This window comes from Malus domestica, chromosome 05 (genome assembly GCF_042453785.1).
Source record: "Malus domestica chromosome 05, GDT2T_hap1".
Taxonomy (NCBI): Eukaryota; Viridiplantae; Streptophyta; class Magnoliopsida; order Rosales; family Rosaceae; genus Malus; species Malus domestica.
The window spans coordinates 9,921,059-9,993,147 of record NC_091665.1 but is presented as its reverse complement, the minus strand read 5'-3'; the positions used below and the strand labels follow the sequence as shown (position 1 = coordinate 9,993,147).

At 37.8% G+C, this 72,089-nt stretch overlaps 4 protein-coding genes across 6 annotated transcripts; 2 read left to right on the top strand and 2 right to left on the bottom strand.

The window, feature by feature from the left end:
• Positions 1-18,060: 18,060 nt before the first annotated feature.
• Positions 18,061-22,355, bottom strand: LOC114823196 (zinc finger protein GIS2-like). The gene is made up of 4 exons (XM_029098610.2): positions 22,205-22,355; positions 20,626-20,834; positions 19,900-19,992; positions 18,061-18,810 (listed from the first exon to the last, which is right to left on the bottom strand). Exons 2-4 carry the CDS (start codon positions 20,745-20,747, stop codon positions 18,243-18,245), a joined length of 783 nt encoding a protein of 260 aa, XP_028954443.1. The 5' UTR covers positions 20,748-20,834; positions 22,205-22,355; the 3' UTR covers positions 18,061-18,242.
• Positions 22,356-36,014: 13,659 nt separating this feature from the next.
• LOC114823198 (uncharacterized) lies at positions 36,015-38,204 on the top strand. 2 transcript variants are annotated; one of them, XM_029098615.2, is made up of 2 exons: positions 36,015-36,211; positions 37,346-38,204. In XM_029098615.2, exons 1-2 carry the CDS (start codon positions 36,202-36,204, stop codon positions 38,089-38,091), a joined length of 756 nt encoding a protein of 251 aa, XP_028954448.1. In that variant the 5' UTR covers positions 36,015-36,201; the 3' UTR covers positions 38,092-38,204. The 2 variants fall into 2 exon arrangements, with proteins under 2 accessions (XP_028954448.1, XP_028954449.1); XM_029098616.2 differs by having other exon boundaries at positions 36,048-36,297.
• A 412-nt stretch (positions 38,205-38,616) lies between these two features.
• LOC114823197 (fructose-bisphosphate aldolase 1, chloroplastic-like) lies at positions 38,617-41,052 on the top strand. The gene is made up of 6 exons (XM_029098614.2): positions 38,617-39,075; positions 39,391-39,660; positions 39,781-39,890; positions 39,999-40,089; positions 40,236-40,505; positions 40,595-41,052. Exons 1-6 carry the CDS (start codon positions 38,902-38,904, stop codon positions 40,871-40,873), a joined length of 1,194 nt encoding a protein of 397 aa, XP_028954447.1. The 5' UTR covers positions 38,617-38,901; the 3' UTR covers positions 40,874-41,052.
• A 468-nt stretch (positions 41,053-41,520) lies between these two features.
• On the bottom strand, positions 41,521-44,674 carry LOC114823199 (B-box zinc finger protein 19-like). Of its 2 annotated transcripts, none has more exons than XM_070823010.1 (6): positions 44,365-44,674; positions 43,631-43,727; positions 43,410-43,525; positions 43,075-43,315; positions 42,744-42,838; positions 41,521-41,912 (listed from the first exon to the last, which is right to left on the bottom strand). In XM_070823010.1, the coding sequence occupies exons 1-5, from the start codon at positions 44,455-44,457 to the stop codon at positions 42,804-42,806; spliced, it is 582 nt and encodes a 193-aa protein (XP_070679111.1). In that variant the 5' UTR covers positions 44,458-44,674; the 3' UTR covers positions 41,521-41,912; positions 42,744-42,803. The 2 variants fall into 2 exon arrangements, with proteins under 2 accessions (XP_070679111.1, XP_070679112.1); XM_070823011.1 differs by having other exon boundaries at positions 43,410-43,504.
• Positions 44,675-72,089: the final 27,415 nt, after the last annotated feature.

Genomic DNA, 72,089 nt, shown 5'->3' with positions numbered 1-72,089 from the left:
AACATCTTATGCTTCCAGAAAAGATACCACATATGCCTGAGGAATAGATAGGGCAAGTGAGAAAGATACAAGGAAGCATGTAGAGACAAGCGCAACAGAACACGTGTCGATTCATCTATTACTTCGTCAATAACAAAAGTATCCCATATCATCAAGGTCGAACGCACTCTTGATTTGATGGACTTGTTTTGACCCTTAAATTCTTGAGTCGGCCTTATACTGTGGAGGAAATCAAAAAAACCCTCCAGCCCAGTTCAAGAATAAGCATGTGGAAAGTAACTTCTTCAAAAGCAAAAGTATCTCATATCATCTCTTTTCCATTTGCTTCTCCTAATCCTTGTTGTTTACGACACAAAGAGAATGAGAACAATCAACCGAAAGCCGAAGTTGAACCTCTGATCCAGGTTGCTTGCTTGGAAGTCTGATTGCTTACCTTGTTTATTACCTATTTCGGTAAATCTCCTAGCTCGGCGACTTGGGGGACTCCTACTATAGGGTTTTGTATTGCACTTGACCTAGCCCAAAACTACAAGTAAGCTTCAAGTGAAATTGATACATTACCTTATGCATCTTCATCGGTTAAAGATACCACCCTTGGATGGAAGAAAAGTAATTCCAGAGAAGATGCCACATCTACGTATGAGACAGATAAGGCAAGTGAAAATGATACCACACTTCGGTACTTAGAAGTGTCGTGATTACTCAATGGCTTGGATCTTGCAAGTCCACAACCGATGAGTTTCCCTCACTCGGGAACTTAGGGAAGCACTGTTTGTACCATACTTAACCAATCCTGAAACTACTGAGCACCGGTCAACGTTATACCATCAAGGACCCAGAAGAGTTTCCCTCCAACCAAGAGGCCAATCACAGCGCGACACGTGTCGACATCAAAAGCCAATCATAGCACGACACGTGTCAACATCAGAAGCCAATCACAACATGACACGTGTCAATGTCAGAATAAAACTAGAAACTCTCTTCTATAAATAGAGATCATTCTCTCACAATATTTCCTAATGTCATTTGTACTAAATCATTCACTTGTACTCACTAAAGGAGAGCTTGAACCTATGTACTTGTGTGAACCCTTCACAATTAATGAGAACTCCTCTACTCCGTGGACGTAGCCAATCTGGGTGAACCACGTACATCTTGTGTTTGCTTCCCTGTCTCTATCCATTTACATATTTATCCACAATAGTGACCGGAGCAATCTAGCGAAGGTCACAAACTTAACACTTTCTGTTGTACGAAAGTCCTCACTAATTTTGTGCATCAACACTAATCATAATATTAGTCAAACACAAGTTGTCGACCTCTTGGTCATTGGATTTACAGGAATGCTTCATTCCTGGTGGGAAAAACACATCACTAAACAATCAAGAAATGAAATTAAAAAATGCAGTTAAAAAGGATGAAGAAGGAATTCCCATTTTGATGAGCATATAGGACAAGGAGTCCCAGATGCAGTCAACACATTACTCTTTATCATTATTGAACATTTCATAGGAACACCCAGTAAAGTCACCCCTAGAATTCATGATCAACTTAGTAATCTACGATGTGCAACTTTAAGCGATTTTAGGTGGTACAAAGATGTTTTCATGTCTAGCGTCATGCTTAGAGAAGATAGTAATCAACCATTGTAAAGAAAAATTTATTAATGGATTACCAAACCTTTTTGCCCTTACTTATTGGAATATTATAAATATTATCCAGAAAGAAGGATTGAAAATGTGTATAGATTTGAAAATCTCAAAACGAATCAACAAAGACAAGTCAATAGCCAAATATGAATTAGGAACATTTTGTGAACAATATGGATTACCTCATATTGCTCCATCCAATAAAAAGAAAAAAAATCAAAAGTCTACAATAGGTATCCAAATAGATACCCAAATAAATATTCCAGTAGGAGACATTCCAAATATAACAAATTCAAAAATAAGAATCTTGAAATAAATAAATTTTTCAAAAAAACCCAAGTCCAGTAAGTGGAAGAGGAAACCCTCAGGAAAATTTCACCCCAAAAACCAAGAACAAAAAGGAAATTGCTACAAGTGTGGCACATTCAGTCATTTTGCAAACAAATGTTTGGTCAAGAAAACAATCAACCAATTGAAGATCTCTGAGGAAGAGAAAACTCAATTAATCCAAGTTCTAGAATTAAAGGATACAGACCATAATCAATCTGAAAATGATTTAAATTCTAATTCGTCTTCTTCCAATAAATCCTCAAGTAGTATCATCCCCAAATATTAGGATAGGATGTACTGATACTTGTTGTAATAAAATTTCAGTCCTCAGTAAACAAGAAGAACAAGAAGATCTTCTTATTGAATTAACCAGTAAAGTTGATGACCCTAAGTTAAAATCATTTTACTTAAAAAAGCTCAAAAAACTAGCCTCTCAAGAAGAAACTAGTACTAGTCAACCCTAGTCATCTCAAAAAAATCAGTCTTAGCACAACATTAGAACGGTTCAATAAGCCAAAGAAGGAAATCATAGTGAATGATTTACAAAAAGAAGTTAATAAAATCAAAGAAGAAATTAGGTTCATAAAATCAGAAAACCTAGAAATACGTACACAACTCAGTAGAGTTCAAACGCAAAAGATTACAATTCTTCATGATGAGAAGCATAATAGTTCTTCTTCAAGACATAACTCAGACTCCCAGTCTGAAGAAAAGTCCACAAAAATTTTAATATTAAGTTTATTAGACAAGATAAGAATCCATAAATGGTATTCTAGAATCAAAATAATAATTGAAGACTTCCATATAGACACAATTGCTTTGATTGATTCAGGTGTAGACTTGAATTGTATTAAAGAAGGATTAATTCCTACTAAGTATTTTCATAAATCATCAGAAATACTTAGTGCTGCAAACCAATCACCAATGTAGTTGAAATATGAAATTCCGAAAGCACATGTTTGTCAAAATAATATTTGTTTCAAAACCCCATTTGTCTTGATTAAAAACATTTATGATCCAGTCATTTTAGGTCTCCCCTTTCTAGCCCTTCTATATCCTTTTAAGGTTCACCATAATCATATAACCACTAGGATGTTAGGACAAAAAATAACATTTGAATTATGTACAGAGATATACCTCAGAAAATTAAGACAACTCCAGAAAGATAGTATACCAAAATCCATCAATCTTGTAACAACCCATTCCAATTTATTGTGCATAATTTTGTCCTCGAGTATGTAAAATGACGTTTGTGCCCTCGAGGCTCAGTGACGTGGATATATGTATATAGTCTAAATTATTTTCTCGCCAATGTGATTAAGTTGAATTCGACATCATGATAGTGTGGAGGCAAGTTAGGGTCGAGTTGGATGTGCAGGATAAATGTTATGAAGAATAGGGGTTGGGTTGGTTCTTTCAGACCCAATTGCATGGATCTTGAATTTGGTAGCCTAATTAGAGCTTGAGGTTTTTTTAGGTGATCAACCCCATAAGCCACACACACATACACATGTGCAACTTTCATCCTTCCTCCCACTTTCTCGAACCATCTTCCCCATCCGTATAGTCCATACACACACATACCAACCATCTTCATCTTGCACAGATCAAACTATTAGAGTTCATTTCCGAGTTCCTTGCAAGTTCAGGAACCTAATCATACTATTTGGTTGACATAAGGACCTCGAGAACTCTGGAACTCGTGAGCTCCGGAGTGGTGTTCTGTAGTTCCATGGTAATCGTGGTCATATTATGGAGTTTTAAAGCTTAAGGGAGTCTTAGAACTACTCGATAGACACTTGGGGACAATTTTGGAGTGGTTTAGATGTCGAGACACCTAGGTTTACCGAGTTGTAAACTTAGTTGGACTATCGAAGGATTTTCCAATTGTTTCCCATCGGTTTTAGGTCTTCAAAGTGGCAAGAATATGTTCTACTCGTTCAGAGCTTCATTTTGGTATAAATTTCATGAAATTTGGTTGAAAAACGAGGAAGATATTAAGGTTTAAAGTTTTTCCAGAAACCGGCAACGTAGTGGCGATCGGCGCAGGAGTTCGGCGAATCATCGTAGAAGAAAGAAGAGTATTCCATCAACTTTGATGGAATATGATAACAGCGTCAGGTAACATCGTTATTTTTTAGACAGAATATGTTGTTATTTAATGGAATATTCCCTAACGCCGTTAGGGATTTCGTCCAACATGCCAGGCATGTGTCTACACTTGGCCGGTGTGTGAGGGCGCGTGAGATGTCGGAAAAGTTTTCTAAAAATATAGGGATGTTGGTGTTGAGTAGGCCACGATGGTATATTCAAACACCTCAATTGAGCAACGTATGAGAAGTTATTACATAGTTTTGGTTGGTGCTTAAAAATTGACGTTAAAATAGTGGTTTCACATATAGGTGAGACGTTTCCGGATGATGACTGCAGCCAAGCGAGACTAGGGGGTTATGACCCAGCTACATAGTGGGCTTTTGATTTTCTATATATACGCATATATAAACGTTTTCCCATAAATAGTTTTAAATGGTTTTTACGTTTTAAAATGCCATGTCATAATTGCTTTATATTTTAGCATATGATTTAGTATAGATTTGCATAATATTGCATGCTATTGCGGAGGCCAAGGTAAGTTCAGGTGAGTACTCATTGTTGATATGATTACATAGTAGTTAGTGATGAATTGTTGTGCGTAGAACTCATTGTCCTACACCCCAGTGTTAGTGCTCCGCCCGAGGCCAGGGCCTAGCCTTCACGTGATCGTTCACCTTCCACACCACACGCTCACCTTGGATCGAAGGCAGGTGCCAGCCTGTCGTACAGACCACATTAGGTGGTTCTGACTCATATGTGACTTGCAATACTTCGCACAGCCTTCATGTGATTGTAGCACTGAGCGTATTTATTTACACCTAGTTTGTCGTACATACCACATTAGGTGGTTCCAACTCGTGTGCAAGACTTGACTAATGAGTTATAGACTCAGCCGTACAGGTCACGTTAGGTGACTCCGACTGATATGTCATTTTATATTGATTCATTTCACTTGACTTATGTATTGTGTAGTTGATTGACATGGCATACATGTGGGTTTTGCTACTCTCAAGCATGGTTCTTATATACGTATAAATTACTATTTTCTGGGAAATTATATGAGTTTTACGGTGAGGGGTTATTATTTTTGGAAAGATAAATTGTTTTGAAAAGCTTTATTTTTGCCCACTCACACTTTCTGTTTTGCACCCCTCCAGGTTCTAAATAGAAGTTCTTGCTGGTGGCTCATTAGGACTCCACTGTGGTTCTGACAAACATCCATCAGTGTAGGGTTTCTTTTATGATATGTATGATTAGTAATTAGACTTCTAGGTTGCATTCTGATACCTACGTTCTGGTTATGTGTGTATCTACACTCTAAACACTTTCACTCGTACTTATATGCTAGTCTAGTGTAAATTAGTTAGTTGGTTTTTTATTACCCATATTTTTTATATCACGTTCACGTCCGCACAGCGCACATGGCTACGTCACCCTCACTTGATGGCCAGCATGCCTCGATTAGGGTCGGGGTGTGTCAAATCTTATTACCAACAAATCCCAACAAATTAGTTTCTTGAAAGAAGAAATTAATTACAAACGAATTAAAGAACAATTAACAAACAAATCTTTGTTACAAAGCATTGACACTTTTCAAAAGAAAATTGTTAATGAAATTTGTTCGAATATTCCTAACGCCTTTTGGCACCGGAAACAACATATTGTTAAACTTCCTTACAATAAGGATTTTGATGAAAAGAAAATACCAATCAAAGCCAGATCAATTCAAATGAGTCAAGAAGTTATGGAATTCTGCAAGAAAATTCAAGAACTCCTTAATAAAAGGATAATTAGGAAAAGTAAATTACCATGATCATGCCCCGCTTTTTATGTTCAGAAGAATGATGAATTAGAAAGAGGAACACCTAGATTAGTCATTAGTTATAAACCTCTTAATGAAGTCTTGGAATGGATACGTTATCCAATTCCCAACAAAAGAGATTTAATTAAGAGACTTAGTCAAGCTGTAATATTTTCAAAATTTGAAGTATGGATTTTGGCAAATTCAAGTTCATGAGGATGATGAATACAAAACAACATTGGTCACTCCTTTTGGTTATTATGAATGGAATGTAATGCTTTTTGGTCTTAAGAATGCACCCAGTGAGTTTCAGAATATCATGAATGAAATATTTAATCAGTATAGTCATTTCTCAATTGTTTACATTGATGATGTTCTCATTTATTCCAAATCGATAAATGAGCATTGGAAACACTTAAACATGTTTGCTAGGATAATTAAGTCAAATGGATTAGTTGTCTCAGCAACTAAAATTAAGTTATTCCAAACCAAAATTAGGTTTTTAGGATACAATATCCACCAGTCAACCATTCAACCAATAAATAGAGTAATTAAATTTGCAGATAAGTTTCCAAATGAAATCACTGACAAAACCCAATTACAGAGATTTCTAGGATCCTTAAACTATATTGCAGAATTTTATCCGCATCTTAGACAACAATGCAAACCCTTGTTTGATCGTTTAAAAGAAACTTCCTCATCATGGTCCAATACTCATACTTCCATAGTCAAACAAATCAAATCACATGTTAAGACTTTGCCCTATCTTGGCATTCCAACTCCTAATTCCTTCAAAATTGTTGAAACTGATGCCTCTGAAATTGGTTACGGAGGTATTCTTAAACAGTCAATTTCTTCCAGATCTCCTGAACAAATTGTTCGTTTCCATTCAGGAGTATGGAATCTAGCACAAAGTAATTATAGTACTATTAAGAAAGAAATACTATCTATAGTATTATGCATTAGCAAATTTCAAGATGATTTATTAAATCAAAAGTTTTTAGTCAGAGTCAATTGCAAGTCTACAAAACATGTTTTACAAAAAGATGTTCAAAACATTGCATCAAAACAGATTTTTGCACCATGGCAAGCCAGATTAAGTATTTTTTATTTTGACATTGAATATATTAAAAGCAGCCAAAATTGCAACCCTGATTTCCTAACTAGAGAATTTTTGCAAGGGAAGAATGACAGGAAAAAGAATTGATCAGAGGAGGCTTCCTGCCACTCTACCACAACCACCAGTAAAACAAGAATCAAACCTAGATTCTTCATCGGCCTTAGCCATTACCAACCATTTCACTCCCTTAGGTTCCACAATAGGAAACCTCAGACCAAATTACCAAACACCACGTCCCAATTACCAAACGGCATTAGTCAGTCAATATGACCCTTATTCAACTCAGCTATATCATTCATCATCATCATCTCAATCAGCTAGCTATACCAAAAAATCCCCATATGTTAAGAAAAATCCAAATGAATATCTTTTTAGCATTCCCATCAACATTCATCAAGAACAAGCCCTAGAAAAAATAGCCAAAACAATTTTTCCACCAAATTTTCATCATCAACCTACTGAATCTTACAAAAATCTCAAATATTATCAAGTCATCCTCAGTGAAACTGTGTCCATTTCAATCAAACCTCTCTACAGTAAAACCCATGAAAACAAAATCGTTTACCATTCTCATTACATTGGAAAGTTCTTAACTAAATAAGGATGAGGACTCCCCCTTTATCAAACCAAGTCTCTTCATTCACAGAATGTTCTTATTCCCAATAATCGTTATAATTACTTCGATTATATCTAAGCATGGACTAACATCTTTCTCCATCAGACAGAAGACTTTAGTCATTCATGTTTTATTAATTTTGACAAAAGTTTCAGAGTAAATTTTTCTGCATGGTTCCCAAAATGGTGGTCAGTTCACGGCCCAACAGCCAGTCTCCTACCAGATGAACTTATGCAAGTTCTCTCAGCTGATTTCCAACAAAAATTTGACAGAAGCCGATTCAACTACAAGATGACACTTCTCTCATTATTCATGGCCAAGTACAAAGTCTCGTGGATTATGAAGTGGAATTATGAAGTTGAAACAAGTGAAGTTTACCGTTCAAGGTCAGTCAAATGGTGGGATAAGTTCAACCATCAGAAAATCATCAATTTGGTCATCTCGGAGTTTCCCATCACTCCAGCTCCAGCTATCCCAGCAACTCCAGTTCCAGCTATTCCGGTTCAATAAAAAATGGCACTGCCAATCATCCCAGAACAATCTATATCAAACATTAGTCATTCATCATCCCTCAAAGGTACATCCAAGTCATCTAAGTCATTAAGTTCAAAAAAGAGGAAAAATCCACCCAGCTCAATGACCTAGCCCAACAATTACTTGCAGAAGCAGCGATGCTCCACACAGAAGACTCAGACTCGAAATCTTCAGATGCATCCTCACATCAACCAGCCAACTCAGCAAATCAGAAAGCTAAGTGGGCAGATTATCAAGATTCCTATGACCCATTTGAATTGTAATCAACCCATGTGAACAAACAGTTACTTGGCATGTGATTCTAATAGGAAATACGTCAAAATCAGCACTAAAAGAAGTAGCAATTATCAGCAATCATTCCAGATAATACACTATTCATGAATAGTAAAATCACTTTTTACTATTCATCCATCATTATGTTCCCCAATTATGGCCGTATGCTCCTACAGTAATCAGCTTTAGCATCTTTCCAACTCACGATGCAGCCGGATTTCCCGCTTTAATCATCAACAATCTTTAGTCTATTTAAGAGAAAGCCTTCTTCTGAAAGAGGGGGTTGAACCTTTTGCGTATTCACAAGAACAGAAGACAATTTCAATTATCAATTTCCCAGTTAAAAATCATAAACACTTTTAGTTCTAAGATCAAGGATGCCTGCGTGCACCAATATCCTTGCTTTCATTTCAAATTGCTGACTCAATCGTCAGTAAATCAATTGTAAGTCATTAAATAAGTTTTGAATAAAACTTATTTTCAAATATATCTGCATCACTACTTTGAATTCATTATTTTCATTATGAAGAATATTTTCATTATGAAGAATATTTTCATAACAACTGATTTTGAATGACCTAAAATTCTTACCCACAGTCAATTCATTAAATACCTTAAGTTCAAGGTAAACACCGATCAATCATTTGTTCAATTCTTCTTATTCATTTATAACAATTGGTTCCATGGCATATTCAATCCTGGTTATCCTCCACATCAAGTTCCACATAATTCAATGAACAATTTATTTAATAGTTCATTCAATCCTAATCATCATTGTCGTTGGTATAATTGTCCTCATCGTCATTGTTATCACTAGTTCCGCCCCTTTATATTTATTTATTTATTCATACATATTTGTATTGGGTTTTTGTTGTTCTTATTTTGAATCTGCATGTAGTATGATTAAGATTAACCATTTCAAGCAATAAGATTTTTGAAATGTTTTTGGTCAATTTCATAAACATGAGCCTTTTTACAAAGAAATGAAATATGTTTGATGATTTGAATGAAAAAAAAAAAAAAAAAAAAAAAACTAGTTTGGGAAATAATTTCCACGCACACCTTCGTATTGGATGGAATTTAAAAAAAAACAAATGTTTTTCCATGTTGGGCTGGGGCTCTTGTTTAATTCCTGTACATGGGAGGGCGTCAGGTAGTCGACAGCCGGCACTCCATGATCACGTCGAATCCTTATGAAAATGAATCCAGAACAAAATCGCGCTAAAGCTAGGGCGTCACCCGTAAGTGGCGCGCTGTGTGGCCCGAGCACAGTGATAAGTGAGCAAGGGTCGCTGTATCTCCATCGGCACCCGGATGCAGTGTTAAATGAGCAAGGGGGCCATAGAAACTTCTTTTCGAACGACTCCACTCAAAGTTGTTTGGGAGCATATGCTCCTATCAACTTTACCCGGGACACACAAAAGAAGTACTTTGATCCTATTAGACGGGGGAGGGTGAAGAAGCTAGGACAGAAGGGTAGAGTTCAAGAGAGCAAAATGCGTTTAGGAACGTGGAATATAGGAACCTTAACGGGAAAATCTATGGAAGTAGTGGAAGTTATGGTGAGGAGAAGGATAAATATTATGTGCCTACAAGAAACTAAGTGGGTTGGTAGTAAGGCAAAGGATCTAGAAAACTCAGGGTTTAAACTTTGGTATTCGGGCACAAATAGAACGAGAAACGGTGTTGGCATCATCGTGGACAAGACCTTGGTACAAGATGTTGTAGATGTCAAGAGGGTAGGAGATAGAATCATGGCAATCAAGATTGTAATAGGACAAGAACTTATCAATGTGATTAGTGCGTACGCACCTCAAGTAGGGTTGGATACGAGTTCGAAGGAGAAATTTTGGGAAGATCTTGGAGACTTGGTGCAAGGAATTGCTCAGACGGAGAAGTTATTTATAGGAGGAGATTTAAATGGACACGTGGGCAGGGAGACAGGCAACTATGGAGGTTTTCATGGTGGCCATGGTTTTGGGGAGAGAAACGAGGATGGGGAAGCTATCTTGGATTTTGCAATGGCATATGATCTCTTCTTAGCCAACACCTTCTTTAAGAAGAGAGAAGAACATGTGATCACCTACAAGAGTGGGTCGTCAAAAACACAAATAGATTTTCTTCTAATGAGGAAAGGGGATCGTATAACTTGTAAGGATTGCAAAGTTATACCAGGAGAGAGCGTGGCTAATCAACATCGCTTGTTGGTGATGGATGTACATATCAAAAGAGTAAGAAAAAAGAACAAGACTTGGAAGTGCCCAAGAACTAGATGGTGGAATCTAAAAGAAGAAAAACAAGCCATTTTCAAAGAGAAGGTAATCACCCAATGTGTGTGGGATAGAGAGGGGGAAGCTAGCCAAATGTGGGATTCCATGGCTAGTTGTATCCGAAAAGTAGCAAAAGAGGTATTAGGAGAGTCCAAGGGCTTTGCCCCACACCAAAAGGAATCTTGGTGGTGGAATGAGGAGGTACAAACAAAGGTGAAGGCTAAGAAGGAATGTTGTAAAGCCTTATACAAGGAGAGGACCGATGAAAATGATGAAAGGTATAGAAAAGCGAAGCAAGAGGCGAAGAAAGCTGTCAGAGAAGCTAAGTTAGCGGCTTACGACGATATGTATAAACGACTAGATACCAAAGAAGGAGAGTTGGATATCTATAAACTAGCTAGAGCAAGGGAAAAGAAGACAAGGGACCTAAACCAAGTGAGGTGCATCAAGGATGAGGATGGAAAGGTTCTTGCTACAGAGAACGCGGTTAAAGACAGATGGAGAGGTTATTTTCATAATCTTTTCAATGAAGGACATGAAAGGAGTGCTTCTTTAGGGGAGTTGAGTAACTCAGAAGAGTGTAGAAACTACTCCTTTTATCGTCGAATCCGGAAGGAAGAAGTGGTTGTAGCTTTGAAGAAGATGAAGCATAGAAAAGCAATAGGCCCAGACGATATACCAATCGAAGTGTGGAAAGTTTTGGGAGAGACAGGTATAACATGGCTCACTGACCTTTTCAATAGGATTTTGAAAACGAAGAAGATGCCAAATGAGTGGCGAACGAGCACTTTGGTGCCTATCTACAAGAATAAGGGCGACGTACAAAATTGCATGAACTATAGGGGTATTAAGCTAATGAGTCATACAATGAAGCTCTGGGAGAGAGTCATTGAGCATAGATTGAGGCAAGAGACACGGGTTTCGGACAACCAATTCGGGTTCATGCCAGGGCGCTCAACCATGGAGGCAATCTATCTCTTACGAAGATTGATGGAAAGATATAGAGATGGGAAAAAGGATTTACACATGGTCTTTATAGATTTGGAAAAAGCGTATGATAGGGTCCCAAGAGACATTCTTTGGAGGATTTTAGAGAAGAAAGGAGTACGAGTAGCATATATCCAAGCTATAAAGGATATGTATGAAGGAGCAAAGACTGCCGTAAGAACTCATGAAGGACAAACCGAAAGCTTTCCCATAACTGTAGGATTACATCAAGGCTCATCCTTAAGTCCTTACCTTTTTGCGTTGGTAATGGATGAGTTAACAGGACATATTCAAGATGATATTCCTTGGTGTATGCTTTTCGCAGACGATATAGTGTTGATAGATGAAACTCAGGAAGGGGTAAATGCAAAGCTTAACCTTTGGAGAGAAGTGTTGGAATCTAAAGGTCTTCGCCTAAGCCGATCAAAGACAGAATATATGGAGTGCAAGTTCAGTGCAAATGGAGGCCAAAACGAGTTAGGGGTGAGGATCGGAGATCAAGAAATACCAAAGAGCGACCGTTTTCGTTACCTAGGATCTATCTTGCAAAAGAACGGAGAATTAGATGGAGATCTCAACCATAGAATACAAGCTGGATGGATGAAGTGGAAGAGTGCATCCGGCGTGTTGTGTGACCGCCGTATGCCACTGAAGCTCAAGGGAAAATTTTATAGGACGGCAATAAGGCCGGCGATGCTGTATGGCACAGAATGTTGGGCGGTGAAACATCAACACGTACACAAAATGGGTGTAGCGGAGATGAGGATGCTTCGTTGGATGTGTGGGCACACGAGAAAGGATAAGATTAGGAATGAGGATATCCGGGGTAAAGTAGGAGTAGCCGAAATTGAAGGAAAGATGAGAGAAAATCGGTTACGGTGGTTTGGACATGTGCAAAGAAGGCCTACTGACGCTCCGATTAGAAGATGCGACTATGGGACAGAGGTTCAGGGCCGAAGAGGTAGAGGAAGACCTAGGAAAACTTTGGAAGAGACTCTAAGAAAAGACTTAGAGTACTTGGATCTAACGAAGGACATGACACAGGATCGAGCACAATGGCGTTCTAAGATTCATATAGCCGATCCCACTCAGTGACTTGGATTTTCCAAGTCTCCAACCAAGAAGCTTTCCTCACTCGGGAAATTAAGGGAACACTACACCAACCTACATGCTCCACTCAGAAAGCTTCAACATACAAGCTTCAACAAAAGAAAATTCAAAGAACTTAGCGAAGAAGGCTTTGGTGTATTTAACACAATACGTTGAAATGAAGGAAAGCTTATTTATTGATATCCCCGATAAGCTACAAATATGTACATATACATGAGTCAAAATAAACACACAAGAGGGAGCCTTCACAAAGGTTGCTTAGGAGAAGTCTCAGCAGTCGGTAGAGCCCCAGAAAGAGAAGGCACCGGAGGGGGATCATTTGGAGCCTCAGTACTGGACAGAACCCTAGAAGGAGGAGGCATCAGAGGTTGATCATTTGGAGCTTCATTACGCGGTACAGCCCCAGAAGACGAAGGCAATAAATGCCTTTGGAACAAACCCACAAATCTCTGATGATCAAGTAAAACCTGACCATCAGTTTCCTTCATCTGGTCAAGCTTCCTCTTCATGTTTGTAGCATAGTCATGTGCGAGCCGGTGCAACTGTTTATTCTCATGCTTGAGCCCTCTAATCTCCTGTTTGAGACTCATCACTTCAGCCGCCAATGATTCAACTTGGCGGGTTCGAGCAAATAGGCGTTGGGCCATATTAGACACAGAACCTGCACACTGAACACTGAGAGCCAGCGAATCCTTAACAGCTAACTCATCAGACCGTTTGGAAAGTAGTCTGTTATCTTTGGGAGTGAGAAGGTTCCTGGCCACCACCGCAGCGGTCATATCATTCTTCATCACGGAATCCCCAACGGTAAGAGGACCAGTTGGGGAGACGAATGATGGGCGCCATATGTTGTCTGGAGAAGGCGGGGCTGCCTCTTCAACAAGGTTCAAGTCAAAACGACGGTCGGAGGGGCCAGACATTTTCAAAGGTGTTGAAGAGAGAAGAGGTCGGACAAATCAAGATCTTAGAAGTGCAAGAATGAAGCTTCTACTGGTGGAGATTCAAGTGTGCTTTGGAACTTAATGCCAGCCTCTATAAAAATCTGCACTCGACGGAGCTTCAGAAATCAAAGAGGCGCCTGCTCAGAAATCGAAGAGGCGTTTGCTTTCTCAAAAGTTGGGCTGCTTAGAGATCACGAGGGTTGATCTCAGAAATCGAAGAGTCGTTTGCTTTCTCAAAAGTTGGGCTGCTCAAAGACCACGAAGGCCGATCTCAGAAATCGAAGAGGCGCTCGCTTTCTCAAAAGCTGGGCTCCCTAGAGACCACGAGGGCCGATCTCAGAAATCGAAGAGGCACCTACTTTTCCAGCCTTGTCAGCACCTGTCACACGCACACTCAGCTTTGCGGAAATTATGGGCATTCTGTCAAAGACTTCTGGGGAAGTAGAAAACACATGAATCTTACTGTTCAATCACCCACTTCCCACACGCAACAATAGCTCATGGGTACCACAGATAACTTTGCCAAAGTTCTCTGCCAAAGTTGAGCACGTGAAGCTTGCAGCTCCCACTACATCGCTCTGACCAAGAAGGGTAAAAGAATAGCAAAGAAACAGCACTAACAAAGTTTAGACCCATAAATTTTGAAGGTCTAGCTACCATATTATTACCCACAAGGGTAAAGGAACAGTACCACTGCTGGATAATTGGAAAGTCCATGTATGTCAACCTCTGTGCTTCGTGGCAAGGTAGACTAGCAAACATGCCCAACCTTTACTCACATTCGAGAAAACACTCCCAATAAGATTGCTTGCTCCAAAATCGAAGAGGCACCGTCCTCCGAATCTAAAGAGCCAGACTCCCAACATGACTACTTTCTTAAAAATCGAAGAGAGGGTAAAGGAACAGTACCATTGCTGGATAATTGGAAAGTCCCTGTGTGTCAACCTCTGTGCTTCGTGGCAAGGTAGACTAGCAAACATGCCCAACCTTTACTCACATTCGAGAAAACACTCCCAACAAGATTGCTTGCTCCAAAATCGAAGAGGCACCGCCCTCCGAATCTCGAGAGCCACTCTCCCAACATGATTACTTTCTCAAAAATCGAAGAGACACTGCTCCCCGAATCTCGAGAGCCAGACCCCCAGCATGATTGCTTTCTCAAAAATCGGTGAGGCACCGTTCTCCGAATCAATCGAAGAGGCGCTCGCTTTCTCAAAAGCTGGGCTGCTCAGAGACCACGAGGGCCGATCTCAGAAATCGAAGAGGCACCTACTTTTCTAGCCTTGTCAGCACCTGTCACACGCACACTCAGCTTTGCAGAAATTATGGGCATTCTGTCGAAGACTTCTGGTGAAGTAGAAAGCACATGAATCTTACTGTTCAATCACCCACTTCCCACACGCAACAATAACTCATGGGTACCACAGATCACTTTGCCAAAGTTCTCTGCCAAAGTTGAGCACGTGAAGCTTGCAGCTCCCACTACATCGCTCTGACCAAGAAAGGTAAAAGAATAGCAAAGAAACAGCACTAACAAAGTTTAGACACATAAATTTTGAAGGTCTAGCTACCATATTATTACCCACAAGGGTAAAGGAACAGTACCACTGCTGGATAATTGGAAAGTCCCTATGTGTCAACCTCTGTGCTTCGTGGCAAGGTAGACTAGCAAACATGCCCAACCTTTACTCACATTCGAGAAAACAGTCCCAACAAGATTGCTTGCTCCAAAATCGAAGAGGCACCTTCCTCCGAATCTCGAGAGCCAGACTCCCAACATGACTACTTTCTCAAAATCGAAGAGAGGGTAAAGGAACAGTACCATTGCTGGATAATTGGAAAGTCCCTGTGTGTCAACCTTTGTGCTTCGTGGCAAGGTAGACTAGCAAATATGTCCAACCTTTACTCACATTCGAGACAACACTCCCAACAAGATTGCTTGCTCCAAAATCGAAGAGGCACCGCCTTCCGAATCTCGAGAGCCAGACTCCCAACATGATTACTTCCTCAAAAATCGAAGAGACACTGCTCTCCGAATCTCGAGAGTCAGACCCCCAGCATGATTGCTTTCTCAAAAATCGAAGAGGCATCGTTCTCCGAATCTCGAGAGCCAGATACCACAGACCACTTTTTCAAAGTGCTCTGACAGAGTTAAAACATGTGAAACTGGCAGCTCCCACTACCGTGCTATGACCAAGCAGGGTAAAGGAATAGCATTACTACTTGTTGTTAGGGAGACTCCTATATATGTCGACCTCCATCCCCAACGGACAGGCAGACCTGCAAAAATGCTCAACCCTTCATCATATCTGAGAGGGCACTCCCAACAAAGCCTTTCGAAATATTCAGCTTTCTTTCCCCCCGATAATACCTCTGCAAACAAGCTATACTAGAGCAAGAATATCTCATATCATCAGGGTTAAAAGCAAGAGTATCCCATATCATGCTTTTTCCCTGTTTTTTCTTTTGGCCTTGTTTTTACCTGCAAGACAAGGAGAAAGAGAGCAATCAGTCAGCACTTGGAATCAAGCTTCCAGCCAGGAACTGACTGCCTGGAACCCCTTACCTGATTACTTACCTGGCATTGCTCTCGAGTACTCATCTTCATCATCTTATGTTTCTAGGGAAGATTCCGCATCTGCTTGAGGAACAGATAGGGCAAGTGCGAAGGATACAAGGAAGCATGTGGAGACAAGCGTAACAGCACACGTGCCGATACATCCATTACTCTGTCAAAAGCAAAAGTATCCCATATCAGCAGGGTGGAACGTACTCTAGATTTGATGGACTTGTTTTGACCCTCAAATTCTTCAGTCGGCCTTATACTCTGGAGGAAACCAGAAAACCCTCCAGCTCAGTTCAAGAATAAGCCTGTGGAAAGTTACTTCTTCAAAAGCAAAAGTATCTCATATCATCTCTTCTCATTTTTCTTCTCTTTATCCTTCATGCTGCTGCAAGATGGGGAGAAGGTGAACAATCAGTCGGAGCTCTGATTGCTTACCTTGTCTGTCACCTCTTTCAGCAGACCCCCTAGCTCGGCGACTTGGGGGACTCCTACTACATGGTTTGTATCGCGCTTGACCAAGCCTGAAACTACAAGTAAGCTTCAAGTGAAATTGATACATTACCTTGTGCATCTCCACCAGTTAAAGATACCACCCCTGGATGGAGGAAGAGTACTTCCAGAGAAGATGCCACATCTACCTATGAGACAGATAAGGCAAGTCAAGACGACACCACACTCCGATACTTAGAAGTTTCGTGATTACGAGATCATTCTCCCACAATATTTCCTAATGTCATTTGTACTAAATCATTCACTCGTACTCACTAAAGGAGAGCTTGAACCTATGTACTTGTGTAAACCCTTCACAATTAATGAGAACTCTTCTATTCCGTGGACGTAGCCAATCTGGGTGAACCACGTACATCTTGTGTTTGCTTTCCTATCTCTATCCATTTATATACTTATCCACACTAATGACCGGAGCAATCTAGCGAAGATCACAAAAAGCGACCGTTTTCGTTACCTAGGATCTATCTTGCAAGAGAACGGAGAATTAGATGGAGATCTCAACCATAGAATACGAGCTGGATGGAAAGAGTGCATCCGGCGTGTTGTGTGACCGTCATAGGCCACTGAAGCTCAAGGGAAAATTTTATAGGACGGCAATAAGGCCAGCGATGTTGTATGGCAGAGAATGTTGGGTGGTGAAGCATCAACACGTACACAAAATGGGTGTAGCGGAGATGAGGATGCTTCGTGGGATGTGTGGGCACACGAGAAAGGATAAGATTGGGAATGAGGATATCCGAGGTAAAGTAGGAGTAGCCGAAATTGTAGGAAAGATGAGAGAAAATCGGCTCTGGTGATTTGGACATGTGCAAAGAAGGCCGACTGACGCTCCGGTTCGAAGATGTGACTACGGGACAGAGGTTCAGGGCCGAAGGGGTAGAGGAAGACCTAGGAAAACTTTGGAAGAGACTCTAAGAAAAGACTTAGAGTACTTAGATCTAACGGAGGGCATGACACAAAACCGAGCGCAATGGCGTTCTAGGATTCATATAGCCGACCCCACTTAGTGGGAAAAGGCTTTGTTGTTGTTGTTGTTGTGTATTCAAACACGAAATAAATTTTTAGTTGCAGTAATGACGGTAATCCAAATATGCCTGAAAGGTCAGTCAGTCAGCATATATTTAATATACATTTTTAATCTGCTTTTTATTTGTCGAAATTGTTTGTTTTGATTGACTGTGAAGTAACACTTGATTCTCAATCTTTTGCCATTAGCCGTAAGCGAAAGAGGAAAACAAAAATATGCAGGCATCACAACATAAAACGCAATTACATACAGTTATATTTGCAGTAATTGCCAAAAATTCAAAATTAATCTTCTAAAATAAAATCTCAATTCAACTCCGCATACTCTTTCAAGTTTCAACCTTCAATCTAAAACCTAAACAAGAAATGCTTACTCAAGATGAAGGGTAAATGCCGGAACATGATCTGCCACCTCTCAGTACCTCCTGGGGTAGCGATCCATGAATCTTCCCGAAGGGCACTCGTATGCCAAGTGTCCTCGTCCCCCACAGTTGTGACAGATCATCAAGGGGCCCATGCAATCCCTGCTCATGTGGCCAAGTTGCTGGCAGTTCCTACATACAACGTCACGGTAACTGCCTCCGCGTCCCCCCATTCCACCACCTCCACCTCCTCCACCTCCTCCACCTCCCCGCTCTCCCAAAACATTGGCTCTGGGGCACTGTCTCGCCACATGCCCAGATACATTGCATAAGTTGCAGATGGGTTCATTCGGGCAATCACGTGCCAGGTGACCCGTCTTCCTACAGTTGTTACATGCCTTATCATTTGTGCAGTCAGCTGCAATATGACCCTGCTTGTAGCAGTTGTTGCACAACCTCAAGTCCCCAGGTGGCATTGGGGGAGCTGTGCAGTCCCTGGCGCGATGTCCAGTCTTACTACAAGTGTGGCAGATGCCTTCATTTGGGCAGTTACTGGCCATGTGACCAGGTTCCCGGCAGTTCCAACATAGTGACTTTGTTGTACACTCTGAAGCAATGTGCCTAGTAGAATATTCAAATCACATAATTAGAAATGAAAGGCATTTTCCATTTTTGAAATAAACAGCAAACCAAAAAAATATCTGCAGAGCGCAGGTCCATGATTCCGTGAATAAGAAACTACGTAACCTTATAGAAGCAATGACACTACTAGTTCAGCTTAACCATCAATTTCACTACAAGGTGCTGCCAGTCTGGTTTAAAATAAAAAATCAGAACATTCTGAATGATCTTTTTAGGTCTAAAGCAATCCTAAGAGCCTGGAGACTGGTGACTGAGTTATTGCTGGGGACCATGCATATTTTTCTGGGATTGTAAGTATTTTCTTAAATACTTTTTGTCAATACTCATAAAACACGGTTAAGAGAGAAAGGGATATGAAAGTGTTAGTGTTGGCCTAAAGTGGTGCAAGGGAAAACATGGATGCAACCGCGTATAAGAGGCAGAGATGACAATAGCTGTGGGATGGTGGGAAATTGGTGAGGTATAAAGTGGCCGCTCTGGTTATCTCAAAATGGTTATAACATCAGTTTAGTGACGGTACTGAATGGTGACAATATTGTTTTTTAATCATTGAAGACACAAATAGTAGAGGAGAAGATGCTGTTATTACTGAGAACACAAACTGTTTTTTATCATGAAGGTGACAATAATTTGTTAACAGAAAAATAGAGATGCAAACATCAGTTTTAACTTATTGGAATAACTCTGATGGAAATGGACCCCTCGGTAGCTGAAGCAGTAACATTTGTCTTGCTTCAGGTATAGACAGAAGAGGGCTGCACTTCAGGTAGAGACAGAAGAGGGATGTAGATGCGTTAAAAGAAAAATATACATACTCAGGACATGTATCCCTAGACTATAGTATTAACTAGCTAAATTCTAATGTCTCATTGGATTTTAACTCTAGAAATTCTGGAACCTTGAAACCTTGAAACCCTCTCCCAAAAAACAAAGGTTCAAAAATACAAAGACCATATTTTGATAAACAGTTACCTTTAATAGTAAAATAGAAACATTGTAATGAACAATGGAGATAAAAAAATAATAATGCAACATCATGATGTTATGAGGCAGAATAAGTTTCCGTACCCAGGAAGACCACAATTATGACAAATTGCAACATTGGGGCATTCTCTAGCAAAATGGCCTGGCCGTTTGCAGTTCTTGCACAGATTGTCTCGGCTGGCAAAAAATAACAATGCATTTAGTTCTCAGCAGAAAATAACAGCATTCCAAATTTCAAAACATAACTAGTTAAATGAAAGTCGCTTATTAAATTAACTCCACGATTTTGACTTATCATCAAGAAGAATCAGAGCCACAACCACAGAAAGAAACATTAAAAACCAAAAAATTCAAAAACGAGAGTATGCACTCTGAAGGTTTCAAAATTTTCCAACAAATTGCAAAAAAGTGAAGGAGCTGTCACATGTACCGAGCTAAATTTATCTGACAAACAAAAAGTACAATGTATACAACCTTTGTGCACCGCTGGCAGTCCCTCTACAAGCAAAATGACTTACACTGAAGTGTGTCATTAATCAATCAATATGATTTGGCACTTGTATTTGAAAGCTTACAAAGCTCCAAATAATGTACAACAAAGCAAAGAATTATTATCCAGAGGCAAAATTATCATATATCAACTTCTTAAGGTCTTCACAGGCATTTTCAAGTAGAGGTCTCACTCAACAAATATGGTTAATCGCAACATTCGAGACCATCTCCAATGAAGACACGTTGGAAGATTACTTTCTCCTTACCCCAAATTTATAAAGACAAGAAGAAAAGAAAAATAGTCAAAAGCCATAAAACCTGAAACCCCGACGTCCTCCATCTCTCCTGTAAGGTGCATCACGGTAGGAAAAACGATCAGAACGGATCTTCCGATCTGAAGGGCTCCTGCTCCGACTCCGGCTCCTGCTGTCTGAACTCATGTTAATTAATTCTTATTAAGACCTAGCTCCACTGATTGAATGATAAACACCACCACAACCAACAACCAAACAGCCGTTGCCTCCTTCCTGTCCACATCACAACCACATCCACATTACAACCACACCCAAGATCGTATCCATGAGTCAAAACCAAACCAACTACTTTCCCTTCATAATAGAAAACACCAAATCCCAACAAAGTACAGAAAATTTTCAATAAGCAATCTGTCTCACAAGAATTATTTACTGCCACACTCAGAACCCAGACACTAAATACCCGGTTCCTCAACCACATCCTTCAAAAGAAAGTCAAGCATCCCATCAAACATCAAGCTACATCAACAGTCAGACATTCCCTAAACTCCAACTTTTTGAGACCATCTAAACAGAATGATCATTAGACAGTAAGTTGAACTTGTAACACAGTAAAGCAAGGAAACATGTCTGTTCATTGGACAATATGAGCATGTTCAGCTGCAGGTAGGTATAGAGAGGACACTCAAAGACTAGAAGTGAACCACATGATATAAGCCTGGGAAATTTTCAAGGCCTTTCGAATAGAAGCACAAGGAAAATCAACAAGCTGACAACATATTTCCACTGAAAAAATCTGCAGCCATTACTATTCTAACCCTTTTCTAATCAGAAGCCATCATCTAGACTTTATTACAAGTAGAAATCAAGAGAGATTAAAAGTTCTATGAAAAATCCCCCTTTCAAACAAAACAACATTTAGCATTGGGGGTTTAGAGTCTCCCCGGAAGAACAAATTTTCTTTGTAAAACATAGGTATGTACAAAAATAACGTTAGCATTACTTATCTGTGTGATCCTAAATATACAATCAATATATGATAGTGCACACTTCAGCTATCTTTCTTTGCCTATCGGTATTCGAGAAGCAAAGTTCCGTGTTCAACCGACTTGTAAGTTGTAACTACCTCTCTCATCCCCTAGCCATAAAAGCCTTCATTTTTAAAAAAAAAAAAAAATTACCTTGTGCAAATTACAACCCAAGATACTGTTTGAATTTCTTCAACTCCATACTCCCACCCTTGTATCAAACTTACGCTTCTGAATAAATGAAACAACACAAACAAGTTCCCAATACTTGCAAAAATAATTTAGCCAGGGTCATTGTTCATAAGATTTTCCATAACCTAGCCCAGCTCTCGGCCAAATCATCTATTGTTTGGTTCCACCAATTCCCTCTTTCCGAGCATGCATATTCAATTGATACTCTCACACAATTACAATTGCGTGTAACATCAACAATATATGGTCTGAGCGATTCAAAATCAAAGAGAAAATTCACAGCAGAAGAAAATCCAACTCAAATCAAACATTTAACCAAAGTAATTTAAATTAATTCAATTCAACGAATACATAAACAGCGAGATTAGCCCTAACCCTAGAAATGGTAAACAAGGGAAAGTGCAATGAAGAAGAAGAAGGAACCTGGGCCAAAGAGCTACACAGACGGTGGCGCTACGGTCACTTGTGTAGCAGCAACGAAGTGAAGAAATTTGCGGGGAGAGAGAGAGAGAGAGCGCGCGATTCGTAGACGGAAAGCCGCAGAGCTTCGATTGTGATTTTGGGATTGTTGGTTGGGGCTCGACTGGATTTTATGTGATTTTACCTCCAAGCCCGTTCTCAAGTGTTGGGCTAAGGTCACTCTCCTTGGGCCTTATTACCCATCTATGTTTCGGCCTGGTCACTCTGTCGCTTTGGGTTTCCTTTTTCTTTTTCTTTTTTTTTATATTTATTTTTAATTTCTTTTTTGCTAGAATATTTTGGAAAATTTGGAAAGAATATAAGTGCCAGTTTGGTAAATCAACTTAAATTTAATTTTTAAAATTCAAAACAAGTGTTGAGACCAAAATCGCATTTTCTTCAGTGCTTCTTAGCTTTGAAAGCTACGAGAATTGGACGGCCTAGATCACTTGTCGTTAGTCAAAGGTTTGGCATAAATAATGATGTTGGAAGCATCAGAAACCGGATAGACATGAAGTTGGGAGTGACCCAAATAATAAAATAGGTGGTTCACTCCACGTAATAAAAATGTTATGATATGAAAATAGTACCAGGTAGAATATCATGCAATAAACTAAAAAGTGATGGACTGACTAGTTAAGAAAACTAGTCAAATAGTACAAATTCATTAGTTAAACAAATTCAAGTTCAACGAATAAACTTAGTTCACTATAAGTTAACATATTCGACAACAATACAGTTTTTATCTCATGATAATGCAATACAAACTTGAGCACAAACATATATCAAGTAATGGATCATATAATGCATGAAACATGATAATAAACTATCATGTGGACAAGTTTAACTACAAAGAACGCAGGAAGTTTTGACCAGAAAAACTCACCTCTAAATTAAAAAATTGGGGACTCTGCAAAGTCCAATCCAATAGAGCAAATAATATTCATACAAGGTACCACATCAAGTTCATTTCCTAGATCTAATCTATGAAGCAACTTTACTGTTGTGCAACCTTACTTTGCATGAGATGGAGATATCTTCAGTCTTCACAAGAGGGTTGCTCCATTCCTTGAGCTCATCTTCTTGTGGCACCAAGACCAACACGTTCAATGTATTATGCTGTGTAGATGAAGATGATATGTAATGTGGATTCAAATAACAAATCAGTTTCTCCAATCAAAAGATTAAAGGATGAAATTAACGAGAATACAAAAATTAGGTCTAAGTGACGATTTGAAACTTAAAGGTAGACCATGAAAACAAAGCAAACCTATTTCTCAATGATTAGAAGTTTAATGCATGAAATACGGTTTGGTGGCTAGGTTTCATAAATAAGGAAGAAAGGAAGCTCAAGAGCTTTGAATGCACTCTACTTCTCAACAATATAATTTGGACAACCAAATGCAAAATGCAACCTAGTTAGGGTTTTAAACAAAAATAAGTTGTTTGTTTTCAGCGAACAAGGACAAGGACACTTGTCAAGCCAAAAAAACGATATGAGCAAATCAAGGGCTAGAAGCTGGGTTTCAACAAAAAAAGTGTCAGTCAGCCCATGTGGATAGTCTTAATTTGTGTGCCCAACTCGCATGAAATAAGCCAACAAAACTGACAAGACAACTAATCTAGTCAGAATGTAACAGGAATTTAGACATGAATGCATATGCATGAAAAAACCTTTGGAGGGATGAGCCATACCCTTCAGCAAGCATTTTCAACAACATCAGCCTTTAATTATAGCATATCCTAAAAACTAATTAGAGCATGTGTGAAACAATTTAGAATATTGACATGCAAAGCCAAAACACCTAAGTTTAGAGTTTACAAGATTTTTTTTTTTAAATAAATCCCATGTCTTTCAAACTAGGTTATAGCTATGTAGTTTCGAGTTTGAAAGTTTTTTACAAGAGCTGGTTGTGATTTAGAAACTCATACTCAGAAATTTTGATGAACAGGTAGACTTGATATATAAGATTTGGGATTTGAGCTTTATATTTGGTTGTGGTTTGAGATTTAGAGATTGGAGATCTGATATATATATATATATATGATTGGTTGTGATATGAGATCTACAATTGGAAAAGTCATGAAAGTAGAGTTGCAGGGCTCAGTGATAGGTCGATTGGAGGTAACGACAAAGCTAAAATTACGGACTGCATGAGTTAAATTTTATCAGGTTATGAGAAAGTGTGTGGTTGGTTGGGAAACGCAATTGCAGATGAAAAATCGACATTATTTGTGAGTAAATATTTTTTTGGGATATATCTAATAATGTGATTGATTACCCCTTTTGTATTGTTAATTTATATTTTATTAAATTGATTGTAAAATATAATGGAGAGTTGAGATGTGGATTTGAATGAAAATGATAAATATGTGTGTAATGTAAATCGGGTTGTGCGCAAATTAGCTTCCAAGGTTGAGCAATCTCAATTTCACCAGAGTATATACGAACTGATGCCAAATGGCGTGAGTAGTATGAGGGGAGACCCACACGTACGATTTTTAGGGAGATATCAAGTCGAAAGATCAGTCAGCGCCTACCCATTAGAGGGGCTGAGAAATTAATAGAATACAAAACTTATCTTCAAGCTTACCTTATTATGATCATTCATAGGGTGGTCGTAGAGTAACTGAGTGAAGTTCTTCGTTTCTTTTGGAAGTGCTGACCCGCAGTAAATCAGAGATGACTAAGTGACATATGGAATATGTCCATGACAACATGTTGTAAGAATATTTTACAATTCTAAAGTGGTCCACATGGCACGGTCCATGTAATAGATATTAACAATCCTATTGGCCAAATTATGAGAAATTGTTCCCTATTGTATTACTGTGATGGATAGTAATTGATTATGGGCTTCAAAGGAAATGGGTCCTCTATCTGCCTCACTATATATATATATATATATATATATATATATTGCATTGCATAGACCCATCTAGGGATGGGCAATGGTTATGGTGGCGGGTAATCGCGATTATTTACCCATAACCGTTTATGTTCATACCCGCATAACCGTTTACCCTATTGGGTAATTGCCTAAACGGTTATACCTATACCCATAACCGTTTATAAACTATTAACTATACCCATAACTGCATACCCATTTAATCGTAATCATATACCAATTTACCCATTTACCCGTTTATCCACTTTTAACGGGTTTTTATCACAAATGGTCCTTGAGATTGATCAAACTCATCATTTTGGTTCCTCACTTTCAAAATCAAACAATGTTGTCCTTGACATTCACTATCCCACATCAATTTGGTCGGTCCATGCATTAAGATTTCGTCAACTATTCTGTTAATTTTTTATGTGGGACCCACTAATCCAATGAAATAGTGGCACGTGGATTATACAAAATAAGAGTTTTATCCATTTACCCGTTTATCCACTTTTAACGGGTTTTTATCACAAATGGTCCTTGAGATTGATCAAACTCATCATTTTGGTTCCTCACTTTCAAAATCAAACAATGTTGTCCTTGACATTCACTATCCCACATCAATTTGGTCGGTCCATGCATTAAGATTTCGTCAACTATTCTATTAATTTTTTATGTGGGACCCACTAATCCAATGAAATAGTGGCACGTGGATTATACAAAATAAGAGTTTTATCGCAAATGGTCCCTAACATTGATCCAACTCCTCATTTTGGTCCTTGAGTTTCAAAAGTTGGTAAATTTGGTACTTGACTTTCACTACCGCACATCAATTTAGTCATTCCGTTAAAATTTCATCAATATTTTTCATTTGTGTGTTGATGTGGTCCCACTAGTCCAATCATATTGCTCAATGTGGATGAACTATAAGAAACTATTTTTTTAAGAGTGAACCAACAGACGATTATTCCGCGCTGACATTTTTCTAGCATCCCACAACTCCAATCGGAAAAAAAAAATTCAATCTAAACTGGATAAAATCGAATCCAAATTCAATTCAAATTTGATAGGATTATAACCAACTAGAAAGAATGAAGAGTGAGTTCAAGAGGCCAAGTAGTTTAATGGTGTCATGGTGCCTTCCTTTTCTTTGTGAGCATACCCTAACGAAGACGATAATGACTTCTTTTTTTCTTTTAGTTTTGGTTTATAGTTTCTTATTTTACTTTTAGTTTTAAATCTTAAAAAAAAAAAAAAAGCGAGTTTCTTATAGTTAATCCACATGGCGCCATGCGATTGGATTAGTGAGACAAAAAATATTGATGAAACTTTAACGGAATGATTAAATTGATGTGTGGTATTGAAAGTCAAGGACCAAATTTATCGATTTTTGAAACTCAAGGACCAAAATGAGGAATTGGATCAATGGCAAGGACCATTTATGATAAAAACCCTTATTTTTTGTAATCCACTTGTCATCATTTCATTGGATTTGTGGGTTCCACATATAAATTAACACAATAGTTGACAGAATCTTAACAGAATGACCAAATTGATGTGCAGTATTGAATGTTAGGGACGACATTGGTTGATTTTGAAAGTGAGGGACCAAAATGATGAGTTTGATCAATCTCAATGACCATTTGTGATAAACCCTTTTTTTTAACCCATTTACCCATTTTTTCTCCCATTTACATTTTTTTTTTAACCATAACCGTATTCAACTCCAATAATTGAAGTAATAATTTACGAATAATATTTTTAACTGTTATCGATCAAGGTAATATAATATATTTGCTAAGAATTGATTTGTTACTAACAAAATACCTCTCATTACTTGAGCAACCATATTGAAAAGTCATGTATTTTCGACATATTTTTCTTCTATACCCAAGCAAGTCTTAAATTATAATATCCATATAATTACAAAATAAAGCTTCTAAAAACTCAAGGCACTCACTATCTTAAGTTGAGGATATTATAATCAATATGCACCAGCACTGGATGTTATAAGCACCAGGATGTCATAATTGAAATGAATGTTATAATCAATATGAAATTTCTATAGAAAGTGAGTGTTGTGAACACGATTAGGGTTTTCACATTCAAATAGAGGCAAGAGAGAAAACAACTATTTCCTCAGCCGTTGACTGAAACCAATTGGGATCTCATAGCATTTGCCATCATGTCAACCAATTGGGATCTCATAGCATTTGCCATCATGGATCCAAGTACGCTTGGTTATTTATTGTATTTCCGTATTTAATGCATATGTGAAGCTTTATGGTTCCAACTCTTGTGCAGTATAGTGTCGTATAGGTCATTGTAGTGACTCCGGCTAGATTGACTTTTGAGCTATGAATTCAGCCGTACAAACTACCACAGGGGTTCCAACTAACATGTTATATTTATATGAAATTATTCTTACCTAAATTGCTTACTCTGTTATATCTTTGCATGGCATACATATGAATATGATTATGTGAAGCATGATTTGAATTGATATAATTACATATATATTTATGTATATGCTTATATCTTGATTCTAGGAAAAATTATACATGTTTTACAGCGAGGGGTTAGATATGTTGATAAATGAAATAGTTCTGTAAAACATTTGTTTTTGCCCACTCACGTTTTCTATTTTGCGCCCCTTTAGGTTTTAGGTAAGCTTGTTGTCGGTAGCCTTGAGGATTTCGGTGGTTCTGACCTATCAAAATAATAGTAGGACATCTTATGGTACTATATAATTAGTACTTGACCTATTGGACTGCAGCTAGACTTTTTATGCTCTGATTAGGAGTATTTACTTTTGTATCTTACTCCTAACACTTCTTGTTTAGTAGTGCACTCTAGTAGATTCGATTTTAATTATTCACATATTTTTTATCTTTATTGCTTCCGCACTGTGCACATGGCTACGTCACCCTTACGTGACGGCCATCATGCCTTGATCTCGGTCGAGGTGTGTCAGAATACGATAATGCAGGTAATGTTTTTACACATGCTTCTTAGTAGGCAAAACACTAATATTTTGAGCACTTTTGGATTGTAGTGTCAGTGCCCATTTCTCTTCATTCGCTTGCTTCACCTACTCCCTCACTTAGTGGAACCAATTTCTCATATTGGAGTGAACAAGTTCAATTTCACCTTGGTGTCCTGGACCTTGATTTGGCACTGTGAACTGATAAACATGTTGTTATTACGGAAAAATCTCTCTATAATGCCTGGGAGAGATCGAATAGATTGTGCATGCTGTTTATGTGAATGACTAAAGCGAGCATCGTAAAGACTAACCTTCCTTAGGCTGAAACTGCTAACAAATACTTGAAAAATATTGAGACTCATTTCAAGACTGCTGACAAGTCTCTTGTTGGAACATTCATGGCTGAGCTTACTGCTACGAAATTTGATGGTATATGAAGCATGCATCAACATCTTGAAATAACTAATAAAGCAGCAAAATAAAGACTATTGGGATGAATGTAGATGACTCCCTTCTTATTCAATTTACTTTGAACTCCTTAGGCCATCTCCAACCGAGGGCTAGCCAAAGGGCTCTTTTTAGCCCTATGGGCCTCCAAGATATTAATATTTTAATGAACAGTACATGGTCATATTTGCATCCGTCTCCAACCATGGCCATATTTGCATCCGTCTCCAACCGAGAGCCAAAGGCCCATAGGGCTCATTTTAGCCCTGTCACAAAAAATCGTCTCCAACCGAGGGCCAAATGGCCAAACATTATTTATTAGTTAAATTTAAAAACTACAACAACTTAAATTTAAAAACAACAACTTAAATTTAAAAATTACAACTTATATTTAAAAATTACAACTTAAATTTAAAAACGACAAAATAAATTTAAAACTACAAATTAAATTTAAAAACAACATTAACTTAAATTTAATATCCATAATCAACATCTTCTTCATCATCCGTCATTGTAGAAGTATAGTCAGAGGTAAACAACTGCCGCCGAGTCATAATTTCTTTTTTTTTTTCCTATCAAAATAGGCCTTACTCATTGGAGTGTAATTCGAAGTGTTCCTTTCCATATTCTTATCATCCATCTCTTCTTGTATTTGTTTGGCCCATACTTCATGCCTACACTTCCTTTCTTCCACCTCAAGGCCTTTTGCTCCGCCATTAATCGCAATGAGGCCGCCACTTCATGTTGAGCGGCATAATCATCATTTGCCTTACCCTTTCCTTCAACTTTCGCGCCTTGTTTCGTCCCATAGCCCTAGGTATGGAACCTTCACCTGAAGACAGATTTTCTACCCTTGTTTGTTGAATGGTAGGACATCCATCCTCATCTATATCTGCAACTGATGATGCAATTCCAAACACCGGCATAAGAGCTTTATGTGGTGGATCTTTAAATAAAACTCACCCTTTACAAATTTCCTAACAACTGTGAAACTGAAAAGGTTTCGAGTTGCTCTCCATATACAATTACTCCGCTTGGCGTACCTAGAAAAAAATTAAAGGAAATTAAATGTAATATAATTAAATATTTAAAATAAATTATGAAAACACTTACTTCGTCGTAGTAATTAGTGTCGCTTTCATGTCTACTTGTAGCTGCTAACAATGATTGATGTCATTTGTTCAAACTTGGCTGAACATGTTTCTTCCATCTTGAAGAACAACTCTCATGGTTTTGGATATTTAGTGGAGCGGTGCCTTCATAGAACTCTAAGTAATTTTTTGGACACACAAGTCCAAACACCGTCATTTGTTTGACAATTCCCCCTCACACTATCATCCGACACCCATGTATAAGCCTTGCAAAGAGCTTCATCTTCTTTTCGGCTCCAAGCCGTACCTTTCATTGTAGACAAGGTCATTTGAAAATTATTGAAAAAATTGAAGGATAGATTTTTGAAAGAGGAAAGAAAATATGAGAATTGAAATGGTGAAAATTTTGTGAGGAATGGTGAATGAATGGTTTAGGTATTTATAGGAAAAAAATTAGAATTTTTTAGAATTTAAAAAAAAAAAAAATTGGCCCAAAAAACCAAAAAAAAAAAAAATGAATCCAACGGTAACTGGTGTCAGCTGGTCGTTGGATTCAAATTTTTCTTTAAGCAATCCTGTCGGTTATAACCGATAGGATTGCTCTGATTTTTTGGCAAGCCGGGGTTGGCTGGCTAGTTGCATGCGACCAGCCCTTTGGCTCTTTTAGATTTCGTGGGGCCCACGAGCCCTCTGGCCTAGCCCTCGGTTGGAGACAGTTTTCGGGCTATTTTCGGCCCTTTGGCCCTTTAAGAAATTAATATTTTAATGAACAATGAATGACCATATTTCTTACCATCTCCAACCGAGAGCCAAATGGCCATAGGGCTCGTTTTTGCCCTGTCACAAAAAACCGTCTCTAACCAAGGGCCAAAGGGTTATAGTATGGAATGTGAAGAATTGACATAAAATGAGGTAAAATAGTATGAAATGGTGAAAAATATATGGGAAATGGTGTAGGAAAATATTAGAAATTAAAAAAAAAATGTGGGCTAGGCATAAAAAACAAAAAATGGGTTGGGACCTAAAAAAACCAAAGCCCTAAACCCTAAAATGGGCTAGGCAAATGTAAAAGAACAAAAAAAAAAAAAAAAAGGGCTAGCCAGCCGGTTGGCCTTTGGCCCTTTTATGTCCAGTGGGGCCCATGAGCCGTTTGGCCTGGCCCTAGGTTCGAGATGATTTTCGGGCTATTTTTGGCCCTCTGGACCCTTCGGTTGGAGATGGTCTTACGTCCTCTGTATGGGCCATTTCAAATCAAATATAATGCTATTAAGGACAAAGAGAGAAAATATAAAATGGTCACTCAAATTTTTATGTGAAGATTCTTCTTTATAATTTTTTTTTTTTTTTTTTTTGTGAGGATTCTTCTTTGTAATGTTTTTATTTATTTATTTTTTTTTTTTTTTGAAAGCTAGGAATTCACATTCCAAAGCTAAGAAGCCAAACAGGAACCAGAAAGCCTACCACGAGGCATACACCATGATAGACCAACCAAGAACAAGGCAATGAAAGGGGATACAACCAACAAACACTTCAACCAAGTAAAGTTGTCACAGACCCACACAAAATCACACATCTCCGTAAAACCAGGAGAAGCAAGAGTAAACTTACCCTCTTACAAAAGAAAAGAAAAAAAAAACCAATATGTATGTGGCGGTGCAATTCGGCCGGCTTACAAAAGCTCTAAACTGTAAACAAACCAATTCATTACGATTCAATTCAATTTTTGGACCCTTTAACTTTTTGGAGAAACTTGATATAAGTACCATTTTTTTATCCAATAGTAAGAATAGTCCAATTTATTAAAATAAGTCCAATTCTTTAAATTTAATTATTTTATTATCAATAATTATCTATTAAATAATAAGATTTATTATAAAAATTAAATTTCTTCCTAATTATCTCATTGATTATTTCTTTTTATTTATTTATTTTGTTATTTCTTGTTCTTCCTCCCACTTTAAACCTCATTTATATATTTTATTTTTAATTTTTATAATCAACCTATATCACAGGTTAATTATTTTTATGTATCTATATGACAATTTTTTTTATAATCAACGTGTCACAAATTAATGTGTCTTGCTTGTAGGTATATTATGTTTTTTTCTTACTTTTTAGTTAGGTTTCATATCTTGCTTATATGTATAATATACATTCTTATATTTGTTGCTTGAGTTAAGGTAGAATTATCACAGCCCGTCCTGGGATAATTTTATCGATGATGTGAAAGGACGGCTTTACCCTTAAACGTGGGTAGTGGTGTGCATCCTTAAACGTGGGTAGTGGTCTACGTACATGACTTAGGTTTAGGTCCAAGTTATTTTCCTAAGTATGTGGAACTAATTGGAATTAAGTTGTTTTGTTGTTTTGCTTGGTTGGAGTGGACAATTTTGGACCACATACACACTCCAACTCTCTATCTCTCTCTCCTTCCCGTGCACTCTCTCTCTCTCCTCCCTCTCGATTTTCTTCTGTTTCCGTCAACTTTGTACGGACGAACGCCAAACTCACATTTCACGCACGGATCAACGTCAAGAAGGTAAGATTCGAACTCCTTGCAAGTCCATGAGTTCATATATGCCATTTTTAAATCGTGAAACCCTCAAAAACTCGAGAAACCATCACCCCCGATTTGAGTACTGTTCACATGGTCGTTATTATGGATGTTTTAGGGAATTTTAAGCTCGTAGGAAGCTTTAGGACTTTCCTACGAAGCTCGAAGGACAAAAACCAATAAATTGGACGTCGGGAACCTGAGATTTGCGAGTTTTAAGTTTGGCCGGATTATCGTGGATTTTTCCGGTGAGATCCCGTGAATTTTAGGTCCTAAAATTAGTAAGGGTTTGTTCTACTTGTCTTAAGCTTCATTTTGGTATATAATTCATGAAATTTGGTTGAGAATCGGACGAGAAATTAAGGTTTGAAAATTTTGCAATTTCCGGCGACGGCGACGATCACCAAAGTTCGAAGGTAGGGAGGAGATGACGGAATATTGCTAACGGTGTTGGTTAGTTTAACGGATTCCATTACTATTTAACGAAATATTCCTAATGGGGTTAAGGGATTCTGTTAGGGTCCCTGCGCGTGGCCGCGCATAAGGCCATGCCCTTGCCGGCGCGTGAAGGCTCCAAAAATTATTTTTAAAATATGGGGATGCTCGTGAGGTTGTGTAAATCACGTTAGTATATTCAAACATCCCATTTGAGCAATGTATCAGAAGTTATTAGCTAGTATTAGTTATGTGCTTTAAATAACGTTTTTATAGTTGTTTCGCATATAGGGGAGACTTATCCTGAGGACGAGCGCAGTCAAGAGCGGCTCGGGGGCTACGACCCTTCGACATACCAGTGAGTGGGCTTTTGGTTTTCAGTGTATACTTATATACTTGATGTTTTCCCAGAAAATGCATTTAAACGAGTTATGATTTTAATTGCCATGCCAAATGTCTTACATTTAGAATATGCATATGATGTTTGCATATATATAATATTGTGGTGCTGTGGACGCTCAGGTAAGCTCAAGTGAGTTTATGATTTGTAAATGTGAATAACGGTTGTGATTAATTGAGAAGCATAGAGTTCATAAACCTGCACCCCGGGTGATTGTAATTTAGCCAAAGATATAGTACAAGCCTGTTTATAATGCCACCTCCCGCACTCTATGCTCACATTGGATCCAATTTAGGTGCACAGTCTTGTCGTACATACCCTTATAGGTGGTTCCAACTCGTAGGTGACTAGCAATTTATCGCATAGCTATCATGAGAGTGTAGCACTGAGCATAACTATATTACACCCAGTCCTGTCGTACAGACCATTACAGTGGTTCCGACTCGTGTGCAGTGTAGTGCCGTATAGGTCATTTGCAGTGACTCCGGCTAGATTGACTAATGGGCTATGAATTCAGCCGTACAGACTTCTGCAGGGGTTCCGGCTAATATATTATTTTCCATAAATCTATTTTTACCTGAGTTACTTATTTTGTTTTATATTTGGTATGGCATACTTATGATTATGAATATGTTAAGCATGATTTGAATATATATATATATATATATATATATATATATATGTATATATTTATATTCTATTTATGGGAAAATTTATACATGTTTTACGGCGAGGGGTTAGTGCATTTTAATGATGAAATGGTTTTGAAAAGCATTTATTTTTGCCCACTCACATTTTCTATTTTGCGCCCCTCCAGGTTTAAGGTAGACTTGCGGTTGGTGGCATTGAGGATCTCGGCGGTTCTGACAGAATAAAATATTCGTAGGATATCTTTTGGTACTGTATAACTAGTACTTGTCCTACTGGACTGCACCTAAACTTCTATGCTCTGATTAGGAGTATTTACACTTGTATCTCACTCCGAGCACTTCCTGTTTATTAGTGCACATTAGTAGCTTTCAGTTTTTATTTATTCGTATATTTCTTATCTTTTTTGCTTCCGCACTGTGCACATGGCTACGTCACCTTCACGTGACGGCCAGTATGCCTCGATCTCGGTCGGGGTGTGTCAAGAATGTTTTGTAAATAATTTATGTTAGTATATTAGTTTTTTTTTTGTTATCAGATATTAATTAGATTTTTTAGAGTTGAAAAATTCTTAATATTAGAAAATTTTAATTGATTTTTAATATTTAAAAAAAATATAAAATGAGTATAAAAGAAATAAAAACATATAATTAGATAACTTGACTCACTCCTAAAAACCATCTATATTTTTGGACCTAGATGTAAAAGCCCCTAACTTTTTCTTTAGTCAAAATTGAATGAAACTAGCCACTATACCGATCAACCGATTTGGTCAATTCGGTAGGATTGCTCTTATAATTGAGTGTTAAGAACATTAATAAATTCTAATGAGGGCACATATACTTACAGGAAACAAGAATTAGATTCACTTTAATTATTCAGTTCATTGTGTTTAATGTACAATGTGGGTATAAAAATCATTTCAATTCTTTTAGCTTTCTCATGTATTACTAAAGAGGCTGTTCATATCTTTAGCGACTATTTCAAATTACTTATTTTGTCATTAAAGGTTTATTATGAGAAAAACATGAAAGAGAAAACAAGAGCAGCTAATATGGCTACCTAGCTATGAGGTTTTGAAAAAAAAAAATAGTAAAACTTTTTTGTATTTAATTTACTATGTAGCCTGAAACTTTTATTTTAGTTATTTTTCTTTTAGTTTTGTTGACAGGGTTAATTTGGTTTTGCTTCCTTTTTTTTTGTTGACAACGGGGCATAAGCCCAAAAGAAAAGCAAGATTACATAAAAATATCACAAGCTACGAGACCTAATTATATTTGCAACTGATAACCGATGACAAGAAGGAGGAGCTTGCTCAAAAAATGCTGGACCCAAACTGCATGACAAACCCAAACTAGTCAAATCATCAGTAACAATTTTTTTTTCATGATAGATATGATGAATTTCACAAGACCAACTTTGGTGCATAAAGACACGACAATTCAATACTAAACTTCCTAGAGGGTGGTTATCCACTTTTGCAATTGAAATCAATTGAACCACAAGAGCAAGATATGATTCTACCATAATTTTTTTTAATTCCATTATTCCATGCAAGTTGCAACCCAATAAAAACACTTCAAACTTCAGCACATAGAATCTCACCTCAATCAAGATTAGCACAAAACCAGAAATCTCTATGCTCAACAAGTTTTTGAGGACACTGCTAGCACCAATGAAATTGGCCTCTCCTTTTTAATTGACAAAGAAAATTTTATCAATAGGTAATTTAGATATAAATTAAAAGGGTAAATCTCAGTTTACTATTCTCAAGTTTCGTGGTTTTTAACATTTAGTACGTAAAGTTTTTTTCATCCCTGAGTCATACCTAAAGTGTTAATTTTGAGACAGTCTCATACATCTGTTAGTCTGGCTGTTAAGTCTTCCGTTAACTGATGACGTGATGCCCATGTGGACAATGACTAGGCGTCACGTGTCATTAATGGTCCACGTGAAATTTTGGGAGTCGGATTCCATCGTAGAGATGGACGCGATTGTTGCTTGACTTCTACACGGCAAGACTCTCCTTCTTAAGCAAACCCCAGGTTGGGACGAGACTTTCTTTAAGCCTTGAGCCCAACTGCTCCAGTGGGCTGGAGTGTTTTTGGATGGCAAGAAGTGAATTGGGTTGCCTATCCCCAAGTCAATAAGCAACGGTGAAGTTGCTCTAAGACCTCTCACTTGTAATAAGTGAAGATGAATACCATTAGGATGTAGTATGACATAAATAAATATTTTTTTTAATGAACGATATTATCTACACTAAAAAAAATGGATGAACTTAGATTTAAGTTAGTAATAATGTAGTTCAGACACAGATATGACGAAAAATATATCTTTTAAATTCAAATTGCTTTTTGAAATTTCAGGGAGTGAAACCGTATCCGATAGACTCGTAAACCATATGAAATTGTGAATCATTATTCGTTTCTTGGGTCGTCTTCTTCCTTCCAAAGTGTTCGTCTTTTTCTTCTCCCTAATCCATAAATGCTTCTCCAAATTAGGGTTCTCAATGGCACAAGGTAAGCTCCTCAAGCCCTCAAGCCCTGAAGCTTACTCCATTGTCGTCGTTAATTCATCTCCCATTCCTGCGAGTCCCCTTCCCAAGGTTTAGGGTTTTTTTTATCTGATTAGGTTAAGGGTTTATGTTTAATTTTGCTATTTTATTTCATTTTAATAAGTGCATAAATATCTGGAAATTTACTTTTTAATGTGAAATGTAAAGCAGAAAATGATGTATAGCAATATCTTCATGTGTATCGATTGTCTATTTGTGAATGTTTTGCTTTGGTGCTTTGACAAGAGTGAGTGGTTTCATTGATATGTTTGAAAAACCTTCATCCCGGTTTCTTCCGAAACAGAGCATTATAGGTGAAACTTATGAGATAAAAGGAAATTTTGGAACATTATGGAGTTTAATCACTTGGATAATTAATGTGTTTCACTGCTACAGTTAGACATTATTGCTATACATAGTAAATGATTAGTTGGAAAATGTTTACTCCAAGGTTGAATTCTCAGGAAATTAGCTTCTAATGTATGAAACTCCATACCTTATTGAAGCTCGAATTTACTCAAAGGAAACCCTCAACAACAAATATGGATTCAGATAAAAGAAACAGAACAGATGAAGTCACAGATGTGGTTAAAGCACCCGAGTTCGCTACCATTCTATTGTATTTGTTGTTAATTAGTTGTTTCCATAATCTGCTGCCCTTGTGTTCCTGTATTAGTATGAACTTCATTGTCTGTTATATTGCTTGTATTTTCTTTTGGTATTACATGAATATGTGAATATCATGAATGAAGCCATGTTAGGTTTCTTGGGTATGTTTTGAAAAGGCTGTCTCCAATGGTGTCTAACCAACGTACTGACTTCCTCTGAAATGATTGGAAGCTAGGTTTTTTCTTTTTTTTTGTCATTCAGTTTTTTGTGCAAGGAGCGTTTACATATTTTTTTTTTTTGGGATTTTTTATTTTGCTCTAAGTTTTCATGTCAGAATGGAAAATGAACACGGAATTTGTTTGTGAACATTTAACTGAACGTGTATACTGACAGAATTTAATCACAATCACATGTCAGCATAAATTGTTTTGTATTTGCAAAAAGCATGGCTTGTACTTGCTTCTACTTACTGTTTCCCTTAAATTTGTAGCCATGGATGTTGGAGATGAAGTGATTGAAGGCACTATTCAGTCTCTTATCATGGATTCCCTAGAGTCTTTTAAAAAAGGCGAGGTACTTTCTCCAGAGGATGATGCTTGGGTTGATTCGTGCCTGATTAACGAATTTGATGTTTTCGATGACAACTGGGACTCTTTGAAAGGTGCCTTACAAGAAATCCTTGGTTCTCAGCCGCCTGAATCACTCAGCTCTTCTTCACTTGTAACTGATGGTTTAACCAGGGGAACTGACATCGTGATACTTCCATCTCGTGAGCGGGCAGAAACAAAACAACTCCGAAGAAGAATCCGAAATGCTGTTCTTAGTATTGGTGAAGAAGCAGAAAGAAGTGATGAAGATGATGATGACGACATGCCAACTGATGAGGATATGAATAATTTGCAGTCATCAACTTTTACGGGAAATCCATTTTTGCCAGGATACAAAGATGACCCGAGAATGACGGAAAACCTCGAGTTAGGAGCCGATATCAGCTCTTCGTTATCTGAGATGGAGCCTTCAACTAAGGATATTTTCAGGGTTTGGGATTTGGATGTTCCTGTGGAGGAAGACGACGACCTGGTAAAGCAGTTGAACAAGGCCCTCGAAGAAAGTTTGCCTCAACCGGTCCCATCAACTTTTGATGACTCTGATGTATGGAAAAGTATGAAAGTAGATTCGGTTGATGATCTAGTTTTTGGGCTTGCAGATCTATCTTTGGATCTCAACTCTAGTTAAGCATCTTGTACATTAGAATGATAGAATTCTGCTTTAATTTCATTATTTGTTGCGGTGTTAATAATCGACTTGCTGTTGTTTCACAATGTCACATGACTCATTTATTTGTTGAACTCTCCTTATGTTATGTTCAACATCGTACCGAAAGGTTTTGTGGAGGCAAGAGCTTGGAAGTAGAAAGGTTCCTGTTCGTGCAAATCAGCATCAAGGGGCCTAAACCACTCATCAGCATTGTATTCAACCATGAATCTGCTACTTAGTGAGAGCCATTAGATTGAAACAAGAAACAACCTATCGCCGTCGTTTATGTGGTGTGGAAAAACACCAGCACGGTCGTAGAAGCTGACCTGTAATGCTATATACCGTCCACGTGGTTTTCCGTCTCGTCGAACCTTAACGTTAAACCATAGCCATTAGTCAGTAAGAAAGGGGGAAACAAAGCAGGAGAGACCATAACAACCTCATATTTACTTCCCCATTTGGAGAGGAATATCTTGACACAAGTCTGTTTTGGACGCTTCGCATTGTGAGCGTCATGCATTTGTCTTTTTTTTCCAAGGTGAGAAAAAAAAACCCCATGTCTGAACCACGTACGCAGCCAGCCAAGTCTGCAGGTTATCATCCACATGGCACGCCGGGATTGGTCGGAGCACACCAGCCTCAAATTGGACATCTTTGTTCTACACTAGACAGTTATAAATATAGAGAGCGAGTGCATGTGTGGCAAAGAGCAAGAGAGCTTTGCCGGAGGAGATAAGATTATTTTACACTTGCTCTCTCTCACTTGGCTGCTACTCTTTACAGCTAACGATGGCTTCTGCATCTTTCCTCAAGTCTTCTCCGATTCTCGACAAATCTGAGTGGGTGAAGGGCCAGACCCTCCGCCAGCCTTCCGCCTCCTCGGTAGTCAGATGCCTACCCACTGCCCCAACCGGTCTAACCATTCGTGCCGGTTCCTATGCTGATGAGCTTGTTAAGACTGCTGTAAGTTTTACAACGTTTTAGTTACCATATATGACTTGAACGATTTACTTATGCTCTCTCGAAAATATCCGCATACGAATTATATTTTTTACGCGAGAAACTCTGAAAATGTTACTTGAATTGCCATCTTGTTATAGTAATTGAACATGTTTCTTACTCTGATAAGGTTGATTTTTGTTTGAACCATGTGGAACAAGTTGATAGTCTGATAACGTAACATGCTAAACCGTTTAGTCATAAAAGTTCATCTTTAACTTGCACCTTTGCCTATTGAGGTTTGAATTTGATGAGGTGTGGTTTTGGTTGTCGGTATAGAAAACTGTTGCGTCCCCAGGCCGTGGAATCTTGGCCATGGATGAGTCCAATGCAACCTGCGGCAAGCGTCTTGCCTCAATCGGGCTAGAGAACACTGAGGCCAACCGCCAAGCCTACCGTACCCTACTTGTGTCTGCTCCTGGCCTTGGCCAGTACGTTTCAGGTGCCATTCTCTTTGAGGAAACTCTCTACCAATCCACTGTTGATGGAAAGAAGATCGTTGATGTTCTCATTGAGCAAGGCATCGTCCCCGGGATTAAAGTCGACAAGGTAAGCTGACTGAAATGCAAAAATTTACATACCAAAGCAAGCTGCACGCATACTCTCCTGTAAGCATAGTATTAGTACATAAATTATGGTAGCTGCATGTTCTGATTATGATAACAACAGGGTTTGGTGCCCCTAACTGGTTCCAACGATGAGTCCTGGTGCCAAGGTCTTGATGGTCTTGCCTCTCGCACTGCTGCCTACTACCAGCAGGGAGCTCGTTTCGCCAAATGGTACGGATCAAATCTGAATTCCCCATGTTATTTTGGCAACTAATTCTAGCTCCATAAGGTAAATTGATGACAGTAAAATGTAACGTAATTACCAACTTGATGAACTAGGCGTACCGTTGTGAGCATCCCCAATGGCCCATCAGCTCTTGCAGTAAAGGAAGCAGCATGGGGTCTCGCTCGCTACGCTTCCATTGCACAAGTAAGAGAACTGATATGCTATGCAAGTTGATTTCATATATGATTGACTAATTGCTATTAAGTTGCTACTTAGACTGCAGGGTTTTGTTTTGTGTCTAGTTAGGATGTGTTTCTGATTGAGAAAGTGCTTGCTTCTTGATTCTTTAGGACAGTGGTTTGGTCCCAATTGTTGAGCCAGAGATCTTGCTTGATGGTGAACACACCATTGAAAGGACTTTCGAAGTCGCCTTGAAGGTGTGGGCCGAGGTTTTCTTCTACCTAGCCGAGAACAATGTCTTGTTCGAGGGTATCCTCCTCAAGCCAAGTATGGTTACTCCTGGTGCAGAGGCCAAGGAAAGAGCCACCCCTCAACAGGTTGCGGACTACACCCTCAAGCTCCTCCACAGGAGAATCCCCCCAGCTGTCCCCGGGATCATGGCAAGTGTTCGAAAAACTTGATACTAATTGTTTTCTTTTGTGATGAGAATATATCATGTACCGATGATGAAATTGTGTTTGTTGCGCAGTTTTTGTCTGGTGGACAATCTGAGGTCGAGGCAACCCTGAACTTGAATGCGATGAACCAATCGCCAAACCCATGGCACGTGTCGTTCTCCTATGCCAGAGCTCTCCAAAACACCTGTTTGAAGACATGGGGAGGCAGACCCGAGAACGTGAAGGCAGCTCAGGATACTCTGCTCATCCGTGCCAAGGCCAACTCACTCGCACAACTTGGCAAGTACACCGGAGAAGGAGAGTCTGAGGAGGCAAAGAAGGAATTGTTCGTCAAGGGCTACGTGTACTAAGTAATTTGTACCGACGATGTAGATGATGAAGAACAAATAGCAGATGGTGATGTTGATGTTAATGGAGGAAGGAGACATGGATCTCTTATGTGTGTAATGCTTTATAGCCATGAAAGACTATTTTTGTTGATGAACATTTTATGTGCTTTTTAGCAACTTAATAAGCTTCTTGATGATGAGTTAGTTAGCCGGTAGTTATTCAATCGGATATTTTCATGCTTGAAGTTTGCGTCTTCGGTTGATAAGTTAACCTGAACCCCAAAAATTTTGCTACTTTCAGGCATAATTTTTCAGAAATCCATCAGCTTGATCCTTCGCGGCACATAGCTCGTCTGGAAAAAACTTGGAAATGTTTCAGTGATTTCTCTCAGTCTGATAACATGGTTCGAATCATTAGACTACATCAAAATCTATCAAGATGACCAAGTTCGAATCAGTAGACTACATTAACACATCCCCACCATGCGTTTCTCAGGGATGTCTTCAACTACTGTTTCTTGAAAATGTTGTACGAAACAGGTGTTCCACATTCATGGTTATATGAGTAGCACATGATGCAGAGAACATTAGACTCCCATTTCATGCAACGGGTATAGGAAAAGTTTTCTCCCTCCTTGGATCGCCTTTGTGCATACACAGAAACTATATAAGTAATCCTGATTAAGTTCTCATTTAAAAGCCAAATCACATGAGTTTTTGGGGAAGCATTCAACTTCAATTGAAACTAGTTCACATTTCCTTTCTAAGATTTGATAAAAATGTCATCGAAGTGCAAGTAAGAGGAATGTCAACAGCGGCATTGTACTTCGATAACTTAACTTTGAACAAACTGTACTAATGACTCTCACTTATCTCTCTTTCAAGCTAAACACATTGCTTGTGATAATACAAACTCAAAAGAGTTTTCATCTAATCTACTTTGCATGAGTAACGTGACAGACTGATGCTGATCCAAAGAAAACAGAAGAAAGGTACAAATTAGAATACAAGTGCGTAAGTCGTCAACCAAGATTGTGCAACGGTAGTTTGTCCACAACATCTGCAGCCACAATGTAGAGGAAGAGAAGGGTTTGCAAATTTATTGGACGACGATGACAAAGAACAGAGATAATCTCATTAGATAAAAAACGTGATCAGACAGAAAACAGAAATACAAATAGTTGGGGATCTTAAACAAGTTGTTTATATCTACACTCGACCCATTTCAAAACAAGAACCGAAAAATATCAGCATCTATGTGTTATTTGATAAACAGAGTTATTAACTTTCTCCCGACTTATCTTTTCTTCGATCGAGTACACAGTATAATGGGAAGCCAATATAATCTCCACCTCTTTATTTCTAGCAAACCTTTAAAGATAGTAAGGCTAATAAGCAAAGTGGAGGGAGAAGATGCCCTTCCCACAAATGCACAACAGGTGCAATTTCTTTGTAATGTCAACCATCCGTCTCAGTTCAAACTTACCATCCAAGTTCTTGGGGAAAGAAATAGATTACCAAGAAGAAATTGCGGCTTTGTAAGCCTTAATTGTATCGTTTTCTGCTAGCAATTAAAGTTGCTCAAAACCAAATACGTTCTTTGGGACTGGTATCAAAATATCCCTCCTTGTTAGTGACCCAATATGAGAAAAGTTTCACTCATTTTCTAGCATTTTGAAAGAAAAAATCCAATGCAGATTCCCATGTATTTTACATAAGCATGTGCATGCAAACCATTGATTTGAACAATCCTTTTCATTTCTGAATTTAAACACATCAAAGTCAATGCTAGAGATTTTTCCTGAGCTATAAGCAGCAATTTAACTTCGTACAAGAAAATCTTGAAAACATAAAAAAAATGGATGAGGATAATATGATACGCAAATTGTACCTTTCTCACTTTTCAGGCTATTTTTTGAAGGATCCAACTGGAACGACACTTACAGATTCGTCATTCAAGCCATATAGAACACCCACACCTTGTTCCTAAATATGAAGGCAAGATAAATGTTGTTTTGATTACTCAAAATGCTTATAATGTACAAATAATTTTTTTTTGAGAAGAATAAAAGGGAGAGAACTAGAGTTCACAACTTTCAAACTGCATGTCAATAATTTGCACGTTTAGAAGACAAAGAATCCCTTGTTAATAAGAAGACAAGAATGCCTTATTAAAGAACCCAACCAGATAGTAAAATCAACATGAGGAAATATATTTTTACCTGGTTTTGAAGCTTGCCTGCGTATTCTTTGGGGCCTGGTATTAAGATCAATCAATGTATTGTCTATCTTGTAGTCACCGTCAATATTGTTTTCTAGGACTGCAGTTGGAGAGATATTGTGATTATGTTCATTCTCTTTTGGTTTTACATCGGGCAGCTGATTTTCGTCCCTTCGTACCTTCTTTTGGTCAAGTGGTTGAAGTCCTAGTTCCTCTGAACGGCCAAGCTTATTCCCTGGAAACTATAGAGAAACGCCCCAAGAGAGAAAAGAAATTAAGCCCTGGAGGCCTATATACATAACCTTAACCCAAACCCTCCAGTAGAGAGACACAAACCTCAACTCTCTGCCTGAAGAGGAGATACCTCCCATGGGTTCTTTTCCCACCGACATGTACAATCATATCACACTGCAGGCAAAGAGAACTACCATCTACCTCACAGTAAAAGAACGCTACATGTATGTTTTCCAAGGGAAAATAAGTCTTGAAAATTCTTCTACATAAGTTTAACATAGCTCACAAAAACTAAAAGTTTAAAACATTGAAGTCTAGCATACCAGGTGCATTTTCGCAAATATCACAGCAAGGAATGTCACTGGGTGTGGCTAGCCCAACCCGTACATGTCTATTGGCAAGTCTATTACACAGATGGACCTGCAATTCCAACACAGAAGAACAAAATCATGCTTCTACTACAATTTGAAAGGAGAGCTATGCAAAGCAAAGAAAAGACTAAGAATTCAAACATCTTCGGTAGTCATGATTTCCATACACATAAATGGCAGAAAGACTTCAAAATTACGAAGCAAACGTCAGACTTGTGTATAACGCATGATTTTCGAACCACGCTACATTCAGATAGCAACCCATCGCCAATCACTTCTCTAACCAAACATCTCAAAATTCATCACTAATGTGAACTGTTGATTAAATTTACCAATCTCACTTTCACAATTCCAAATTGTATAGTATGACTTCCACATCATCTGGGTACTCATAGTTTGATACAAAACCTCGTATACTCGCCAAACAAGTTCAAGCAGTAAGCAATCATGCTTAATCCCCCCCCCCGCTCCCCCTTAATGTAGAGTATTGTTTGTACTAAAAAAAAAAACCACCAGTGAATTAGCTTGCAATAACCAAAATCAAGACTAACAATCAGAAAACAGACCCACAAAATTCAATTTCCCAAAAACTTGCAAATGTTCGTGCTAAAATCATTGGAAGGATCATATAACTAAAAGTCAATGTTTGCATAAATAAAAGCAAAGGGAAAGAAGAAATGAAGAACCTTTTCGTCACAGGAACGGCAAAGGGCGGCCTCGTCGGCGGCACAGAAGAGGATGGCAGCGGCGCTCTCGCACACATCACAAAGCGTTCGCATACTGTATTCCCACTTCTTCTCATATACTCATCCGTCCTTCCTCCTGCAGAAAGCCATTGTTTTTCTGGTTTCCTCGGAGACAGGCAAAATACAAAGGGGGTGAGGGAGGGAGGGAGGAGAAAATCGAGTCATCGTATATAGGTAGTGGGCAGGTGGTACTCCGTACACGTTACGTTGATGTGTATGACAGTTTAGTTTTTGTGTTTTCTTTTTCTTTGGTTTCATTACTATTTATGGAAAACGATTCTTGTGGTGGCGACCCTTCAATTTTCACTTGAAATTAATTTCTTCCACTACAATTTATGAAAGTAGACATGTGGTTTTCATGTTTATTTATTTATTTATTTTTCATGGTTTAGAGCCAATCATTGAAATTAAATTTTTTATTTATTGTAAAAGGAGTGTGAATGCCCTATATTGAAGATCAACTTTTATATTTAATATTAGAGGTATTCATCAATTCCCCCCTTGAACTTGTGACTATTGGCCAATTTCCCCTCTCAACTTTAATTTTGGCCAATTTCTCCCCTCAACTCTCATAATTAGTCAATTTGCACCCTATTGTTAATTTTTTTTAATTTTCCATCTATTTTTTTTTCTTTCAATCTTTCTAATAACTTCCAACAAAGTACTAAAATTAACATAAACTCACCTGCATAATATAGGTAAAATGTACAAAAACATAATATAATTAGTATGTGATATGGGTTGATTATAAGAAAAAGTTATGAATCGGGTTTAAAGCATGTAGAAGAAGAAATAATAACCCTAAACTCATGGATCAGACCTATTTCAATAAAATGAGTTATTCTTAATAAGGAGTTGAAAATTATGAATTGACTAGCCATTTTTGCACTAAACCTCGATTCTCCGCAATTTACTTGAACTTAGCTTTCACTTTTATAAAGAAAATTGTATTCACATACAAAAATGTCAATCATTTTCGTTATCAATTTTGTATAGTAAAAAATCAAATAAAATTACTCCATACTGATTTATTATGACTAATAATACTATCTATGATAAATTGTAAAATTCTAAATTTTAATCTATTTGTAATAGGATAAAGACATAGGAAAATGATTAACATACATCTTATTTAGTTTCTTACACACACTTGTTTAATTATGATCAAATTAAAAAATTAATAGTAGGGTGCAAATTGACTAATTATGAGAGTTGAGGGGGGAAATTGGCCAAATTAAAGTTGAGGGGGGAAATTGACTAATTATGAGAGTTGAGGGGGGAAATTGGCCAAAATTAAAGTTGAGGGGGGAAATTGGCCAATAGTCACAAGTTCAGGGGGGAATTGATGAATACCTCTTAATATTATTGAAATTAAATTGTTTTATTCGTGATTGGTAGGTTCATCACCTAACTTTTATATTTAATACCATCATTTGCCTACTCACTTGTGTGTATGAACACATTGTTTTATTCGTGATTGATTCTGATACCAAATTGTCGCATCCCGGCCCAGGCCCCTACCACATCCTGGGCTCGACTCCGCCGTAACACGATATTGTCCACTTTAGGCCCCGACCACGCCCTCACGATTTTGTTTATGGGAACTCACACGAGAACTTCCCAGTGGGTCACCCATCTTGGGATTGCTTTCGCACGGACTCGCTTAACTTCGGAGTTCCGATGGAACCTGAAGCCAGTGAACTTCCAAAAAACCTCGTGCTAGGTAAAGATGAAAATATACATATAAGGTTTAGAGGATCCACTTCCCTGGACGACGTGTGATGTTACATCTACAAGAATGGTCTAATTACTGAATTTTGAATATGTCCTTTTAGGTGGATATTACTTTTTAAGTGACCCCATTTTTAGGAAGTAGTTTCTGGTTTGTTACCAGTTTTTGGATTTTTTTTCTTCCACGTTTGAGTTTTGTGATCTCCCATTTGTTTTCACAATGTTATCTTGTTATTGTGTGAGATAATTAAACATGGGTTAATCTCTATTTACTAACCTGAAGTTTCGTGGTTTTCAACATTTGGTACATAAAGTTTTTTTCATCCCAAAGTCATACCTCAAGTCTTAATTTTGGGACAGTTTCATACATCTATTAAGTTTTCTGTTAGAACTTCTGTTAAGTAATGACATGGCACTCACGTGGACAATAACTGAGCGCCATGTGTCAATATGAGCCCACTTCAATATTAAAAAAAAATACAAAAACACAAAAAAAAAAAAAAAGTCCATGGCTTTGAGCTCAGTTTCTTCTTTGCTCAGAGTCAAAGATTTGAACTGGAAGTCTTAGGGTTTCGGCAGATCTGCGCCGCGTAATGTAGATAGGGATGAGAGAGAGAGAAGGTGGGATCTGGGTTGGGGATGGCCTACAGTTTCAGAGGGATCCCTCAGGCGAGCTTGCAGCGCCGACGTCTTAGCAACAACCCAACAGCGGTAGCAATAAATCAAATAACCCAGAATGTTGAAGCCATGACTGCAAAACATGGTTGTCTCTCCTTCGAGGTTCTGTAGTCCCCCAAAGGTCACGACATGGTTAAGAAATTTGAGGAACCCAGTCCTCAAGAATCCTCATTCTGCAAAGTCAAATAAACAAACCCTCGAGCAACTCACAGCTTCGTCGCAATCCCAACACTTGCAACTACCAACCCGCAACCTTCAGCATCTCGTCTTTCTCACCATTTTAAAATCGAACAACAACTGCACCTCTTTTGCAGACCCGCGACTCCTAGATCCACACTTCAGCCTCCTACAAATTCTAGCCTCAACCCACGACCTTTAGTGTGCGAATAGGAATGAGAGAGAGGGAGGGTGGGATCTGGGTTAGGGGAAGACCCTCCATTTTCATCTCTGCCAATCGCACCAGCTTCTGAAGTCCCAAGGCTTGGAGCGGGTCAAGGTCTTCGACTTCGACCCGGCCGTGCTCCAGGCCCTAGCTGGATCCAACATCAAGGTCACCGTCGACCGTTCTCCTCCACCGCCAAGTCTCAGTCTTTTGCTGCCAACTGGGTCCAGCGAAACGTCGTCGCTTACCACCCCAACACCCAGATCGAAGCTATTTGCATCGACAATGAGGTTTTCGTTGACACCCACAACACCACCAAGTTCCTCATCTGTCGGGTATTAACCGGCGGGGGGACCCCCTTTAGGCCCAAAGTAGATCTGACCTGTCTACCTCTTCGCTCTATTCAACGAGGACAAGAAATTTGGTCCCACATCGGAGAGAAACTACAGGATCTTCTTCCCCAACGAGCGGAAGGTGTACGAGGAGAAGCTGTAGGCGAGACTAGACTATGCTTGCAAAGGAGAGAAGGGAGGCTGGTGTAGTTTGCAGAGGTGAAAATGGAGGGTCTTGCGGGTTGCAGAGAGAGATGGGAGGGGGGTGGGGTAAAAGACGGGTAGGTTTTTTTTAGGGTTTAAGGTAAGAGACGGGTAGGTTTTTTTTTAGTATTTTTTTTATGTATTTTAAATTTAAATTTAAAATTTTAAATATTTTTTAATTTCCACGTGGCCCATATTGACATGTGGCGTTCAGTTATTATCCAAGTGGGCGCCATGTCATCAGTTAACAGAGGTTCTGATAGAAAACTTAACGGATGTATGAAACTGTCCCAAAAAAAAGACTTGAGGTATGACTCTGGGATGAAAAAAACTTCATGTACAAAATGTTGGAAATTTGAGTAGTTTGAGTAGAAATTTCTTTGTCCCACATTAGCCATTCCCAAAAGATTTTATCATTTTATAAGGCTTTGTCCTTTATAGAAAGTGATTGGAGTAATAGGCCTGGAGACTAAAATTGGGCTCACCTTTGGGGTTGGGCTTTGGGGTGTACTAATTAATTGGTAATTAATATATAATTAATTAGGGTGTACTAATTAATTGATAATTAATATATAATTAATATATATTTAATATATATTTAATTGTCAAAAGATGCTCTTGGGCTCTAATAATTAAATTAATTATTTATTTTCGGAATTAATTAATTATTTTTAATTTCGAATTTAAATTAATTAATTAATTATTTTTACCTAATTAAATTAATTAATTATTTTTGGAATTAATTAATTATTTTTAATTTCGAATTTAAATTAATTAATTAATTATTTTTGGAATTAATTAATTATTTTTAATTTCGAATTTAAATTAATTAATTAATTATTTTTACCAATAGACTCATCTTTTCAGATGAAGTCTGAAGTGTGAAAACGCAGAAACAAAAACACCCTTTTTAGCAGATGTCTCCCAACAGATGCATCCCTTCCTCATACCTGTTGCGAACAGGTATAATCACATTATATATATATCCATCTGCATGGCATTTAAGATACAGAAAAATCATAAATCTTCTCCTGCAATCATAAACATCCTTTCTGAGAGAACCACATTAAAATTCGCCAGAAGTCAATTTTCCGGTGCTGGAATTTCTGACTTAGATCGTTGAATCCTGGTGAAGCAGACGTCCGTAGAACTACAAGCACTGAGTAGGGGCGAAATTTCTGTTTCAAGGACATTGCGGTACGCAAGCCTCGATCTTCAAGTTGTCTGTTTTTATAATTCGTATTCTAGTTTATATTCTGTTAATTCCTATTGCATTTATTATTTATTAGCATATATAAATTATCACAGATTGTTGACTTATATCCAACACTAAATGTTGAAAACCACGAAACTTCAAGGTAGTAAATAGAAATTAATCCATTAAACATATATTATTCTGCTAATTTACTCTCTGTTTCTGGCGGCTTGAGGCTAGTACATTGTGCAGGCTTTATCCAGATTCTCTATTGCTTCAACCTTTTGGTTTCTGCTGGTAAGTTAAATGGTTTTTAGCTTCAGGTTTGTACCAGTAATGTAAACGCTGATAGTTTATTTTTTGTTGATAAGTTATAACAATGACGGATCTACACCTAAGGAGTTGTGCCAACTTCTTGAAGTTTTGAACGTTGCCCGACACATGTTTGATGAAATATCCCAATAAGCATTGGATGCTGCCTGCCTGTTACTTAGGCGTGCAAGGTTTATGAAGACTTGCTCAACACCCTATTGATTAATCAGTCATGTCTCTATCATTTTTTTGTAAATTTTTTTGCTAGAGTTGGATTAATGTGCTGACTATGGTGGGATATTTGAACTATATTTTAATCATGTATTTGTTTTTGGTAATAAATCATTATGTTATTATATATTTTCTTTGGTAGGTTTTGATATAGAAGAATAGGTTTCACTTTGGGTACGTTGTGAACTTTGGCATACATCAACTTTAACTTTAGATTTAGGGTTTTTTTTTTAATTTTTTTTTTATTATTATATAAGCTCATCCAATATCCAACTATTGTCGAAAGTTTAGCATGTTTTTACTTGGAGTGATGTGCACATTATGTACTAAATGATTTATACCTTCTAAATTAACATAATGCTAAAAGACCTACCAAATAAGACACATTTAACTTACATTGTATAACGTTTCATCAGTCCAGTAAGTACCAATAATAAAAACATTATGTACCATACATATGCTACATTCTAAATTAAAATTATGTTATGAACCATATGAAATTGGTACTAGGTGGAATATCCTGTATATAAAAATTATAATCTACCAGACTGATTAGTCAAGCTTGCTAGTCAACTAAGATAGATTGGTTAGTCAATAAATCAAAGATTCAATAACCAATTTCAAATACCAAAAGCTATCCTAGTCTGCAAGGCCTCAGTTCATTCAAAGTTTTTAATATATCAAGCGAGCATGATTGTGAGCATATACTAATTAAATATTCAAGTTATACATGTAGCATGTATATTATGTGAGATATGTGACAATATAAATAACTTTGAACACAAGATGTTTCGGCCGGAAAAACCCATATTTGGGTTAAAAAACCGGGGACTCTCCACTAAGTCTAATTGACTAGTATAAGCAAGGTTTTTACAAAGTACCACGCAAAGCTCAATTCCTAGACCTAGTCTACGGAGAAGCTTTACCTTTATGCAACCTTATCTCACACAAGATGGATTCCTTCGGTCTTCACGAATGGCAGATCCTCATGAGCTCTTCACCTTGTGGCACCAAAAATGTATTGTCTCCAGTCTTCACAAGATGGCAGCTCCTCCTGAACTCTTCACATTGTGGCACTGAGACCAACACATGAACTATGCATAAGATGATATGTCAATGATATGCAAATCTGGATTCAAATGTCCAGTCAGTTTCTCTAGTGAAACTGTTGAAGGAAGAACCTAACAAGAATCCTAAAATAGGTCAATTTTAAAAATTTGAAACTAGGAACACTTGACCACAAATTTAATACAAAACCACAAAAACAATGCTTCAATGATTGGGTGTTTAATGCATGAAAAAATAGTTTGTCAATTAGGGTTCATAAATGAAAAGGAGGAAGAAGGTGAAAGCATAAATGCTCTGTCTCTCTCTAACTTTTCTCTCTAAACAATATAATCTAAAAACCCCTAAGGAAGAAGTGAAAACTTGGCCAAAGATATATACAAAAAGGATGTTTCATTTCAGCTAGTAAGGACAAAGAACATGTGTCACACCACAAAGCAATTTGGGTAGATCCACGACTAAAAGTTGGTAACCAACAAAAAGTTGTCAGTCAGCCCATGTGGGCAAGTCTTAATTTGCGTGCCCAACTTGCTGGAAATTCGCGCGCAAGCTTGACTAGATAGCTAAGCTAGTAAGAAAGAAGATGTGTGTTGATGCACAAAATCAGTGAGGACTTTGGTACAACAGAAAGTGTCAAGTTTGTGACCTTCGCTAGATTGCTCCGGTCACTAGTGTGGATAAGTATGTAAATGGATAGAGATAAGGAAGCAAACACAAGATGTACGTGGTTCACCAGATTGGCTACGTCCATGGAGTAGAAGAGTTCTCATTAATTGTGAAGGGTTTACACAAGTACATAGGTTCAAGCTCTCCTTTAATGAGTACTAGTGAATGATTTAGTACAAATGACATTAGGCATTATTGTGGGAGAATGATCTCCCTTTATAGAAGAGAGTTTCTAGCTTTGTTCTGGCCTTGACACGTGTCATGCTGTGATTGGCCTTTGATGTTGACATGTGTTTCCCTGTGATTGGCCTCTTGGTGTTGACACATGTTGCGCTGTGATTGGCCTCTTGGTTGGAAGGAAACTCTTCTGGGTCCTTGACAGTATAACATTGACTGGTGCTTGAAAGTTTCGGGATTGGTTAAGTATGGTACAAACAGTGCTCCCCTAAGTTCCTGAGTGAGGGAAGCTCCTCGGTTGAGGACTTGCAAGATCCAAGCCTTTGAGTAATTACGAAACTTCTTAGTATCAAAGTGTGGTATCGTTTTCACTTACCTTATTTGTCTCATAAGTAGATGTGGCATCTTCTCTGAAAGTAGTTTTCCTCCATCTAGGGGTGGTATCTTTAACTGATAGAGATGCACAAGGTAATGTATCATTTTCATTTGAATCTTACTTGTAGTTTCGAGCTTGGTCAAGTGCGATACAAACCCTATAGTAGGAGTCCCCCAAGTATCTAAGCGAGGAGATATGCCGAAAGAGGTGACATACATAGTAAACAATCAGAGTTCCAAGCAGTCAGTCTCAGATCGAAAGTTTGATCTCGTGTTCCGGCTGATTGTTCTCATTCTCCTTGTTTTGTAAACATCAACAAGGACAAAGACAAGGACATGAAGAAGAGATGATATGAGATACGTTTGCTTTTGAAGAAGTAACTTTCCACAGGCTTATTCTTGAATTGGGCTGAAGGGTTTTCTGGTTTCTTCCAGAGTATAAGGCCAACTCAAGAATTTGAGGGTCAAAACAAGTCAATTAAATCAAGAGTGCGTTCGACCTTAATGATATGGGATATTTTTTTTGTTGACAAAGCAATAGATAAATCGGCACGTGTTCTGTTGCGCTTGTTTCCACATGCTTCCTTGTATCATTCTCACTTGCCCCATCTGTTCCTCAGGTAGATGTGGTATCTTCTCTGGAAGCACAAGATGTTGAAAATGAGTACTTGAGAGTAATGCCAGGTAAGTAATTAGGCAAAGGGTTCCAGGCAGTCAGTTCCTGACTGGAAGCTTGATTCCAAGTGCTGACTGATTGCTCTCTTTCTCCTTGTCTTGCAGGTATGAAGCTTTGAGGTTGAAGCTTTGTTGGGTACCATGAATTGATTTTGCTTCACACTATCTTGATCAAGAGTGTGTGAAGCTTTTGGCATTTGTAGTTGAAGCTTTGTAGGTGAAGCTTTTGTGTTAAAACTTTGTAGGTGAAGCTTTGGAGTTGAAGCTTTTGTAGGTGAAGCTTTGGAGTTGAAGCTTTGTAGGTGAAGCTTCTGTGTTGAAGCTTTGTAGGTGAAGCTTTGGAGTTGAAGCTTTGTAGGTAAAGCTTTTGTGTTGAAGCTTTGTAGGTGAAGCTTTTGTGTTGAAGCTTTGTAGTTTGGAGTTGAAGCTTTGTAGGTGAAGCTTTGGAGTTGAAGCTTTTGTAGGTGAAGCTTTGGAGTTGAAGCTTTGTAGGTGAAGTTTTAGTGTTGAAGCTTTTGTGTTTTAGCTTTGTAGGTGAAGCCTTTGTGTTGAAGCTTTGTAGGTGAAGCTTTTGTGTTGAAACTTTGTAGGTGAAGATTTTGTGTTGAAGCTTTGTAGGTGAAGCTTTGGAGTTGAAGCTTTTGTAGGTGAAACTTTGAAGTTGAAGCTTTGTAAGTGAAGCTTTTGTGTTGAAGCTTTGTAGGTGAAGCTTTGGAGTTGAACTTTTGTAGGTAAAGCTTTGGAGTTGAAGCTTTATAGGTGAAGCTTTGGTGCTGAAGCTTTGTAGGTGAAGCTTTATAAGTGAAGCTTTTGTGTTGAAACTTTGTAGGTGAAGCTTTGGTGTTGAAGCTTTTGTTGGCATCATAAATTGGTTTTGATTCACACTGTCTTGATCAAAAGTGTGTGAAGCTTTTGAGAATTGTAGTTGCCCTCCATTGATGAAGCTTTTGTTAGCACCATAAATTGGTTTTACTTCACACTGTCTTGATCAAGAGTGTGTGAAGCTTTTGAGAATTGTCGTTGAACTCATTTGTTGAAGCTTTTGTTGGCACCATAAATTGGTTTTGCTTCACACTGTCTTGATTAAGAGTGTGTGAAGCTTTTAAGAATTGTGGTTGAACTCCTTTGATGAAGCTCTTGTTGGCACCATAAATTGGTTTTGCTTCACATTGTCTTGATCAAGAGTGTGTGAAACTTTTGAGAATTGTAGTTGCCCTCCATTGATGAAGCTTTTGTTGGCACCATAAATTGGTTTTGCTTCACACTGTCTTGATCAAGAGTGTGTGAAGCTTTTGAGAATTGTGGTTGAACTTTTTTGATGAAGCTCTTGTTGGCACCATAAATTGGTTTTGCTTCACACTGTCTTGATCAAGAGTGTGTGAAGCGTTTGAGATTTGTGGTTGTCTTTCATTGATGAAGCTTTTGATTTCCACCATAAATTGGTTTTGCTTCACATTATCTTGATCAAGAGTGTGTGAAGCTTTTGTTGACACCATAAATTGGTTTTGCTTCACACTATCTTGATCAAGAGTGTGTGAAGCTTTTGAGATTTATGGTTATCCTCCATTGATGAAGCTTTTGATTTCCACCATAAATTGGTTTTGCTTCACACTATCTTGATCAAGAGTGTGTGAAGCTTTTGAGAGTTGTGGTTGCCCTCCATTGATGAAGCTCTGTTGAATTTCCTAATTTTTTTTTTTTTTGGGAAAACTAGAAATTTGAAAATGTGGGAGAGACAACATATACAAATTTTTCTTCCACACTGTTGAGCAAGAGATTGTGATGCAAGCCACACCTTGTAGTAGTCGAAGGTTTCGATGAACCATATAAATTGAATTTGCTTCGAACAGTCTTGATCAAGAGTGTGTGAAGCTTTCTATGAGTTGTAGTGTTTGCATTGTTACAGAGAAGAAATGTCTGAAACAGATGCAAGAGGGCTGAAGAGCTTGATCTTCGTATACCATGCACTAAAGCCGTTGTTGGCTTGCAATAAGACTTTGTTGGTGACTATAACTCTTGTTAGGCATAAGTGCTCCCTTAGTTGAGTTGTAAAGCTTGAGGGTTTTTGGTTATTTGTGAATGCTAGGAGTTCACATGTACAAGTTGTACCACTCGTCTTCTAGTTGGTGGAATGAATGGTGGGTTGCTTTCATCACTTGGTTGGTGGTACGAATGTGAGTTCCTTCATCACCTTTCATCACATTTCATCACTTGGTTGTGGCACGAAGATGAGTTCATTCTTCACATTTCATCACCTGGTTGGTGGCATAAAGGAGAGTACGAGTTATACATTTCATCACCTAGTTAGTGGCATGAAAATGAGTTCTTTCTTCACCTGATTAGTGATAAGAGTGGTAAGTTGCCAAATAATATTAGAGTACGGGTTGTACATTTCATCACCTAGTTGGTGGCATAAAGGAGAGTACGGGTTATACATTTCATCACCTAGTTGGTGGCATGAAAATGAGTTCTATTTTCACCTGATTAGTGATAAGAGTGGCAAGTTGCCAAATAATATTAGAGTACGGGTTGTACATTTCATCACCTGGTTGGTGGCATGAAGGAGAGTACGGGTTATACATTTCATCACTAGTTGGTGGCATGAAGATGAGTTCCTTCTTCACCTGGTTGGTGATAAGAGTGGCAAGTTGCCAAATAATATTAGAGTACGGTTGTACATTTCATCACCTGGTTAGTGGCATGAAAGAGAGTACGGGTTGTACGTTTCATCACCTAGTCGGTGGCACGAAGGTGAGTTCCTTCATCACCTAGTTGGTGAGAATAAGGGCAAGGTGTCGAGGCACATTGTAGTAAGTGTTGAATGACACAAAGTGGGTTGAACCCTTTCGAAGTACAGTTGGCTTATGTATGGATGTGTTGGAATGTATGATGTTTATGTTGATTAACATGAGTGATGCTTATGAATGTTTTGCTATGCATGAAGGGATCCATGCTTTCGATATGTGAACTATATTGGTTGTAACACTTAGTATCTCATACTTTGTGTCAAAGTACGCATGTTGAAGCTCTGAGTTTAAGTATAGAGGTGGGTCAGCGTAGACCAAGTGTTCTAGTGCTAGGAATGTAAAAAACTCAGAAGAAGTTGTCTGAATTCCTTTTTCTTTAAATATTTGCCGAATGGCTTGTGTGACAAAAGATCTCAATCGGTTAAGGGTCAAAACATTTGCAATGTGTATGCCTTCTTATAATAGCATTTCCTTTAGTACCTAGTCTTCCACTTTGAAAGAGTGAGGCTTGGCCCCATAGTCACAATAGTCGACGGTATGTTCACCCCTGGTTGTCTTGATACGAACTTTTATCCCTCTTGTTGTAATGGGCTTACTGAGAGTAAAAATTCTTTCTCTTACTAAAAGACAAATACGTTTGGTGACTTAGCGAGTAGCTAAATGAGGCAGGAGATGATGTAATGGGTGTTTGAATGGCCAAGATCTCCTCACTTGGTAGAACTTGACTTCCACTTCCCACTTGTTGATAGGGGTTAACCATATGGGGGTTCCCTTGGTATGTCATTGCTTCGGCGGAGGCGTGGTTGTAAGCATGTGCCATCACCTTAGAGTAAGTCTTCCAAGTGTTGGCATTGATCATGTACTTGAATAAACAATCACGTAGGCCTGTCGTGAAGGCTTTGAGGCGGTCTTGTCATCTGTTTTAGCGTAGCGAGAATACTAATGGCTAAAGTGACCAGTATACATTCGTAATGACTAGTCCGACTTCTGGCAAGTAGTGTACAAGTCATCTGCATAATGTAAGTGATCATTTTGGAAGATGTGTTGAAAGACAAATAGTTTCCTTAGTTCCTTAAATGAGTCTACTGTCTCGGGTGGAAGACGACAATACCAATTTAGAGCTCCGCCAGAGAGAGTGGAAGGGAAGAGAAGACATCGTTCTTCGTCGGTGTGCATCTGATATGCCATGGTGGACTCAAAGAGGTTAAGATGTTCAATCGGGTCCTCTCTTCCAGTATAGAGTTATAAACCAAGCTTTTGTTTTGTCTTCGCTTGAAGGGGGGTGTCGAGGATCCTCCTTATAAGAGGGCCAGGCCTAGGTTGGTTCCAATCAGGTATCTTAGCTTATTGTTCGGCCTTTAACTTGTTTACTTCCTTAAGGAGCTGTAGGACAAGAAGGTCCTGAGTGGAGTCATGTACCACTGGAGCTTTCTTTCGTAAATCTACATCTCCTCTTAGAAGTAGGAAGGTTTGATCAAGAGCATGTGATTTTTCCCTAGACTCGCCGTACTGACTTCCAAGGTATGTCTGTCGGAACATCTATGAGTCTCCTATATCTTCATGTTTCTCTAGGACTTGTTGCCCTTTCCCCAAATTGGTAGCTGACCTGGGACATGGGAGGGGACTGGGTCTTTCAGAGACCCTTGGGTTATTGATCTTCGAGCTTACATGGATAAGATTATATTGACGTTGCTTTAGGAAGTCTCGACAGTCGCGAAAGATAGCTTTCGATCCTTCCACTCCTTCTGTAAGGAGGTGCATTCCTCCACTCCTCCTGCTTCGGGTCGAAGCAGCTGGGTTGAGAGAAGTCTCATGTTGGTCACCATTTAAATGAGTAGCTCGCTCTTCAACAGGAATACCCATGTCGAGGGCAAATGACCCTCCGTGTTAGGGGGGCACCCAGTTGATGGTTGACTTCCACATGGGTGATGAGCTCGTGTGTTTTAGTATATCTAGCCTCGTGGAGCATCTCGAAGACCTTCTCATACTACTCTTAGAGGATCTCATTCTTCATCGCTATCTTGTTGTTTTGAGCCTCCAGCTCATCGACTTTAGCCTGAAGAGCAAACTTCTTTTGTTCTTTCTTTCGTTGCTTCGCACCAGGTGTGAGATGGGTGTCGTTCTGCATGTTGTGGCTTTCTTCGCTCCCTATGTTGAAGAGGGATGCTTGGTCAAAAGAGAGTGTACGAATGGTGGAAACCAACTTGACAAAGCTGAAGAGAGTAGGAATAAGTGTGATTCCCACAGACGGAGGACTTTGGTACAACAGAAAGTGTCAAGTTTGTGACCTTCGCTAGATTGCTTCCGTCACTAGTGTGGATAAGTATGTAAATGGATAGAGATAGGGAAGCAAACACAAGATGTACGTGGTTCACCCAGATTGGCTACGTCCACGGAGTAGAGTAGTTCTCATTAATTGTGAAAGGTTTACACAAATACATAGGTTCAAGCTTTCCTTTAGTGAGTATTCGTGAATGATTTAGTACAAATGACATTAGGCATTATTGTGGGAGAATGATCTCATTTTATAGAAGAGAGTTTCTAGCTTTGTTCTAGCATTGACACGTGTCATGCTGTGATTGGCCTTTGATGTTGACACGTGTCGCTCTGTAATTGGCCTCTTGGTGTTTGACACGTGTTGCGTTGTGATTGGCCTCCTGGTTGGAAGGAAACTCTTCTGGGTCCTTGACGGTATAACGTTGACCGGTGCTTGGTAGTTTCGGGATTGGTCAAGTATGGTACAAAAAACGTGAAATGCACATGCATGGACAAACCTTTTGAAGTCCTTGAACATTTATTCCCGATAAACACAGCCCATAAACAAAAAAGAAAAAAAAAAGCCTAAAGCTAGATTGAGCACGTGGTACAATTACAATGTTGACAAGGAAAGCCAAACCTAAAAGCTCAAGCAGTGGTTGAGGCATCAGAGTTTGTTTTGAGGTCGAATCGAGATTTCTAGGGTTTCGAAAGATCGATGACAAATTCAGGTATTTCCTGGTCGAATTGGACTTCGACCCAGGTATGACAATTATTTCTCTCACCGAGATGTACATATATGTAAAATTTGGTAAATTTTGAAGTTGGTCAGAAATTGGGTTTTCGTTCATTGGAAACCGCCGTGTGCAGTGGCGTGTGGCCAGTGAGAAATTAAATTTTAGTGAATAATTATTAAGAAAAGAAATTTATTTTTGTTAATAGCATAAAAATTAACCATAACTTTATTTTTTTGTCCTATCATAGTAATTAGTTTCTGAATTAATTTTTGGGATGTTACAAAATGGTATCAGTAAACGATTATTGAGAATAGAAATTTATTTTGGTTAATTAGCTTCTGAATTAATTTTTGGGACGTTACAAAATGGTATCAGTGAACGATTATTAAGAAAAGAAATTTATTTTGGTTAATAGCGTAAAAATTAACCACGACTTTATTTTTTTGGTCTATCACAGTAATTAGCTTCCAACTTAATTTTTGGGACGTTACAAAATGGTATCAGTAAACGATTATTAAGAAAAGAAATTTATTTTGGTTAATAGCGTAAAAATTAATCACGACTTTATTTTTTTGGCCTACCACAGTAATTAGCTTCTGAATTAATTTTTGGAACATTTCATTAGTAAAAGGAAATAACACATTATCATTTCCAGTTGCCAAAGAGGGAGGGACATCAGTGTCATCAATCTTGACATTTATAGACTCCATGATGATTTTTGTTCTCAAATTGTAAACCCCATAAGCTCAACTTGTGTTGGAGTACCCTTAGAAGATTTCTTCATCACTCTTAGTATCAAACTTTGTTTTATGTGCTCGATCATGTAGAATGTAGCAAACACTCACAAAGACTTTGAAATACTTTACCATTGATTTCTTACCCCTCCAGAGTTCATAAGGTGTCATATTAGTGCTAGGTCTGAGAAACACTCGATTTTAAGATGAAGCAAGTAGTGTTCATGGCTTTGGCCCAAAAGTGTTTTGCCAAGTTTTTGTTGTTAAGAAGCACCCTAGTCATCTCTATCAAAACACGATTTTTCCTTTCCACAACACCATTTTGTTGAGGGGGTGATTGGAGTTGAAAATCCATGCTTGATGTCATTTGTTGAACATAAATCATCAAAGTGAGCATTCTCAAATTCGGTTCCATGATCAATTCTAATTCTGACTATAGTAGGATAGCTAGACAAAGATTCATTCAACATTACTATGTACACAGTGAGGAACTATTGAAAGGTATCAGATTTTTAGGCTTAAAAAGCATACCCAAGTGAATCTAGAGTAGTCATCCACAATTACCAAGATTTACTTCTTGCCACCAAGAGATAAAGTCTGAATTGGTCTAACAAGATCTATATGAATCAATTGAAGATGCTTAGTTGTTCCAATGTTAGTCATTTTCTTGTGAGCCACCCTAGATTGCTTTTCTAATTGACATAATCCACAAACATAGGAGTCAGAAATAGAAAGAGGTGGTAGCCCCCTCATAACCTCATGCTTGGACAATCTCTTGAGGTCTTTGAAGTTCACAAAGTCTCTTATGCCACAATACATTAGTTTCATCAATAGCTTTGTTGCACTTGGGAGTATTCAACAACTTTAGAGACATCAAGAATGTTGCAATTGTTTCCAGACCTCAGGAGTACAAACAAGTTCTTTCCATGTTCATCCACAATCCAGCAACCCCTTTTGAGAAGCACACTTCATCAGTCACATCATCACACAATTGGCTAATGCTAATGAGATTTGACTTCAACCTATCAACATAGCTAACATTTTCAAGCTTAGGTAATCCAGGGATCTTTACTCACTTTTCCCTATGATCTGAAACTTGTCCCCACTACCAAACACAACACCACTGCTAATAAAATGAACAAGAGATGAGAAAGCATCTTTGTCTCCAATCATGTGATGAGAGCACCCACTATCAAAGATACCACACATTTGATTTGGTTACAAATAAAGCATTTAAAATAACAAGGCACATGTTGAGACTTTTTGAACCCATTTGGAACGAGGCCTCACCCTTTTCATACTAGATGACTGTACAATTTGAGCAATTGTGTTGACTTCATTGACCATTTGATCCACTTGATTCTTCAAAGTATCATACTTCACAGAGTGAAGTTTCCTACACTTAGGACAAATGTGACCCAATTCACCATAGTGATGACATGTGCGAATGAATCTAGACTTCGAGCTTGGATTGACTTTAGGTGCCACAAGAAGAGATTAAGCAATTTTCCATGTAACCAAGGCCACTTTTTTCCTAAGGCTTAGCATCTTATCCATTTTTTCAGCCCCAATGGTAAGACAAATAACCTTGTCATTTGCCTCATTGAACTCAAGAAGCTGTTTCCGATTAGCCTCATGATACATAACGTTATTTGCTTTTAAAGCATGAATTTGATTCATCAAGATTTCTTGAGATTCCAACAATTTTTGAACTTAAGTTTCAAGAGCAGAAATAACTTCATCTTTTTCCTCTTTGTCATCGCAAGGAGAATCCTTCTCATTTTGCTTCTCGATATATGCCTCAAGATAGCCAATTTTTTCATCTAGTTCAGATTTGACTAGATGAATACCTGTTTTCTTTCTGCAACTCAGCAACCTTCTTGGATAGCTCAATCTTTTCCACTTTTGTAGTACAAGTCTCATAAAAAATAGCATCATACTTGATGCACAATTCATCATAAGTCATTTTCTCATTGTCATTCTACACTAGACTATCATCACTTAAAGACACTTCCTCCATTGGAGCAACAAAAGCAACAACTTTTTCTTCATCATCTGACGGCTCATCAAAATGCATAGACCCTTCACTTTCACTCTGAGTAGCCATCATTGCTTTGTCCATTCTCTGACTTGATTCCTTGTTGTTCGCACACTCATCAACATGATGTCCACTATCACCACAAGAAAAGCATAAACCAAATTCTCTAGATGAGGATTTGACCCTTTTACTTGTGAACCTTCCTTGTTTTCTACCAAAAGTAAATTTTCCATGAGATTAGTACTTTTGAGTTTTTAGAGAACTCCCTAACCTTGTTTATCTCTATTCCTTTATTGTTGAGAATTCTTCTGAATTGGTTGACAAACAAGGCAGCATTATCTTCTGGAGCTTGCTAACAAGGAACAATGACAATCTTTGCATTTTCAACACTATGAAGAGCAACATCACTCATTTTCTTGGCATTATCCTTCTCTACATCTAGCTCCATTTTATAAGTGATAAGCTTACCCACCATTTTTCCAAGTTTGATCCCATTCAAATCTTGAAATTCTTGAATGACAACCTTCTTAGCCATGAATCTCTTAGGCAAAGATCTCAAGGTCTTCTGAACAACGATAGCTTCATCAATAGGTTTGCCTAACCCTAAAGCTTCATTAGTTAACATTTCAACTTTTTCATAGAAAGCCGAGAAGGTATTAGATTCTTTCTTTCTCAAGTCCTTAAACTTTGAAAGATTCATTTGAAGTTTGAGATTCCTCACTTGTTTATCTCCTTCATAAAGAATTCTAAGCTTGTTCCAATCTTGCTTGGTCGTTGTGCAACATCGAATATGTGCAAATTGAGTTGGAGAAATGACGGTGACAATGGTATTTCTTGCTTTTCTATTTACCATTGTAGAAGAAACTTCATCAAGAGACCATTCTTCTTTAGATTTAACCACAAATTCACCATTAACATTTCTTGATGGTGTTTTCCATTCCAGGGTAAGATAGTCAACAACAATTAAGTCTTGAGCTTCTAGAAAGATTTGAAACTTTTCACTCCATGTAGCATAATTAGATCCATCAAAGAATGGAGGAGTATTGCAAGATGTACCAACATGCTCATGGTCTATGATGAGATTCCACCCAATACTAGTAAATCCCAGAGATCACTCTATGTATATCTAGTAAGGCTCTGATACCAATTGAAATTGGTACCAGGCGGAATATCTTGTATATAAAAATGATAATCTACTGAACTGAGTAGTCAATCCCGCTAGTCAACTAAAGATAGATTGGTTAGTCAATAAATCAAAGATTCAAGAACCAATTTCAAATACCAAAACCTATTCCAGTCAGCAAGGCCTCAGTTCATTCCAAGTTATTAATGTGTCAAGTGAGCATGATTGTGAGCACATACTAATTAAATATTCAAGTTATACATGTAGCATGTATATGTATGTGAGACATATGACACAATATAATTTTGAACACAAGATGTTTTTTTGCCAGAAAAACCCACTTCTGGATTAAAAAACCAAAGACCTTCCATTGAGTTCAATCCACTAGTATAATCAAGGTTCTTACAAAGTACCACGCAAAGCTTAATTCCTAGACCTAGTCTACGAAGCAACTTTACCTTTGTGCAACTTTGCCTCACACAAGATGGATTCCTTCAATCATCACGAAGTGATAGCTCCTCCTAAGCTCTTCACCTTGTGGCACCGAAAAGATGTTGTCTCCAGCCTTCATAAGATGTCAACTCCTCATAAACTCTTCACCTTGTGGAACCGAGATCAACACACAAACTATGTATATGATGATATGCCAATGATAGGCAAATTTGGATTCTAATGTCCAGTTAGTTTCTCCAGTCAAATTGTTAAAGGAAGAACTTGATGAGAATCCTAAAATGGGTCAGTTTTAAAGATTTGAAACTAGGAACACTTGACCACAAATTTAATGCAAAACCACAAAAACAATGCAACCCTATTCTTCAATGATTGGGTGTTTAATGCATGAAATAAGGTGTTGCAATTAAGGTTTCATAAATGAAGAGGAGAAAGAAAGTGAAAGCATAAATGCTTTGTCTCTCTCTAACTTTTTACTCTAAATAATATAATCTGAAAACCCTACCAAAGATATATGCAAAAGGGATGTTTCATTTTAGCTAGCAAAGACAAGGAACATGTGTCACACCACAAAGCAATATGGGCAGATCCATGGTTAAAAGCTAGTAACCAACAAAAAGTTGTCAGTCAGCTCATGTGGGTAGGTCCTAATTTGTGTGCCCAACTTGCTGGAAATCCGTGCGCAAGCTTGACTAGACAACTAAGCTAGTCAGAATGAAGCAGGAATAAAGACATGAAATGCACATGCATGAACAAACCTTTTGAACAGAGATGCGCCACATCTTTGAACATTTCTTCCTAGTAACCATAGCCCATAAATAGAGAAAAGCCTAAAGCTATATTGAGCATGGGATACAATGACAATGTTGACAAGGAAAGCCAAACCTAAAAGTCTAGACTTCACACTATACAATCATTATGTGTCAATAGCATGAATTAACATACTGGTTAGTTAGTAGTGTAATACCGAATGATAATTACTCATAGACATAATGTACAAAGACATACCAAATAATTGTTATGTTTCAAACGCACACTACATAACATTTCATCAAATGAGTACATTTTAAAATAAAAACTTTATGTACCAAACATGTGGAAAATTCTAAATTAAAATTACCACATGAACTAAACAATCATTATTTGTCAATATAATATTAATTAACTTACTAGACTTATGGTACGCTCTAAATTTGCAGACCTCAGGTACTTATATATTAACTTATCAACTCGCAGTACATAATGCTCATCACTTGTAAATACATAGTATTGGTCATGCACAAAACTCGTTGCTAAGGCAATGTTTTGTGAAGTTCTTGAATACCAATAACGACCAAATTAAAAAAATATGTAACCAGGTATATTTCACTACACAAATATTTATCTTCATGAACTACCATTTAATATCCATTTTTACGGTAGCCTTTTTCTTTACATTTCTCTAGCATTTTTTTTCCCATTTGAGTAAATACTAGCCTCTCGGCACAACTCAACATGGCTTAGACTCTCCAAACATTCTCTATCGATAATAGAAATAAAATAGCATAAATTCGACTTATATTCTTAACAGAGCAATCTTGCAAATACATTTTAATCAAACTCTCTACTTACCAACAAAGCCGAAAGACAACCTGTTACAAAATGTGGTTTATTAGCATGTACAAGTGATTTGTTCAAACACTCAGTCATCCCCATTGCCCAATTATATGTTTGAATTTGAATCAAGTTCTCACATATACCCACTATTTTCCACGAAATTTGGGTAGAACTATTGTATAACAAGAGTGTGTTATAGAAATAAAGGCACACCAAACTTGCAAAGTCTTCATTTGATCTTTTTGCAACTGCAGTTTTTATGGATGCCTCAATTCTAGTCTTAGTAACACGGTCAACCACATCTGAGAAATAGTTAGACATGAATGTTATTTTCTTCGTTTTATCTTCTGGTGGTACGTATTCCAAATGTTTCCTTTCATTAGGATTGCCAAATATCAGCAATGTCATTAGCAATCAACACCCTTTTGATGTCACCAAATACAAAACACCTTTGATCTTTGTCATATTGTTCAATTATCATCTTGCTATCACTGTCCAAAGTACTTAAGTGCTCGGTTGTTAACATATTCTCCAAAATGGTTGCCTTCATATGAAAATTGTGTCCGACCTTAACATATACTTCAATTGCATCATACAAACCAACAAAGTGTAGAAGCTTTGATAGGTAGTTCATGCTCCCATTCTTAGTCGTTGGTAGCGGCATCATGTACCTTGAACATTTTTAATTGGTAGTCGACATCTAGTATTTATGTTGATATTCTACAATAGAATAAAAATAAGTATACAAACTAACAACTAATATTGGATCACAAGTTAGAACGATAATCGCTACTCAACACTTCTTTTTTTACATAAAAGAAGAAAATCTTACATGGCAGAGAAAAATTATTCTATTTCACTATTTCCGTACTACTTTTCTTTTTATAAATAATTTATTATTATTAAGGGGAAGGATTAGAAACTGTTATAATAATTTAGGAGAATAAGGAGTTTCGAACCCAGTATGCATGGATAGAAACCCAATACCCTACCCACTACGATAATGGACCACATGCTATGTCCTTACTACTGCTAATGCATAAAAATTGATACAAAGAGTCGAGTGCTCTATCTTGATTAACCAACACTTAACAAAACGTACCCACTCTTACTATATCAAATACTAACAAAGAGATAAGTTATTCATCTTCATTAGCCAAAACGTACCAATCCTTCCCATTTCAACTGTAATCTAATCATTTAATTGAAAATAGAGCAAACTTAAACCAATTATTGAACGATAACAAATGTACCAACCAGAGCCAACACACACACACACACACACACACACACACACACACACACAAAAACCACCTTAGACTTCAAAAGAGCAAACTTAAACCAATTGTTGAATGATAACAAATGTACCAACCCTAGCCAACACAAAAAAAAAAAAAAAAAAAAACAACCCTAGACTTCAAAAGACGATCAAAATCAATGCACCCAACTTATAATTTGAATAAAAAAAACTGGAACGTCAATAGCAAGTGGACCTTGGTACGGAAAGAGGGAGCTTAAAACTTGTCGTACATTCATTTAAGGGGAGAATGTGTTGTTGGAGAATAAACTTCACAGGAGGAAATTAACATGATTCATACTCTGAAATTCAAAAACCAAAATCTGCTTTGTTAAATGCTATGGCAGGTCATGTAATTTACGTAAATTAAAATGGGTTAATTAAAATACACAGGGCATCAAAATTATAGGAGAATGATTAATCAAATTGTTAAAACAAACAAATGTTTAGTCTAAGAAGCTTAAAAACAAGAGGGCTACATCGAAACGCCCTAATAAATAAACCATACCACATCGATCTAGTGAGATAATAACGTATATACTCACTTATATATGAAGAGAAATATCACTAAATTGTTGTGGTAATCACATATTTAATTTACTTAGACAAGTGAGTTCAATACTTGATTATCAAATCTCCGCCCTTTAAAGTTTGCCATATATAATTGGTTAAGACCAAGGTATTAAATATTGATGATATCGGAAATATCGGTAGTCCGAAAACACGGAAATATCGATGGAAATATCGATATCGACAAAAATAATATGGAAACCACGGAAATTGTAAGAAAAACTTGGAAATTTTTATTGAAACTTTGCAGGATGTTTATTTAGTCAATTATCTATTAGTTTATCATAAAAAAATTGGAAGGAAATGCATTGCATGATGGATTTAACATTATCAAGTTGATTATATAGCGAGCTGGCAAACATTTTGAGTGTAGAAAATATGTAGTAATTAATGAAAGAAGTTTAAACACACCATAATCATTTATATATAATGAATTAGTACAATATTTTACACTTAATACATTGCATGGTAAGATACATGAGTGACTTAGTATCACATAGAGTTCCTATGAGGTTCAAATTTTTCATTATCTTCATCATCTCTATGTGTATAGCGAGTGTATTATGAAGAGTAGTTATCAAATGATAAATCCCCAAAATAGTTTTGCATGTAATTGTTAACATGCCACCCATATGGATCCGAGATTGGTTGACCTTGTCCATAAGCAAAACCATTTGAAGATTGAGTCTCAGATTGTTTCCATGAGTAGCTCGATTCCATCCCAACAGGAATGGGATATGAAGGGTAAGGAAATGGTTGGTTATGAGTATAACCATAGTTACTACTTCCCACTCCAACAGAGTTCGAAGTTATAGATAACGAGTCATCTTCTTGACTTAACAAAATCCCCTTGCCTCTTTCTCTACGAGTATAGTCCTTCCCTATGGCACCAATTCCTGGTCCTGCCCGCCTACTGCCATGGTCCTCATCCTGTGTTGCATGCGTGAAGTTTGCCTCACCAGTGAAGGGGCTCATAAATCCGGGAGGTGGTCCAACATAGCTTCCATATCCACCACCACTACCTCCAGCTCCACTATATCCTTCATCATTCCCACCTCCGGTGGTAGGTGAGTCTCCTCCTGATCTTGTACTAGAGCTATCATTAGTATCAGCACGATGTTGTGGTTGTGTAGGATTGGAAGAAGGTGGAATTCCAGCGTTTCTTGGTCTTGGGCGCAAAAGTTCTTCCAAAGAGTCAGCGCTGCTAGATCCCACCTCTTCCGCTAATAGTCTTTCTACATTTATCCCTTCATTACGTGCTTCTTCAGCAACTCTAAGAGCGGGGTTGCCTTCATCATCATCTAAATGAAGAGGTCTAATCCATTGATAAAGTTGGTTAACCTCTGTATCATCATCTTCAACAACAATATCAAACACATCTAGTGGGTCACCACGGTCAACATGATCTATTTCTGTTTCCTTATCTTGAATTTGAAGCTTCATGTTGTAGTAGCAATAAACTAATTTTTCCAACCGACTATGAGCCAACCTATTTCTTTGCTTTGTGTGTATGAGTGCAAATGTGCTCCAATTTCTTTCACAAGCAGATGAGGAAGCTGTTTGTGATAATACTTTGATTGCTAACTTTCTCATAGTTGGTGCATCGGTCCCATACATGATCCACCATTCAGCTACAGTGAAAAACAATGTTGATAAGCCTAATAACTCCAACAAATTCTATTATAAACTTATCGTGAAATATGTTTACACTCACTAGGAGACATTTTTGTTCGAGCAACAACTGATGTTGGTTATCCAAAAGTTTTTCTTGTATCTTTAAACCATGTTAGCTGAATTCAATAAATCATGTTAGTTTAATCCAACAAAGTAATTATTATAATTTAAGTAATTGTGTACCTCATTTCCAAATTGGTCAACTGCTGGTGATGCAGGGTCTAATTTAGATTATACATTATGTACAACACGTATAAGGGTACCATCATCTCCAACACCGGGTCTGTATTGGTATCGAGGATTCAAATAATATGTTGTTCAAAGAAACACATACTCTAATAAGAGAAATAATACTTATGCAACTAAAGAAATGAATTGCAAATTATGACATAATTTATACATGCTGCATGCAAATCGTGGTATAATGTTTTATACCATCGGTCTTCAATTATCTTTAGGACCCATCTTGCACCATGTTTTCTTTCCAATTCATCCTTCACTACACGCATCAACTCATATATTGCCCCCATAGTAGGATACGCTTATGTGTCAACGATCCGTAAAATTTTGTAAAGAGGTTCAAACACTTAGCACACATGTTCTGATTGTGTCCAAAAAGCATGATCAAGCACTATACTTTCCACCATACGACCTGCATTTGAGCAGCTCAAATTGTGGTTGTCCCAATCGTCACTAGTGAATAGTTGCTTCAACCCTGCTTTCTTCTTAAGTAGGCTATCTAATGCAATATAGTTGGTGGCGAATCGAGTGGTAGCTGGACGAATAATGTCTCCTTTGCAAAATTCACACATCTTTGCCAACAACCAACCGTGATTGTAAATATAATTTGTGATCGTTCTAGCTCTTTTTACCACAGTAGCAACATTCTTTCTCTTCCCCATTGCCTCAAACATGAGATCAATACAATGTGCTGCACATGATGTCCAAAACACATTATGATGCTTCATTAACTTTTTTCCAGCTTTGACAAATGCAGAACCGTTGTCGGTCACGACTTGGACAACATTATGCTCTCCCACATCCATGATTACATCCCTCAATAATTTGTAAATATACTTGTAGTTCTTTATATGGTCTGAAGCATCAACAGACTTCAAAAAAATTGTCTTTCCCTTGGAGTATACCATGAAGTTTATGATAGACAATCTGGTCGGGCCAGTCTATCCGTCAAACATGATTGTGCAACCATTAGTTTCCCACTTTGACCTCAACTTGTTAACATACTCGCCAATGTCTTTATACTCCATATCCAAATATTTGTTTCTTATCTCATAGGGAGTGGGAGGTTGTACTCCAACACCGGCCTGTTGACATCCCACTACCATATTTTTGAAATGATGTGATGATGCTTTCTCAGCAGGGACATTTTCATAGATAAAGAATTTGCTAATTAGACGCCCCATTCCCTCCTTCACATTAGCTTTAGTGAAATAACTCCAAATACTCTTTTGACGTGCTTTGGATGACTTATATAAACTTTGGGCTATTGGTGGTGTTGGTTGTGATTCTCTAAGATTCCCTCCCCGTCTCATTTGTGCACCACCACTTGTCCCAGAACCTTGTGCTCTATTAGGAATTTTATGAAGGTGTTCTCTTTCCCATGCTGCCTGTTTGGAGGCACGTAATGCTTGTTTCAAACTACGTTGTTCTTTAGGTCCCATGTCATCATCACATTCGTCCTCATCGTCATCATCATCACTGTCAACTGCTTGGCCATAGACTTCTCCTCGTAGCCCAGCTCGAATACTTTCCATTCCATGTGTTATCTTTTCCTTCTGCTGTTTTTTTTTAATAATGTGTTGATGAATGCCTTCACTTCTGGGGGGGACATTATCACATCGTTGGACATTTTTTGCTGGATCTAATCCACTAAGATAGTACTTAAGTCTTGCCACTCCGCCACTCTTCATTACCTGACCACAATATTTGCAAATTGTGCCATGTTTATTTCCGTCTATTGGGTCTCCATGTTCCTAAGCTGGATCACGTTTAGTAACTCCACTGGACATCTTAAACGTACATATATTTATTTTTCATGAAAATTAGACAATTATTTTTTGGCCAAAAAATATAGTAGTGATGATGGTTATATAAGAGAACCTAAATAATAAAGTTATTCTACAGAAGAATTAAATACGAAGTAAAGAAAATGATTGTAAAAATTTAAGTAATTATAAAAATAATATGGAATAATAAAACCTAATATTAATGAATAATAATCCAATTTGATAAAAAAATGATCTTAATATAAAACATAGTGATGAATAATAATCCAATTTGATAATAATTCAATTTAATAATAATCCAATTTAATGAATAATCCAATTTGATAATAAAAAAAACCTAATATTAATGAATAATAATCCAATTTGTTAATAAAAAAAACCTAATATTAATGAATAATAATCCAATTTGATAATCAAACCTAATATTAATAAAATAATAAATAACATTAAACATATTAAAATTATCCTAGGGAATAATTATACAACATTACTTAATTACTTAAAAAAATTAACATGTAATTGTTAACATTACTTAATTACTTACAAAAATTAACTTGCAAGTATTAATTACTTAAAAAAATTAACATACGAGTCCACACACATTTTTTTGTCGTTGTATAAATTACAATAATATAAATATAAGTTTGTAAACTTACTTTAAATATGGAACCTTTGTGTTCAAGCTCTGGAATGGATCTGGAATGGCTTTGAAAGGGGTAAGGGAAGAAGAAGAAACGAAAATGCTCTGAATGGCTATGATACTCCACCTTTGAGAATGTGAAAGAATATCACAGACTCACAGTGGCACACGGTTTTGAATGTGAAAGAATATCACAGACTCACAGTGGCACACGGTTTCATTATGAAAGCACTATTATTTTTGTCCATGGTCTATGATTGTAAAAGTTGTCAGGTGAGTGTGAGTCAGATGACCCAACCACACACACATACCGACACGCCACCACACACGCACACAACACAACACAACACATGCACACACACACTCTCTCTCGATCCTTCTCTCTTCTCTGATCTCCTTTCTCCCCCTTCTCCATTCTCCCACACACACACACAGATCTCCCACACACATGCACAGAGACCCAAGGTCTCTTGATCCTTCAGGAAGACACCCATCATCATCAGCAACCTCGTCTTTCTCCCTCTCCTTCTCGTCTCTACAACTCGGCGAACGCAGGAACTCCGGCGAGGTTCTTGAATTTCTCCGGTTATGTAAGCTTCGGGTTTGCCTCTTTTTGTTCTAGATTGAAGCTTATATGTGAAATTTAGGTTCAAAATCGTGTTTTTGCAAGGTTTTTGGGACGAAATCGGCTCGGGAATAGGCACACCCATCTCTGGCGAGGCCGTGGGTGTCGACGAACTTTCCGAACACCTCCAACCGTTTCACGGCAAACGGACTTTATAAAAACATTCATCTCGTCTTCTATTTCATTTTGATACCTAGATCGGAGTCTAGGGTGCTCTTTTACAGTTGGTCGGAGCTGTAGAAGCTCCGGCGTTCTTCTCCGGTTCTTCTCCGATTAGCACAGTTCCAAAATATCGCGATAGTTTCGGAAATATTGCGATATTTTGACGAAAACCCATTGGATACCTATTAAAATATCGTTACCGTGAAAAACCGATAATATCGGTGAAATATCACCGATATTATCGGCATTTAAGATCTTGGTTAAGACCAAGAAAAGGGGTGTGGAGAAGTGTGACGGTGCTAAGCATCTGGAAGACTAAAATTGATCCACACAGAGACACAGATACTGGAGAGCAGAGGTCAAAGATTTTGGTCTTACAGTTTAATTGTGGTATACCCATTTGTTCATGGCCACAAGCTTGGAAACTCAACTCCAAATGTGAGTCATCCAATGAAACCTGCCTTCTAATCCATTTTAAGCACCAATCGCATGTCTCCATTGACCCACATTTCAAATTTTAAAGGTCTCATTATGAATAATCAATTTATTAAATATAAAGTCTTATCGAATGATTGTTTGTGGCCAAAGGAGATGTTATCAACTCAAAATTAGGATATTGTTAGAATAAAATTAAATAATTTGAAATCATCTCCGTAAGTAACGGAATATAATTTCGATTGTAATTAATTTACAATTCTATCACAAATGAGTTCTCTCAAACCTTACATATATTGTAAACAATGTAAGATCAGTTCAACGAGTCACATTTCTATACGATATTAGAGTTGATTGTCTAATGTGCGAAGGCCAATAGTCACACGTGTTGCACGTTATTTGATTTGTATTGTCCATGTGTTAGGCTTGAAAATTTGTCACATGTGAAGGAGTCTGTTGAGAGAATGAATCCCACCTTAGAAAAGAAGGCACATTGCAACAGCTATAAATAAAATGGACTACTATCCGTAT

What these genes read in the sequence shown, in the direction of transcription:
- LOC114823196 (XM_029098610.2), bottom strand. Translation starts at nt 20,747, where the DNA reads ATGAGTTCAGACAGCAGGAGCCGGAGTCGGAGCAGGAGCCCTTCAGAT. An exon ending in GGAGGACGTCGGGGTTTCAG is followed by an intron (nt 19,993 to 20,625) that starts GTTTTATGGCTT and finishes ATTTTTTGCCAG; the next exon opens with CCGAGACAATCTGTGCAAGA. An exon ending in CATAATTGTGGTCTTCCTGG is followed by an intron (nt 18,811 to 19,899) that starts GTACGGAAACTT and finishes ATATTCTACTAG; the next exon opens with GCACATTGCTTCAGAGTGTA.
- LOC114823197 (XM_029098614.2), top strand. Translation starts at nt 38,902, where the DNA reads ATGGCTTCTGCATCTTTCCTCAAGTCTTCTCCGATTCTCGACAAATCT. An exon ending in CCGGGATTAAAGTCGACAAG is followed by an intron (nt 39,661 to 39,780) that starts GTAAGCTGACTG and finishes TGATAACAACAG; the next exon opens with GGTTTGGTGCCCCTAACTGG. An exon ending in GGAGCTCGTTTCGCCAAATG is followed by an intron (nt 39,891 to 39,998) that starts GTACGGATCAAA and finishes TTGATGAACTAG; the next exon opens with GCGTACCGTTGTGAGCATCC.
- LOC114823199 (XM_070823010.1), bottom strand. Translation starts at nt 44,457, where the DNA reads ATGCGAACGCTTTGTGATGTGTGCGAGAGCGCCGCTGCCATCCTCTTC. An exon ending in GCCGTTCCTGTGACGAAAAG is followed by an intron (nt 43,728 to 44,364) that starts GTTCTTCATTTC and finishes TTGGAATTGCAG; the next exon opens with GTCCATCTGTGTAATAGACT. An exon ending in TATTTGCGAAAATGCACCTG is followed by an intron (nt 43,526 to 43,630) that starts GTATGCTAGACT and finishes ACATACATGTAG; the next exon opens with CGTTCTTTTACTGTGAGGTA.